Consider the following 60,948-nt stretch of genomic DNA (forward strand, 5'->3'; position numbering starts at 1 on the left):
CCTTCTTCCTCTCTTCCTCTCTTTCATTTTAGTTTCTTTCTCTTTTTTTCACTATTCTTTTTGTCTTCCACACATTCACTTGTTATCATACAGCGCTGAGTCCCAAAGCCACGATCCTTGGCCTGGCTTAAAGTTAGACCTGAACACATGGTGGAGTTTTATGACTCTATGTTCCAAAGTGGCGGGTGGGACAGAAACTGGTCAGCCTCTTCAGGTCTGACATCAGCCTCCACCTCATCCCTCCCACCACCAGGGGGCCACACTGATTTGTAATGTGATGTTTAGCTGCATTGTGGCTTTGCTAATCTTTGTTTCCCTTTGTTTTCTTGTTTTAATTAGTTGGTTTTGAAGTTATCTTTCAGAATTCAATTTAATTTTATCATGTCGTCACCTTTCTATGTCTTTTTTTGTGACAAAATCTGTTTTTGATTATTTTAGGAAGGTGATTATATGATATTATCACGGGGGTCCTCCATTTATCTGTCAACATATATTCCCTTTGTCTTTTCCGTAAGTAGCAAGTTGCGTGTCGGTGGTAATAGAAACAAGTTATTTACGGGATAACTGAGCTGTGAAGTTCAGTCATTTTGTTAACAACATATCAGACTTGAAATGAGTGTTAGTGGTTATTCCTTGTTGTGTGAAGAGTTTCTCCTGTCCGGCGCTCTGAATTCGTTCCTTCAAGAGAGACTGACAAGTTTGACTCATGATTCCAGAGATACTGGAATTGGTATCTATTCTACTACAGAATCCTTAACTTTATCGATAATTACATTTATAATAAATTGTTAATCATAATTATTAATAGTTCTAAAAGTCAATCATTGATGAAAATTTGATTCACCACACACAAAGTTCAGCAGACAACCCAATAACCACAGAACAATTCACAGAGAAATGGTCTTCCATCCATCTGCCTGATCGCGTGTCTGTCTACTCAAACTTAAAATGCTTTATGTATGCTATAGAGGAATTAAATGCCATCATAACTCATATCATCCCAGGTTCTTCAAAGACTAGTTGTCGGTGGTGATGCTGTGGGCAGAAAGGATCTCCAGTAGCGGTCAGTATACCAGTTAACTGAAGAAGCCTCTGACTGAAGACTGTGTCCGTCTCATAACTGTCATCTCTTCCTACCAGCTCTCCATCCAGGCAGCAGAGACGATATTCTACTGGTCCTGGATGACCCAGTCAGACGTTAGCAGCTCTGCTAATCCACCTTCTTTGCTTTTGCCGTTCCTCTTTAAATCTGGCTGTATGTTTAGAAAGATGAGCAGAGAGATGCTGGAGATGAGGATATGATTCTTGCCTGTTATGATCGATGAAAAAAAATGGTTTGAACTTTCTCCCCTTTCTCTGCATCCATTCATTCTCTGCTCCAGCTCCTCTAGCAGTTTGAGGTCAGAGTTCACGGATTAATTGAGTTTTCGGGATGCAATTTAGCTGCTCTTAAATGTCATCGCCATGAGAACCTGTGTATAAAAAATGAAATAAATAAGAATAGCGCCTTGCTGCCACGTTTATGGCGTGTGGTGTTTGGTGTTTAGGGCCTTAATAAGCCCCCAGTTCCTGCTCCCTAAAACAGAAGCAAAAACATCCCAAATATAAAAATAAATAGTTTGAGCCAAAATTATTCATCATCTACTGATGAGTAAGTTTACATGGAAAACAACTTTGTCCCCTGGTAGAGTTAATCTGTAGAAGAAAACAAATTAAACATTGATTCAAATAATTCATTAGTTAAATACTGTGGCGTGACAACATTGTCTCAGTTTAATAAATTACTATTTAATAAATTACTATTAAATTAAGTTACTATTACGGAATAACAGAATAAACTTACTATATAACTACACACAAATCTATTTAAGCATATGGTTGAATAATTCTTTTAGGACATAATTAAATATTTGTATGTTAAATTCGTTCATAGAAAGAAATGAAATCAGTTTCCTGTGTAAAATGTATTTAAAGAATAACTTCAGCAAATAACTGTGAAATCCCAGCATCTCATTGGTTGATCTGTGGACCAATCAGATTGCTGCGGCACATCAATATAAAATAAAACCAGAGGTAATCATTTATGCAATTTTAATATAACTTCATTACTCATTTAATATATTCCAATTCATATTATTATTACTTTGAGTTGTTACTGACATGTAAGTGAAAATTTATAAACTTTTTTATTACTGCATTTATTGTTTATTAAATTGTAATAATATGTGGCTTCTATACAGGGCCGGATTTAGGAGGATGGGGGCCCCTGGGCTGGAGTCAGGATGGGGGCCCCTGGGCTAGAGTCAATATATATATATATATATATATATATATATATATATATATATATATATATATATATATATATATATATATATATATATATATATATATATATTTGTATGTGTTTGTTTTGTTTTAGAGGATGAACAGAAAATGACAGTAAGTTTTGACAACTTACAACTTTAATAAGCCAGTTGTCACAAACTACAAACAACTCTGAACTCTTTTCTAGAAAGACTAAACCACATGTTGGGGTTGAAACTAGAATATGATGCTTGCATCACAAAATAAAAATCACTGAATAGTTATTGTTGCCTGGACTTCAACACATAAAACAGATTGAGTGCAAGAAATGCAATGCTCAAATATACTTTTACAAAGCAAAGCGAGTAAAACAATATTTATACAAATATCCCCAGCATTTACAAGTTCATATAAGTACAAGTGGAATATATCAAAACTCAAACTTTTTCTTTGGTTTTAAAGTTCTTGGTAAATAGTGGAGGAAATAAATGTCAAAAAAGTGCTTCTCTGCCAGTCAGACAGAACATGGATATAAACAATATCTTCTAGAAAAAAGAGATCAGGCATACTGTAGTTTTCAGAAAATATCCTGACCCAGGTAAGTCCAAAGTACTGCCCTCTGAAGGATTTTTTAAAGTTTTGGCATTTGCGTTCAGTTGCGTGCTTCCAGTCACTGAAACCAGTTTCAAAGTTTGACTGAGTATTAGCATTGCTGAAAATGCGGCATGCAAAACAAAATGCAGCTCCGGTGGATGGAGAGTAGAGCAGCCACGGTCTTTCGACGTACTCACCGACCATTTAACATCTTAGGTTTAAAGTGAGATTTGGAGAAGTGACGCTTTTGATGCTTGTACACCCGTTCTGATGCTTGAAAGCCAACATTCATATTTTGACAGCTCTCCGGTCCTCGCTCTGCCCAGTAAGCTCGCACGACTCAAATTTAATGCGCCGGATCGGTACTGTACGGACCCACAGTCGTCTTTCCATCTGCGGAAGAAGATCCCGCTTCCACCAACTCTGACTCCACAGACGCCAGTCCAGCCACCGACTCAGTCACGGTTAAAGGTTCTGGCGGGATCTTAGTGCCGGTGTTAGCATAGCTAAGGGTTTGAGGAGCGGGGGATAATAATGTTTCTGCTCCATCTCCGCTAACAGGTTTAAAAAAGCCTGTCAGTTTAGGCATTTCGATGCTCTTTTCTTTTCTCTTCTTTTTCTGCGCTCCGCTGTCATATTTCCTGTTGTCCGCCATTGTAAAATAATATTCTTACGCTCCTCCTCCCAATGCGTCAAAAGTGGACCAATAACAAGCAAGCATTCAAGATGGACGTTTGCCAGAACAAATTGGAACATTTTTCATCGGTGCTGTCAGAATCATGGTAGTCATTGATTAAATTCTGACACTATCCATTCACAAAAATATAAAACATCCTTCGGGGCCCCCGAAATGCCGGGGCCCCGGGCTGCAGCCCCGGTAAGCCCCTGCTAAAATCCGGCCCAGCTTCTATAACATACTTCACTCTTACTTATATTTTATTTTTGATTCCACAGTCATATTTTGTTTTTCTTAGTGTCAGGACTCAGAAATGGAGTTTACTGCATGATAAACAAACAATTATGTAAATATTTGTGTCTGAAAAATGACATTTAAATAATGAAAATACTTAATAGCTGACAGAGGGCTCCTTGAATGTGAGGTATAATAAACAGCTTTTATTAATTGAATATTTGTGTCATGAGGGAACACTGTCATTGAAATGTCATTATCTGATAAATATAAAGATTCTATTAGAGTTTAAAAATACTCAAAGGAAATTCTTATGTTAAATGTATTAACAAATGGACATTAAAAATGATTTTCTAACATTATTCCAGAGTAAGAAAGAACCGCAGTACCTTTAATTTTCCATTTCTTTGATATTTTTCTTCTCTTGTCGGAGCTCGTGTTTGACCCGTTCCATTCTGCTCTATGTGACAACACTGCCCTCTGCTGGTCTTGTTTTGTTCCTTTTACTCATCCACTTTCACAGGCGACATTCTGCAAAGTTCTCTCAGCGGTTCTGATTTGCTTGATGACTTTATATTTCAACATTAAAACTAAGAGTCAAGTACGACGAGAGAAACTAAGACATTTCATTTAAACTTCTGCAACTTGTGCATCTCAGAAAATATGTCCAATATTTCTGGGGCTTCGTCATTCTGTTCATATTTTACAGTTATTGAGAAAAATGAAATAGCTTGAAACTGTTGTTCTTACAGCTGTGCTTCCTTCTTCTGTCCATCTTGTTGTGGATGTAAAGAAATGTTCATAGCTGACCCATTCAGCATTCTGTCAGATTGGAAACACAAACTCCATCCATCCATCCATCCATCCATCCGTCCGTCCGTCATGACAAAACTAAACACATTTTGTCAATCTATTTAAAAATATATATACAATCAGTACAAATACAAAACAAGCAAACTTCAACACAATGGTAATAAAAAGTATAAGAAGTAATTAAAACCAAATTAATTCTTCATCTAGATGGCAAAACACAAGCGGTCACATGATGGGATTAGGAGATGGTAGTTATTATTCAAAATGTTCTGATGTATTATGATGAACCAATACCTTTATTTTATAAAACAAACAAAAAATATATTCATACTGAATCTGGGCTATAAAGAGTTCTCAGGAAATTTGAGTCTGAAAACGTTTTTGGTTTATAAAAGTGGAGGAACCCCGCAGCTAATAGTCCAGGAGTGTTGATGAGTTGCTCTGCTGAACGACAGAGACGTACCTGCAGTGACCACTAGGTGGAGTTGGTGCAGCTTCTCTCCGTACAGTTATTGCAGACCGCTGCTCTTCATCTATCTTTTGTCTGTTGTTGTAAATGTAGTAAATTGGAGTGCTACACCAACACAACACCACATCCATTCTTCTGATTTAATCTAAGGATCCTTTAGCAGCTTCAATCAGGGCGGTTAACAAATAAAGGAGAAATGAAAAATCCAGCGACCACCTGAGTCCACAATCACGTCTGCTCAGTGATGCGGCTGCCATGGTGAGCGGAAAATGCTACTGCAGCATCATGTAGCATTTTATCTTTATGTAAGGCTCACTCTGCTTTCTGCCTCAAGCTGACGACATGCAGCAAATGTTTGCTTTAAAACTTAAATCAGATGTTTAACCTGTAAAAATGTGAAAAAGGAGGCGTTCATCTGTATTAAATAGCATTTTAACAGGAGGAATAAGCTAGCACACAAGCTTAATTGTGTGATAGCTTGCAGGTGAACCTGCTCCGCAGTCTCAACAGTTTCTTTTTAACACTTTCTCTCAAAACCAAACAAAAATCATCAAGCAAATATACATCAAGTATATAAATCAATGTTCCAGTCATTGTTAATCAAACACTCTAACAGTTGGGTTGTAGCCTGAATTTAAAGGAACTTTTGCAGTTTTCTGGAAGTTTGTTCCAGATTTGTGGTGCCTAGAAGCTGAAAGCTGCTTCCCAATGTTTGGTTCTGGTTCTGGTCTGCATCAGAACCAGAACCAGAAGATGTGAGAGTTCTGGAAGGTTGATCCAACAACAGCAGATCTTTAATGTATTTTAGTGCTAAGCCGTTCAATGATTTATAAACTAACAGAAGTATGTTAAAGTCTGTTCTCTGAGCTACAGGGAGTCAATATGAATTTCCAGTACAAATTAATTTACAAAATTCCATTAATAAAAAATAGAAAAAGCACTTCTAATTTTTCTTCCACTTCAAAGTTTTGCTTTTCTTTATGTTGGTCTATTACAATTCCAGTAAAATACCTTAACATTTGTGATTCTAATGTGAGAAAAATGTGGAAAACCTCAAAGGATATCGACACTTTCCTGCCAGACTCTAAAGCTCCATTTTTGTACGTGCTTCTCTCACAGGCCCCATGAGAAAACTCTTCTGTAATAGGTCTGATTTATCTAAAGGTACTTTTCTCTGATGAAACAAGATTACAGATGAGCATTGTGATTGGTCTTCCAGCTAACAGAGCGACTGGGTTTACAATGTAATAGCCTTGTCAAGAGATGCTTTTTCTCCTGAGAGGTGAGACGGTGAAGCAGCCATTTGATTTTCAGACTTTCACTTTATCCATCAAACAACATCGAGACAGAAAACATTAAAGTTTAGCGGAATAACATAAAGTGGGCGTGAATACTTTTGCAAAGCACTTTAAAGTTTGGACTCATGTCCAGAATGCCCTGTAATGATAACAATTGTTCTGTACTGGTTATCCATTACTTATCTATGACTAAATATGAAAAACCATTTTAGCAAAACTTTTGGATTCAGTTTTGTAAGGTTGAAAAGACAGTGCTCCGTCAGCAGTCCAGTTTCTAACATCAGTGGCCAAAGAAATACATTTAATGTGTTTTCATCTTGCTATTCTAATCCACCTTCCATTTCAGAACACAGTGTGTGTTCATGTGACTGCAGCCTCTTCATCAGTGCCTCCGATAGAAAAACAGACGGTCGTCGTCTCTCTGGCCCCCTGCTGAGCAAACCTGTGAAACCAGACGCCGACGCTTAGCGTATTACCAGGCCGTTTCCTGAGGATGTTGCGCGTAAAAAGAACGAGCTTAATGACTTCTGAGATTTACTTTAAACGTGATGAAAAACACAAGTTGAGAAAATACAGTTTTCCATTCCAGAACTGTTTATCTGAGGAGACTCAGCTCTGAGTATGTTCAGCACTGTGTGTGTGTGTGTGTGTGTGGCTTGTGAGGGTGTCCTTGTGAGAAATAACAACAACAACAAAAAAAAGCCATCAACGATGAAGCTTGGATACCCTGATTCACCATGGTAACTGGTCAAGAAAAAGCAGAAGCTTTATTGTGAGAAAAATCTGAGAACAGCAGGTTTAAAAAGCAGCACATTGGAAATATAGAAAGACTTCTAACATTAATAAGTTGACGCTCTCACATCCACAATCTGAAAAAATCTCTTACACAGATTTCACTGGTCAGATTTATGTGAATTCATATAATATGGCGATTGATCACTGATCAGAAAAATCAGTTTTGTAAGCAGAGTTCTGTGGAATAGAAGATCCATCTGGATCTGGTTCTGATCTGCTTAGCCTTAAACAAACTTCTCTATTTTTTTTCTTTCCATAAAGAATAGAAATAGACCTCTGGGTGAAACCTTTGTCCCAGATACAGACATATTTATGTAGATGCACATAAATGGTTCAAAAATGACCTACTGGCAAACATTAAATAAGAATCTTCCTCAAAGAATATTAGAACATTTTCTGTTATAAAAAAAATTAACTTGCTATGTGTGACATCAACATAAAGAATATTCAGCATGTAAGCAAATAAACAATCAAACAAAAACAGTGAACATTTTTCTCTACCAGCATCGATTCTCTCCACTTGTTCTCTTCTGAAGTGGACCAGTTCAAGTCTGGGTAAGAAGAGTCTCTTTTCTCACTGTTCTGTCCTCAACAGGAAGTTTGAGTTTTGAAATTCCTAAAAGAAATTGACCAGCAGTGCACTACACCTGTCCTTTACCCACCCAACGGGTCAGCAGCAACTAAGAACACGATCAGTTCATATAGAAATTTTCATTTTCTTGCAATCAATTATAGTTGGTGTTATAGATCATTCTCTCTTTTTTTTTGACAACATAACTTCAAAAGGAATAAACAGGAAAAAAAATGCAGAGAAGCCAGAATATTTGCTTTCCATGTATATAAATGATTTTATTATTATTGATTTTATTATTAAAGTAAAAACGGAGTTTAATTTTCTGTAATGACAATAAACCTATGTGCCAAGGAAACTCAGTACTTTATCAGGAGAAACTTTCATATATCAGTTTCTCTCACACTGAGGAACCACAGTCCTGTTTCTTATCAGTCGTATTTGCTGTGAGGTTTGCTTCCTTTTCTCTTTGCCCTGCAGCTTCTGATATGCGGATATCACTGGAGAATTTGTCAAAGCTGAACCGCAGCAGGTAAAACCTTTTTTCACCTCTGCAGACGGCTGCAGTCCTCTGGGAAATACTTACCACATGAATGACATGAATTTAAAAGGTTCAGCTTAGGATGTTGAGTGCAAGAAGACATTTAGAAAGTGGCATAAAAATTCCTAAAAAGTAAAAAGTACTTGTACTTTGTCACTATTGAGTTATAGTCACATACCGGTAAATACTGTATATATCTTATTGAAGTCCTATGTAACATGACATAGTCTATACTACTTCCTACACTTTCTAATCCCATAACTGGATTACTTTAAATTTAAGGACTGTGGGATTTTTAAATTTGTACTTTATTCTCTGACCTCCAAGCTGAACCAGAACAAAATGCCTCTGTTCAACAAACTTCTACAGAGAATAAATCTATAGCAATGAAATATTAATATTAATATAGAAGCTATATTAATATTCTGTGAACAACATGATGAAAAAGTCTAAAACCTGGTGATTCTGACAGAACACACAGAGGAACAGAATCTTCTCCTTCCTGTTATTCATGATGGCCTTGCTGTCTTGCTTTGGATTTGATCCCATGTAAAAAAAATCACAAAACCAAAGCACAGACAGACAGACAGATGGATGGACAGACAGACAGCAGTTTAAGTGGGGAGCCAGTAATGAATTGCAGTGGATGTGGAATCATTCCCCAGAGCTAAAGAACTACTAGGATTATGTGTTCTTACTTGACAAGTAAGCTGCTGCAGCAGCAGCTGCTCTTTGTTGGGCTTTAAACCGAGGGGACGTTAAAAAATATGTATATTAAAATGTGATACATTTGCAAAGATTGTACAGAGAACAAAATTGCTGTGTTTTCCTGCCACCTGGAATCGGCCTTAATGGAAGGACTTCAACAGCGATGACAGATAATTGAAGCACTGTGCTGGATAATTTGTCATCTTTTAAAGACTCATAAGACAGCGATTCCCCAGATGGGAAGCTGTAGAATGTGAAATGGGCTTATATTGTAATGCCTGCTTAAGTAGAGGATAATGTCACATGACTTACGGATGAAACACCAGACATGGTTACTTATGCCTCAGTTAATAAATTAGATTGAAGATGATTTTGTACTCAGCAGACGGCAATGGGCTTCTGCTACCTAAGAAATGAATCTTTAGGACAAAGGATCCAGCAAGAGGTAGAGAGGTCTCTCAAATAAAACATACTTTCAGGTAAATGACACAAAGTGATAATGTGTGATGGGTTTGACCTCACCAGCATGCTGTTGGACTGCATGACAACCTTGGAAGTTTCAAGAACAAGTCTGGGAACAGTTTAGGGGAGGAGACGTTTTGTGACGCAACGGCAGGAAGTGGAGGAATCCATCAAAGCTGGGAACCAGCTGCCAGAGATCTCTACATCCTACTGATTTCAAACACTGGTGCCTTTTATGATGTTTCAGGTTTAACATTTGAGGTGTAATTATAATTTGTTTACATATTCTTATTATCTTGTTTGTTTTTTGCAAATTTGGTTATTGTAAATCCCATTTTCTGGACCCGTGAAAGATAATATTAATATATCAAGTTTATCCATTAAGAACCAAGTTTTTCCTGAGTAAACCAATGAGCACATCCATTGCTACTCTATAGTCAACATCACCAAACAACATCTGACTTATCAAACAAACTGTGACTCATCACTCTCAGGGATGCTGTACTCAAACCTCTTAATCCCCTAATATGCTAAATCAAGGTTTGGCTGTAGAGGCAAATGTCACAGGCTGCCATTTTCCTTCCCACTCAACGCCAAGAGCTGCTTCACTGCAACAAGTGAGTGAGATTAAATGAGGATGCAGTGAAATGCCTGTGTGTGGTTTTCCTCGGATGTTCATAGGAATAGAGAGACCACACACACACACACACGCACACACACACACACACACACGCAGACAACCAACTGACCGCTGCTCTTTTTTTTCTGTCGTAGATGTTATAAATAAATCAGTCATCTAAGAAAAACATTCTGGTTCACAATGAAAACATTCAGATGCTGAAGAATACAGTTGTTAAACACTGAATGTGTTTTTTATTTTTGTGAAAGGCACACCACAGTAAAACATGGTGGTGTTAACTGGAATACATACAAATGATAATTAAGGGAGAAAAATATGGCTAACTGCAACTATATTGTGTTTATAAAACTAGATAAACTATACTGGATCTAAAGATATATCATTTGTTTTTAAGTTTATGAATCTACTTATTAGCTTTTCAAAGTGATGTGAAATTTTTGCTACTCTGCAAAACAGCAGTCTGTTGTTGTTCAACAATAATTGAATAGATTTTTTGAAATGGTATCTTCTGTTGAGTGTTCATTACCCAATTCATGCTTAAATAACCACAATACAATCCTCTGACCTTGTTGAATTCAGCACCTAAATATTATATACCTAAAACTAGCAAACAAACTACAAACCAATTCAAACTAACTGAACTACACAAAACGTCACAACAAAATAAAACTAAGCTGTAGCAAAACCCCCATAACACATCATCTGCAGCACTTAAAAAAAATAAATAATCACATTTCAAAAATGATCTATATAATTCATGACATGTTTTATGATTAAGTTACCAAACATAGAATTTCAAACATTGCTGTTATCCTGTATTCTGAAGCAGTTAAGCCTCCTGCAGCTCGTCTTCTGTTCCTGACAGTTTTGTATACGAATACTGAGAAACTAATGAATGTTTTTGTAACCCGCAATTAGTGGAGGACTTTTATTTTTGCGGGCCCACTTCCTGGGCCCCCAAACTCTGCTAGCTTCTTTAAAGCCCCGCCTCCAGCACGCAGTTTGAACTTCTTCACCTCTTTCCACTGGGATTGTGGCTTGCTGCTGGCAAGATTCATCCAAATCTTTGAACCTACTGCTTTGATTGCCTGAAATATTGGCGCTGCTTACCTGGACCGTCTCCGGGATTCTGTCACAGCTGACTGTGGCTAACTGTGCCCCACTGAAGATGGCGAGCTTGAAAATGGACAATAGACTTTATAATTGTAGAATTAATTCATTCTGAGTCAATTATCTTGTCTCTCATTGTGCTTCTGTTATGGTCTGTTTTTATTTAAATCACTTAATATTATACACCAAAACTAAAAGCACTGCCTCCTGTTTTCATTCACACCTCAGGCTCCTTTAAAATGACTCTCTGCTGACACTGCTTCTGTAGCCGCAGTTAAATTTTCTAGCCCAGAGGTGGGCAACTCCAGGCCTGGAGGGCCGGTCTCCTGCAACTGTTAGATGTTTCTCTACTTCAACAGACCTGAGTCAAATAATCAGGTCATTAGCAGGACTCTGGAGAACTTGACTGCTCTTAGGAGGTGATTCAGCTGTTGGATTCAGGTGTGTTGGACCAGGGAGACTCTAAGAGTTGCAGAACACCGACCCTCCAGGACCAGGAGTGCCCACCCCTGGTAGCCCATAACTCCTACATTTTCATGGTTATAATATAACTGCAGTAAGATCTTTGCATAGGATAGGGTGACCAAACGTCCGTATTTCACGCGTCCCGGGCGTCCCGGTGTTATTTTTGGAAAAGTGAGGAAATGTCCTGTTTTTTGCAGGACCTGGTCAAACGTGTCGTGTTGTCAACTATTTAAAGTTGACAATTTTTCTGTTCCTGTTAAAGCAGACAGGCTCTCATCAATGATATAACTTGTTCTCCATATTTTGTATTTCTGCAACATAAACCACTTCCTTCTCTGTGTACTGCTGCACTCATCCTCAGACCTCTCTCTCACACTGATGACCTGAACTTTCTGCTTTTTGGTCTTTCTCACAAAAACCTTCAGATGGTTGAAAACAGAGCAGCCCATATTATAATAGAACCTCCTCTTTGCATCAGATGGAAAACTTATTGGTTACAAAAATCATGCTCTGCAATTCTGTAGTATTTTGCCTGTTTTCTACTGAGCCTTTTATTGTACCGTGTCTGACTGGAACTTTATGGCTAAAATAACAGAGTTGGATACTGAGTCACTGACAGTATTATTTGAAAACAGTGGTTACAGAAGCAGCTCTCACTCACTTTGTGCACAAATCTCTAGTTTTGTACCCAAATCAAATAACAAACCAAGAGGCCAGAGCTATTGTGCATGTTTTGAGTTTAATTGAATGAAATTAGTTTTGTAATGATTAACTATGCTCTGCATTTTTCACATTTTTGGCTACAATTTCCCCAGATATAATGTAGAGAAGATGTCCCTCTGATCATTTTTTCAAATCATTTTTAAATTGTATTAATTCTAACTTGTCTAATTTTACAAATTTTTTTACTTTTAGAATTTTTTTATTTCCTATTATTATTATTATTATTATTATTATTATTATTATTATTATTATTATTATTATTATTATTATTATTATTATTATTATTATTATTATTACTACAGTTACATAGTTGATAGTTGATCTCTAAACTCCAGAGAAAACTACAGTCAGAAACGGGTTCAGTGACGTCCGATCAGAGTGTTGCGAAGCTTAGACTGGGTCAAAATATATAATCCTTTATGTTAAAACTAGCCACGTTCTCCCTCAACAGCACAAGCCAAAGATTTCAATTTAAAAAAAATTAAAATCTCAAATTTTTGTTTCAAAAGTTAAAGGCTTAAAGTTTTCTTGCAGCTTTAACCATGTGGTTGTGCCAGTATTGAGAGAGAAAACAAACTGCTGCCTGGTTCAGCTAAACCAGCCAGAACCTTCCTGCTCTCTTCCAAGCCCAGTCAGAGTTTGACCTATTTGGCAGAGAAAGAATGGGCCACATGTTTGGCTGCCATTAGATAAATGGAAACAGGTGCGTTTCTGAAAAAGAGCCAGGTGATTGTGTGTTCCTTATAGAGGCCCAAAAAGCAGGCGACCTCAAAGCCAATCCATGCCTCCATTTACTCTGTGCAGAGGGATGATTCAAGCTGCTGGTAATGTGTGGCTTTTTTTTTTTAGATTGCTGACTCTTTCTGCAGAGAATGAGAATGCATCGAAACAACATGCATTAAAGGTTTCTAAGTGCTTAGATAAAAACATATAATCTGACCTCTGCAAAAGGTAAAAGCTTTTCTAATCATGTTGAGTAAGCACACAAAGGAAGGACATCAGGGTTCCATTTTTGTAATTGTTCTTTCTGTTACTAGCCCCTCGTTGTTGCTGCTGCTCTGCCTACAACCGGATTCTCTTTCTGCAGCTCTCTGGGAAAATCTGCCTCTGACTGAATCCAACACAATTTTCCATCAGAATTATTCACTCTGTTGAGTCGGTCAGTCAGATCACAGGCCCTCCGTGCACTAATGCTTGATAACCATACTAATTAGATGGAAACCAATCCTCATACTAAATTCATTGTTAAGCTTCAAGAGGTGGTATTATAAATATCAACCCAGCACAACTGGAACTAACATTTAGTTTTATACCTCTCTAATCCAGAACAAACTTAAGATCCAGAGAAACCCCTCCCATAGCAACCATTCAGCTGTGCAAAATGACTGGTTGGACCCAGCTTCGCTTTCGAGACACAGCTCAACCTGAGAGCTGAGTTATTCCTCCTTCAGCTCCTTCAGACTAGCCAGCAGCAATTAGCAAACACCTGGTGAAATTACGCATCAGCAGAGCTCATTATAGGAGCTTCTTCTCAGAGCAACGCTGGAAAAAACATTGTTAAAGGGTTGATAGAGGAACCATGTTATGATGACTTTCTGGAGGCGGAGTTTCAGAAAGAACAAGGAGTTTTTAAAAATGTTAATCTTGTCTTTTTTTTTTTTTGGCTCTAGAGGCTTTTTTAAAAGTATTCAGAGAGGAAAGTAGGTAATGAGAGAGAGAGGGAAGACATGCAGCAAAGATCACCAGGCCAGGATTCGAACCCTTGACGGATCAGATCAGTAAAGGTAAATCTGTCTCTGTTCATGTTGAAAGCCAAAAGCAATTTCAGCTGGCTTTAAGTTTCCACATGTTCTTTTATATTACTGTCTTATTACTGTCTTTTAGAAACGGCTCACATTACCACACATTTAGTACAGACCTCACCGATAGAAATGCTGAGATGTCACAGCTTTTACCGTTCACTCAGATAAAAAGGGCATATGTGTATTAGAAGGTCGGGGATTGTGACTTAAACAGTAAGTGACACTAAACACTGTCAGAAAACCCAGATAACCTTTGGCTAACCAGCCAACTTTCTCTGGATGGGAATATCTGATGACATTTACTGGATTGTGCTGCTAATTGCCTGTGAAATCCTCCTACTGGGAGTGGAAGAGACTGAAACACAGCTGTGAATTACAGAAGAGCAATAAAAGTTTCCTAATTTGCACACATTACCACATATTGGTAGGGGCAGCAAGCAAATATGTGAAAGAAGGCAATATTGTCCACTTTGGAAAGTTGAACGTTTTGGCCTGAATACAATATGCTTTCTGGAAAAAAAATAAAAATAAAAATCCCCCTGATTACACAAAAAGCACAGCCCAGCCAACAGGAACTGTGTTCCAGTGTCTTAGATTCTGTTTTTAAATTCTGCCTGCAGAACAAAATGATCACAGTGAAATTAATACATTCATACCTCTGGAGAGCTGCTGCTTTGTATGTGCAAAAGGTGAAGGTATTTGTTTTAGATGATGGAGTCATCCTCACTACAACACTGTGCTGACATGGTGCAGGTATGAGTGATGGAGAATCAGCCTGGAGAATACAGATAAGACCCAAAATAGCAAATATGGCAAATGATGTTTGTATTATCCACTCTGAAGCTGTTTCTAACATGGACAGTTCAATTATGCTTTTTTCCAGGTAGATAATGCTTTTAATAGCTTAATTAAGTACCCATGTTTTTATTTATATCACATGTGAGTAACACTATGGAGTAATTCAGATCATATTTTTTAACAATTATTAAAATATTGACTCAAAGTTCAACAGTGTAGAGTTTAAAACTCCTGGCTGAAGGAGATTCTGTCACCACTTTGTCTCTGAATAAATGCTTTACTATTGATACATCTGGATATGAATTTGAGAAAACAGAACTTGGTAAGGCTTTTAATGCAAAAGAATGGCTCAATACACACACACACACACATATATATGTATATATATAAATATTTTTTTCCCAAGGACCCCTTAGCTTCCTGATAAGTTGCCTGATGTAGAAACACTAAGTTCAGTTCCCGCACAATCAAACCTAGCTAATGCCAGGTGATTTGCAACACTTTCCTATTACACTAGAACCATTCACCAACCATTCAACCATGTAGAAAGTGTGCAACTTGTGACCAAATTCAAGTGGACCAAAGTCTGAGGACAGAGACATAAATCTTAGTCAGGTGTTCCCCAGTGAAACCCTGCCAGGGTTAGTTATTCTGAACCTGGAGGGCCACCAGGCTTTACTTGCATCCCCACCAGGCTAAGCATTGTTTATTTACTTATTTAAGTTTTTCTTTTTTATGTTCGCCTTTTTTGAGACCCTGTAGTTGGTGTTGTTAATGTCTTCCAATAATACACAATTATTCAAAGACATTTAAAAATTTTCTGTCACCTTTAAACATTTTTAAACTCAAAAATCAACAGGGCACTGGATGACGGCCCCAGTGCCCCTACCGCCAAGCTTAACAGGTTTTCTGGAGGAAACTCCGCTTAGTGAAGCTATCAACAAAGTGAGATGTATCTGTACTTCTTGTTTTATTTCAATGAAGGCTTGAAGACGATAATGAAGTCATTGCGATAAAGGTTTAGTCAGGCGTTTTATTTTTGGATGCAGCTAGAATTGGAATCAGTAGACAGATGACTGCAGTCACCACATCCAGAGGATTTTATTTAAAAAAGTGAATCCTGGCAGCAGAATGAAATGGTAGCTCTATTTTCCCCATATAAATTTCTTCTTGCATTGCTGCCACAACCTTATAAGTGACGTGGATGCGAGTTATGTAAGGTTCCATTAGTTTATTACTGAGTGGCGATATGTTTGCTCTCATTAACCAGTTTCCAGTTGGTTGTACTTTATGTTAAAACTATCTTGAATGCAGCTCTATCTGCTTTGCCTTCTTCTTCCAATTAGACTGCCTTTTGAACTGTAGCCCAGTCGGTGCATGATGCCTTAATTTAAACAGATGTCAGACACACAGACAGACACATTTGCCGTTGGGTATCCCTGCCACCTGCAGTGCGTCATGACAGCTCCAGAGAGTTCTCAGTCTTCTCCTCTCCCACTGGTAGAGAATGAGACAGACTGGATCCAGGCATGCCAACCCACCAGTCTGGGGGCCCCAAACGGTGCCAAATTACCCAAGAAAGTGAGGAGTTGAGTTGTGTCTTATTCTTGAGTCTGAAAACAGAGCCAGCTCTAAAGCTAACTTGTATGTTGACCAAGTTTAAGACTTCCTGTTTACTCATTCGGAAGAGAAAATTATTTATGTGAAAGAAAAAAAGAATCAATATATTGTTTTTTGTGAAACAGAAACTGTAGCTGCAGATCAATTAAGATGCTTCAACAGATGATGGTTTGTTGAGCAAAAATGACAAAAGACGCTTTAACAGCTATACAGACGTTTTGTTTTCGCTAACACGTTGGACAGAGGAAAAGAATCAATGATAAAAAACAATCACCGTTACTTGAGCGATTCAGTCCCACCAACAGTGAAGTTTATGTAGAGGTCCACAAAACCCTGCTTTTATTTTGATAGTCCACATCCACTTGTCAGCAAGCTAATTTTCAGATTAGTTAAATGTTTAGCTTGGATCTAAACACTTAGTTATAAGCTAAATATTTATCTATCAACCTGAATATTTAGCTAGCAAGTGAAATATTTAGCTTGGTAACTAAATTTGTAGCTACCAAGCTAAATATTTAGCTTGTTGACTAATATTTGTCTCATACGTAAATATATAGTTACTAGAGTAACTGTTTAGTTAGCAAGCAAAATGTGTGGTTTGCTATCAAAATATTTAGCTTGCTAGCTAAAAATTTATCTAACTAAATATTTGGGGCACAGAAATAGCAACATTGGACCGCGTACCTGACCGTTACTTCCTGTCTCACGCAATTAGAGAAAGTAATTATTACTCTTTTACTAGAGTAACTTTTTGGAAGTTATCTGAAAACATTCACTGGTGTTTCATTTTGACATTCGGTAAACATTGTCTACAAACTGTAGAGGACTTTGTGTTAGTGTTTTGTGTTAGTTGGGAAGATTGGGTTGAAAGAGAGCATGCAGAGTCTGGAGGTGGGAGTTCCAGAGTTAAATGAAGCAGTTTCAAGCTCTATTATTTAATGTTCTTTCTTACTCTTGTGTTGTATTTATGCTGTTTTTTGTCAGTGGACAGTTTGAGAGTGACATTTTGAAAATCGGAACGATGGAATAATCTCAGGTGTTTAGTGCTTCAGTTGTTCCTGAATATCTTATTTGAAGAACAATTGCAATGTATATCCATCCTTTTACTTTGCACTTAGGCTACTATTTGCCAATCTAAGGCCTTGATGATTGACTGTTTAATCTTACAAAACAATCATCTGTTTAATTGCCTCTGTTGTTCCTTTGAGAAAGTCCTGCTTATCTCTCAGCGTTCCTTTCCACACAGACGCCTTCTGTCTGGAGTTTGCAGGATCTCCTGTCTTTAATATGTGGGTGGGAAATTAATAAAAGCTTAGTATTGCCATCAGGTCTATTAATAAATGAAAAAGCTTCACAACAGGAGAAGAATGAGAGACCTCGAAGGGCTGCAGTTACCTACAATTACATGACTCAGTACAATCCATGCACAGTCCAGTCTGTTTTTGATACAGATTTTCTCTGCTTTTTAGAAATGTGGTACAGAGGATATCTGACAGCAACAACAACAACAAAAATAAGTGATGATGACTGCCTTGTGGGCAACTATCTGGTAAAAAAAGCAACAAAAAAAAGAGCTGTGAATTTAAATGTTTCAGGGCACCAAGACTAAAAAACAAGAAAGCAACTCGTCTAAAATAAGAAGAAGTGCAATGTTAATATACAAATTATTGGTTGAGAGGTCAAATTTGGATAGTATTTTAAACGTTTTACATTAACATTTATTCTGTAGTCACTAAATTTAAACCTCAGCAGTGCTCAACAAGTTTATGTACTTCAAAACTGAATTGTTATCATTCACTCCTTGAATATTCAGGACTAAATGAACCAGAGTGGTGGGGTGAGTGGGTTCACAACCAGACTAGTTTATGTTCATGAAGTGATAAAAAGACAGGCTTTTGAGTTTTTCTAATTTGCTGGTAGATCACACTTTGAGTCATTTAGAAGATTATGCAATGCAATAAAAATAGCGTATATTGTTGTTGTTGTTGTTGTTGTTTTAACACTCATGACAATTTGTTAGATGCACTTTATCATTTTTATGCAGATGATAGATCTAGTGATGCTGTGGCCCCTGGTCCTACGCTATTTGGTTGACACAATGGGTCTGGGCCCTCAGCTACGAAGAAACAATTGCTTCGTGGAGGCGTGGCCTCTGTTGAAGTTTTAAATTAGTCATTAGCCCATGACACATGTAATGCACCAGTCCAACGCTAAAAAGCTTACTGGAAATTACCTGCATGTAAACAACCATCCTCACCTCTGCGAAGAGAGAAGTCCCGATCCGACCAAGGCAGCTGCTGAGGTTAATTCAATATTCAGAAATGTGGTCAACTCTGACTTTGCTGCTATCGCTAAAACTACAGGCAAACTACCATTCTAAAACAGAGCAGAAAATTGACGCCTTCTCCTACTCAGAGTTCCCCAGTTCCTCCATGACCTCAAAGACTCACAGTTTGGGTCATTTTTCAACGCTACCAAGCCCATTCCTCAGAACAGCATAACCTCAGCTCGCCTCTGCAGCAGCAGTAAAATCATAGACACTCCATACAGAAACACCCAAACCAGCATTTTTAACATTGAGGTTTTCTGTGCACCACTATTGTACATCTCTGCTCTCTATTTTGTCATTTTGCTCAAGAAATATTGCAGCTTCTTCCCCACTCAGATCACAAATGTCCCCTAATGGGCATCAATCTACAGATTAGGCAACCTAAGAACACTTACATTCACTATACTAACCCAAAAAGTTAGTATAGCGGTCTGAGGATGTGCACAGAGAAAAAATGAGCTCCCAACTGACTAGTATGCAGAATTCACAATACCAGGAAGGAGATAGTGTTCTTGACAGATAAAGTTTGTTGCAGATGACTGAAATTTGCATAGCTTAATAGCTTGATAAAAGCTTCGCAGATGCATATTATCACAAGGAGCACAAATAATGGATTAGAAAATAAGACCAATGAAATTTAAAGTGCCCGATTGTGCCTCAAATCCTATTATCTTATAAAGAAAGCCTTGGCATGGAAATCAGAGAGCAGTACCACTGACCATATGCTGCGGCACAAACACTCCGCCGTTACAGATTCATCTACGCCAGCCTCTCTGTTTTCAAGCAGTATGAAGGGAAATGAAGCCTCGGCTAATGTGTCTTGACACTTCCCTCCTCTCTTCCCCCGTCTCTCTTCACTGCTGTGAAAAGGCCTCTGAGCTGCCAGCTCAACAGACGCCGCTGGAGATCTCCCAAAGAAACACATCACTACTTCAAAGTCTGGCCGAAACACCTCAAAGAGTAACGCATCATGGCCCGAGTCAGAAAGATTTTTATCACAGATGAGAAGAAGTCAGTAACTGTGTTTCCATTACAAATGTGCGCCTATCTTTGTTTGCTAATGTAAAAAAAAACAAACAACTACCACAATTTCACAATTGCGGTGTTTCAGTTAAATATAAAATTATGTTGCCTTGCAGCAAGAAGGTCGTGGGTTCGATTCCAGGAGATATTTGGTTCTCTCTGGGTTCCTCCCACAGTCCAAAAGATGACTTTCAGATTAATTGGTCTCTCTAAATTCTTCTTAGGTATGTGTGTGTGTGTGTGTGTGTGTGTGTAGGTGTGTGTTTGTCCTGTCTGTCTCTGTGTTGCCCTGCGACCCCGCCTCTTGCCCAAAATGTTTGCTGGAGAAAGGCACCAGCAACCCCACTAGGAACAAGGGTGATAGAAAATGGATGGATGGATCACTTCAATTTGCCCAATTCTATGGTTAATGTGAACATAATAGGATCAAACAGGATTATCAGGTCATCACTGCAACCCATGAGGCAGTGATTAGAAGAATCCATTTTTTGAGGCTGGTATGTAACAATGGTTACGTTTGCATACAAATTGAAAGTTCCTTAATAGAAACACACCAACTTTGAAAAACGTCACATTAATTGATACATTTTTTGCACAGAGGTTTTTTTTTTCAACCATATCGAAATTGGTTTATTTTCCAAAATTTCAATGGAAACACTTTTTCACATCATGTCACAATGTCACAATACATGATCAACATCTGAATGTTACTACTGGTGGAAACAACAAAGAAATTTACAGGAAGTGGTAAGAGGAAGATGTTTTTTTTTTTTGGTTTTCTCCACCAGAGCTCTTCCAACATCATAGTTCACTCCAACATGTTGAATCCATCACTCTTCTGTAAAATTGCCAACTACATTGCCGTTCCCAAGTAGGCAGGGCTTGTTGCTCCAACAGCAGAATAGGATGCAGATGTCTCCTCTGATTGGCTGATAGATGATGAGCGCAGGCATCATGATGAATTATGAATATATCTCACATAACTGATAACATTCATCACTGCCATAAATTTTAATGACTTACCACATGATCAAGCATATTCATGTGTGGTTTTAACTTTCCTTCTTATTTAACGGAAACACTGCAATTGCGAAATTGTGTTTTTACGATATCAGCAGAACATAGACAAAGATTCAGCTGTTTATAATGGAAGCACAGCTGGTGTCATGTGGGTGTAAATTACATGTATGTTATAGTTGGTATGAAAGAATAGTGTAAGATATGTCATTTATCTGACCCTGGCTGGGGTCACTGAGCGGTTCCATGGGGTTCTCGTGCCAGGAGGTTGATGTTTATTAAAAGAGTTTTTTCTGCCCTTGTGCAGTACGAATCAAGTCACACAACTTGATATGACTTGACTCGGTTAGCTCCTCTGAGGTTGCACAGCAGATCACATGAACTCACCACCTGCGAATATTCCACTACCTTCTGTTGTCCTGGCAACGGGATTGGCGTCAGCTGAGCGATGAAAAGCCATCACGTTTAATTTGACGCTGGGATCAGAATGGGAGCGCATAACATGCTGTTTTGTTGCACCGCACACAAAAATAAATAAATTAATTCATAAATAGTAAATGAATAAATCATCAATAATAGAAAAATTCCGACAGGCAGTACCGAGAAGAGCTACGTTTGACAGATGATGTGCTGCTGCTGCTCATGAGCTCCATATTTGATTTAGTCCTTCATTTGGGATTTTATCCCTCAAGCTTTGCTCTGTGGCTCTAGCAGTTATTAGATGTGTTGACAAAAGGCTGCCTGGTCTTTTTTCCTTTCAAGAGTAGCAAGGCTATTATGCCGTATCAGAAATGTGTTTGCAGTGCAGCACAAACACTGTTGCAGTTGAAAATGTATTTAGTAATTACCTTATAACCACAAAAATGTGTTTGTGGCGGTTTAATTAACAGTCTCTATTAATCTGTAACTGCTGCTCCACACAACAGGGTTTTAAAATACATAAATGAATAAATACATACATTTTGATATTATCAGGTAACTTAAAATTAGATTTTCAGGCACTTTATGATTTGCAGTTTGCATTTAGGAGCTGAAAGTGAAGATGCAGTCAAGATGTTAAAATCTGCTTTTCCTCCTTTGTTAGTATTATAAAACCCAGATAGTTTCGTTTTCTCAGAGGCTGTGGGACAAATATTAATTTGTTCCTTTGTAAAACCCAAATTTCGCCACATAGAAACTGAGATCAAAATGGCAAAATAAATATAAAAAAAAAACATAAAAAGTTTGAGTTTTATTACTAAGTTACAGCCAGGATAATATGACACAACCTCATATAAAACTTGGTGACGATGTTCATTTCCACCAATACTGCGTGTTCTCTGCCTTTCCAGCTGCAGGCCTCACTTATTTACATGAAGTGACATCCATCTCTCTTCATGCTGTGATTAAACAGTTGGAAGGAGGTGAAGTGATATATCCTCATCAGCACCAAACACTGAGGCTTGGTCAGGGATCTTGGTTCTGTTTTAGAGCGTCGTTTTTCATCATGCAAGTCTGTGATCAGAATTGACTCTTGCTGATTCAGAAAAAAAAAAAAAAAAAAAAAACAGTGATTGGAGTGCTAAAAGACTTTGATCCAAACAACTCCTATTGAGTTTCTGTGCCATTGTGACTTTGTTTTTGTCGTTTTTAGTTTTGGTCACAGCCAGACCAGGTTGTGTTTGGATAATCAACTTGTACGGAGCGGATATGGGGAGTCGCTTCTTCCTGGCTGCATCTAGAGTTTTCTTTGGTTGTACTAATTGGATTGACAAACAGAACAATGGGAAAGTCAAAGAAAATCAAGACGAGAACGTCTTTTTCTAGAACATCAGCATTTGTAATTGTTTGTACCTCTTCTCCACATGGGGAAACTGTATGTCACATGATCCTAAACATTTTATTTTTTAACGGGGTTCCAGAGTGAAAAGTTTACAGCGCGTAATCTGTGAGTTGTGTGGACTCTGTGAACGCTGTCCCAGAGATATCCCAGTCCACCATTCTGATTGCCTATACATTTCTTGTGACAAAGTTCTTCATTTCCAAATGGGTATTAATAAGTTTGATGAACTAGTGAGGCCCTGTTTCTTCTCCAACTCAAACCTGTTGGTGCCACACAAAGTGACAGTCTGACAGATAAGTATCCTTTTGGTTACTAATGCTGAAGATAATGCTGAATCTCAACATTCTCAAGTCAGTGTTGCATAGAAAGCAGTTTGATGTGAACTCTGTTTCCCACCCAGCAGTTTCCTGTGCAACCCTGAGTGTATGCCAGAGTGGTGAAAGTTTACCTCTGCGCAGACATGTTTGGAGGACGGAGCCAAACGGAGCGCAGGGCGGAAGAAGCTCAACTTCGTCACCCTCCAACTTGTGCCACGTTGTTCACAATTCCTGCTTTCTTGTTCTGTTCACTGCTAACACATGCTTGGAGGAAATATGTCCAGGATTTCCAAATGCACCAACTGTCAAGCACGGCACTGACGGCATTACGCTAAGGGTCAGTTTTGAATAACTAGAGTAGTACATTTGAACGGAAACCACTGATCGCAGCTGATTTGGAAACCAACTTGTCATTCTGCCAACAGAGAGAGGTCAAATATTTAGAGAGAGCTGTTCGAGGATCTAATTGATTACAAAATGGTGGCGGTCCAGGAGTGCCTTGTTAAAGGACCATTTCACCAAATAGTATCTTTTTGACCCTGTTTTCAGACTGGGTATAATTCTTATTTTCAAAATCACCATAGTTCTGAAAAAAGCCTAAAATAAACGTAACAAACAGTGATACTGGTTAACAGCCAAAACAATGTCAGTGGGTTTTTCAACTGTTTTAGGGTCATGTTGATGAGATGAGTCCAAAAATCACACTGGTTTTACTCAATCAGGTCAACTTTCTGAACTATGGAGCAACATGAGCATCAAAATGCATGACCTGTTCTCACATCTGGATCGGTTTCCTGAGACTCTGGATCAATGAGTGATGAGCAGGAGGACAGAGAAGGGACGGAGAATTTTACACAATGAAGACCTAATGTTCAATCTACATGTTTTTACCATTATCAGTGTTTATTGTTCAATTTACAGAAATCCAAGTTTGTAACATTTCATTAATACACTCTATTAGAAAACATTTTTTTTCTCCTAAAACATTTTTTGGATGATAAATATTAACAGAAATGAACTGATAAGGTCACAAAAATGTCATCAACTTAGATCACATTTCTCTAAATCAATTTAGAATAAAAACCTGACCAAAAATGATGTCATTTTTGGATCCACCCACCCACTCATCCACTCATCCACTAACACCCTTGTCCCCAGTGGGGTCAGGAGGTCCTGGTGTCTATCTCCAGATAACGTTCCGGGTGAGAGGGGGGGTCACCCTGGACAGGTCAACCTGCTGCAGGGCAACACAGAGACATACAGGACACACAACCATGCACACACACACACACACACACACACACACACGCCCACACCCACACACACACACACCCACACACACACACACACACCTAGGGAGAATTTAGAGAAACCAATTAACCTGACAGTCATGTTTTTGGACATGACTGCCAGGAAGCCAGAGAACCCAGAGAGAACCCACAATGCACAAGGAGAACATGCAAACTCCATGCAGAAAGATCCCGGGAATCAAACCCAGGACCTTCTTCCTGCAAGGTGCTACCAGTGCTACCAACTGCGCCACTGTGCGGCCCTTCAGTAGTGCTAAATAGTCCTAATTCAATTGAAGAAAAACAAAAAACTTCCAAAAAATGTATTTTTTTGTAACCCGGTGTTATGTTACTGCTAACTGTTTCAACCCAGCACCACAAGTTTGGAGTGAAAACAATAATAATTTTCTGTGTGACCGTCTGCTCAGCATGAAGAAATCATTTTCCAAAATAAAAGAGACGAGTCCAGAGATGGAAATGCACATCAATATCATCCCTTGGTGTTTCTAAGATGACTTCCACCCAGAAGCAATAATGAACTGACGCTCATTCTGTTTTCTTTTCTTTTCTCTCTCTCTCAAGTGAGAGAGAGAAAAGGAAAAAAAAATCCAACAGAGAGCAGGACTCATTAAAATTCAAAGAAGCTTAGTAGAGTGACAGCCGGGTCAATTACACATCGATAGCAGAGGTTAGGAGCAGGAGACTCAGAGACGCGCCGCACACTGTGTCACTTTACATATTCCTAATAAGCCTTTGATTCTGCTGCTGTTGGAAGAGGAATGGCTGAACGGGACAGTAATTACAAGAACTTCCTGGAGCCGCGGCGCCTTAATGGAAATTCTGAAGCACTTGAGGCAACATGTTTTTATTTCAGAACTAGTAAAAGAGAAATTGTTTCCCTTGGCGAGGCCTTAGAAGCAACTGGTGGCAGCTGATAAGAAACTGGAAGCCTTAGACGATCAATAGCCCTGAGTTTCTGGATGAGCAAACCGCAGCTGCCGTTCAGTCGATTTGTCTTCACAAACTCCTGAGATCAGCTACAGAAATATATCTGAGTTACTGCACAGAGTGGACAGAATATCTTGGCGTGGTTCTGAGGAGCAGCTCCAAAAACAGAAAGTGTGTTATAGTGCAGGGCATTCTGGGTAAACGCAACCAAAACAAAGGGGCGAGTCTAGTTCTAGTGGGAGAAATGGCTTGTGGTTTTTAACCAAAGACAAAACAGAAACTGAACAAATCTGACGCAACTTCATTTTTGTTTACATTTTGTAAAGAAGGAAGTTGTTCTCATTGTCTTCTTCAAAGGTTTTCACGTTGCTTCCTTCAGTGGTTCTTGGTGCAGCGCCACCACAGGCGAGGAGGGGAAGAGGTTTTCAAAGGGTTTGGTTTGTTTGACAGAGTGCAGAGGAGATGAGAACCACAGCAGCTGAAAACAGAACAATCAAACTGATTCTACCAGACCATCAGGCGTGAAAACAGCCGTAGATAAACAGCAGGATGGATCCAAGCTTTAATGTTGTTTACACCACACTCTGATGAAAATGAAACTCAACAGACCAGGCAACCTTTTTCCAATCTGTTTTTCTGTGATGTTTGGTGAGTTTATGTGAACATCAGTTTGCTGTTCTGAGCTCTTCTGTGTTGTTCTGCATTCACAGATCAGAAACTCCCCATGCTGGCGTGGAAACCCCAGAAAACCAAAAGCTTCTGAAATACTCAGGCCATTCACCACGCCGTTATCAAATCCTCTTTCTCCCACATTGTGATGCTTGGTTTCAACTTCTGCACGTCTTCCTCTCCACACCAACAGACGTAAATGTATTGAGTTGCTGTTATGTGATTTGCTGTTTGTGTTAAAAGGAAAATAAATGGAACTGCTTTTGTTCACCAAAGTGTCCTGATATTTTATGTAAACAGAAGCGGCTTTATCAGCAAGGTAAAATACAACAAATTATCGTCACATCACATGGTGGGCCTTGTGTACATAAATCATCAATATGAGTTTTATATGAATTTGAAGACAAATTTGGATGATTCCTTTTTGGTTGTAATGTGACAAAATAGGAAAAAGGTTGTAACATCGCTGATCACACAGATAGAAATACATTATTACACATGATGAACATGGGTTACACGGAACCTCCTGTTTCCTGTAGTAAATACTTTGAACAATTTTATATCTAATTTGTGGAAATATTTTGATGCTTCTTGTTGCCAACTACCATTTAAATCACAGAGTTTCTAAAGGTTCATAAGAAGTGCAAAGTGTTGGTCACCTGATTGTACAGCCAGAGACTCTGAGACTGAGTGTGGCCTCCTTCTCTGCAGCATCACACACACCTTTTAATTAGTCCACAGGAGGGTTATTGATCTCAGTCTGTGTTTTCTCCTGCCCACAGCTTCCAAGTAGAAACAACAAATATGCTCACAGCTTTGTCTGACTTTGACTGTTCCACTGGCTGCAAACATGAGAACAAAGAGTTCAAATGTTGCTGCCCCAGTGGAATCTTTCTCCCTATCATTTCCAATAATCAATTATTTTTGTATTTTTTCTTTCAATTCAGTTCATTTGTGTTAAAGAAAAAGCTTTAGCTGTCCCAAAGGGAAACCAAATCTTGCCATCAGTAGAGTACCTTCAAAGGCTCGTTGTGGATGGTGATGCTGTGGGCAGAAAAGGACATCCAGTAGCAGTCAACCTTCCAGGGGTTTTGAAGAGGCCTCTGACTGAAGACTGTCCAATGATGGTTTAAACGTCTTCCTTCTCTCTCTTCTCTGCATCCATGAAGCCTCTTTTTCAACTCCTCTGGAATTTGGACTCAAAGTTCAGGTGTCATTAGAGCTCATGAGATGTTAATCAGCTGCTCCCAGTTGTAAGCTACACCTTGTTGCCATAGTTACACAGCATAGCAACTCTCTGAAAGTTAAGAAACTGCTTCCAGCTGCATAGTGTCCAGAAGCAGAGGGTGTAATTGTGCAAATATCAACGACTCGACCAAAGAATTTGTGAACCAAAGTCCAGAAAACGAATAATTCAGAATTAGTGTAACAGAGATGCTCCAGGCTGCTGCCACCAGGCAGCGTAGTTCAAGGTGAAGCTTTTTACCCTCTTCTGATGATAGATGTTAGTCTGAACGTTGAAGACGTAGCTAAGGTTTGTCTTTTCTTTGTTGTTTCACAGACATTAAGGGCAGACCAGAGTTCAGCTGCCTCTACAAACCCCAGGAGCCACATGGGCAGCAAGTCCTGCTAAATAAGACTTGTTTACAGCTGCAAATGTTACAAGAGCTTTAAAAAAGAAAAGAAGTTGTCAAAGTTCAGAAAGTTTGGCATTTCTTAAGAACCCCATTGTATTGCTGTTTTGAGGTTTTAAAATAAAGGAAAAAACATGAAACTTTTGCGGAAAAGACGTCAGATATGCTTCCCTCTGTGTGGGATGTTTTCACTTGTGGAAAATGAAAATGGGCAAAAAAATGTTAATGATTTCCAGCTTAATGACGCACAAAATATAACTAGAGTAATATCACTGGTCTTTTTTAGAGCTAGTGAAACAAACTATTTGTTACAGGAAAAATCAGCATTTCTTAATAAATTTATATTTGAAACATCAGATGATTATTTTTTTTATTTTTTTTTAAATAATTGTTAGACAGAGCCACTGCTGACGGTCCAAAGAGCCACTTGCAGGTTGCAGACCTCTGGGACTGGACACACTCCAACTGACCGTTGAGTTTTCTTAAAAGTTTAAAATAAAAATAAATAAACTATTGAGAAATAATAAAATCGTTTACTTTTAAACAAATATTACATAGGCTATTTATGCTAGAAAGGCTTACATATAAAATCTAAAAATCCGTGGATTTTTAGGTTTCATCCATGTTTGGATGGATGGATGGATGGATGGATGGATGGATGGATGGATGGATGGATGGAAGGAAGGATGGAAGGAAGGATGGATGGATGGATGGATGGATGGATGGATGGATGGATGGATGGATGGATGGATGGATGGATGGATGGATGGTGTAGTGGGGAACTATGTTTGGAGAGCAATATCTCCTCATCTTTGTCCCAAACTTCACCAGAAGCTGCTGACTGCACGCGCTGAAGGGCGGACCATAAAGGAGGAGCGCAGCGCGCGCACAAACACACCGCTGCCTCGAGGACACATCTTTCTGTTCCTCCTGGATTTTAGAGGGAGAGGAGGGGAAAAAAAATCTCTTTTAATTTCTGCTTCTTTTCTATGGTTTTCTTTGATTCCCTCATTTGTGGCGTTAGATCCCGACAGTTAGCAAAGAGCCAGTTTGCCTCGGTGAGGCGGACATGGAGTCCTACACGGTCCCCGGAGCCGCGGCGCAGCTCTCTCTGTCCGACCTGTACTCCGTCATCCCCTTTAACGTCACCTTCCCGGCAGAGCTGGCCGAGCTGAACGCCACGGAGCCCGGCAGCCCGGTGAGGGGCGCCGGGGGTATGGTCATCGCCGTGTCCATCACGGCGCTCTACTCGGTCATTTGCGTCGTGGGACTGCTGGGCAACGTCCTCGTCATGTACGGAGTGGTCAGGTAAGTTTGAGCGGTGTTGTGTGTGTATAGAATAAAACAAGTTTAATTTGGATTTTATAAACTAAAAAGTGACTGGAAGTGGGATAAAAACTACTTACTTAAAAATGGGGGACTTTTCATCTTAAGTCAGAAAAGATCCAGGTTTTCCAATTTATTAATTAGAGACAAAATTCCATTGGAAACCTCTGGTGTCTCATTAACACGGCTTTCCTGTGGCTGGAGTCCTCAGACAGATCTCTTCAGTCTCTCCTCATATTTTCTGCAGGAATAAGGTCTTTAATGATGATGAAAGAACGTTCATTTTGAGTCTGACTAACCTTTTCTGTGTAAAAGTAGCCATATGTATTAAATCAGCTTATTAAAATACCCAATCATGGCTCATTTTCATGAAGCTGGGAGAGTTCATCATAGTTTTATTTCAAATATTCCAGTATAGAGTAACTGCATCCTCAGGAATCTCTGGAGAAGACTTTGACCCACAGCATAAAATTCAGTTCAATTCAGTTTACTTACGTAGCTCCAAATGTCATCTCAAGGCACCTAATGAAAATAATGATTGTAATTAAATCAGACGTACATTCCAACTGATTGGATTATTCAAAATTGATTAAAGTGTTTCCATCTAAAGAAACCCAGCAGATCCAGTCATTCATTTGCTGTAACAAACGAAGCAGCGAGAGGAAATTCCCAAGATTTGGTTCTCTGATTTATGCTGAATGTAACCAAACTGAAAAACTCTTCATCTAATCTGACCAAAGCAGACAGCGCTGGTCAAACTCCCAGTAGAGTTTCACAACTTCCTCATGATTACATTTTTTTTCTAAGGTGGAACCGAAATGGCAGATTTTTTGCTCGCTCCCAGTTGCCATTTAGACAGTGTCTACTGGTTGTTATGGAGACGCAGTGACCCCCCAACAATCATCTGTTTGCTGCATTTCCTGAACAGCGTGCTGCGACCTTCCTCTGCTCGCTGCGTCTGTAGGCAGGATGAACACGAGTCCCACTGATCAGTTGCTCACAGAAGGTGTGTGTCCCATTACAGTCACAACCCAGGGAAACAGAAAGTGCTGGACTATTAACCAATTCTGATTTATTTATCTAATGTCAAGATGAAAGTAAAAAAAAAAAAGAAAGAAAAGAAAATCTTACAATTAAATAAAATAAAAACTGCTAAAAGTAAAACCTTTTCAATGTGAGAAAAATGCATTTGTATTAGAAGCTGCTCAGCCTCACCTGCCACTCTGACCTCAGCAGCCTGATTGGTTGGATTGGGTTTGTGCAGGAAGTGAAAAGAAATCTTCATGAATTTAATCGTGTCTTGTTACGTCATGATGTGTATTTGGGTGCATGTATTGGGTTCTATTGTTCCTGTATGAGCTTTCTTCATCATGACCAAGTGATTTCCTGCCTATACGTTCTCACATTCTTACCACCACCCAGGGAGGGCCATGTGCACATAGAGATGTATCGCTGTATCATAATGATAAAAATAAAAAAAACATCTAGCTGAAAAACAATTTCTTCTGTTTAGAAAGCAATCATAGCACCACAAACACAAATACTGTTCTTTCATTCGAAAACATTTTATTCAGGATGCCAAATACTGAAAAACATGGGATTTATATTAATAAACTGAACAAAGTAACTAAATTTAATCATATCTTTGAATGTACCAATATTTATTTATGCTCTCATTAAACAGCTGAAATAGTAAACATAAAGTTTCCAATAATACTGACAGAGTTTTGTTTACTTAAGTTCATTAATTGTAATTTATTGAAACATTGATAATAAACTGCAATACACTCTCTAATGAAAAGATCATGAAACGTAATTGTCTGAAGATGCTGTTCAGAAACAGGCTCTATTAACTCCTTTTGGCCAGTCTGCTCTGATTGGCTGATCCTGGCAGCACATCAGAAGTGCAGTCAGATTTATTTTCTAACACCGCGGTCTCAGCAGACAGGCAAACAGGAGGAGAAGCAGCAGGACCTGGCAGCGGAAACAAACTGTCAGATCAGCTGCTGGTGGCATTTCACTGGAAGAGAAACAAAAGCCAAGATCTGAAGAGGAAATGTGGAAGGGACAAAAAAAATAAAAAATAAATAAATGGGAGAGCGTTTCTGAAAATTCAAATGTATAAAATGATTTTTCATTTTTCTGAGGTCTGAGTGGAAATTGTGCGTGAAACAAAACACAACATGATAGTAATAAATGACGTAGGTTCGAGGCACCAGGTCAAAACATGCTAATACATTTTTTGAACCCTTCAGCAAAACATAAAATGCTACTAGGAAAAATTAAACCTAGAAAAAAACAAAACCTTTTTAATATTTTAATCTCTAATAACTGGCCTGTCTACAGAATATGTATCTGAAACTGTTGTGGAATACTGACTCAATCCTCAATACTGTTAAAATCCAAAACTGTGTCCAGTTTGACTCCTTTACTGACATTTTATGTCAGTTTATGAAGACTGGTGCAATGCATGCTGCCAGGTTATAATTATCGTCAATCAATCTGCTGCACAGCGCAAAAGTACTGTCATGAAAATGTATGTTAAGGATGCCTGAAAAAATACGAGTCGTGACAAGGAATATTTAATAATTATCTGATACAGAAGAGAAGGTTGAATGTTATAAAGTAAAGGCAGAAATAGTTCAAATGAAACCTTGAGTCTGAATTTTCTTCAGTATAAACAAAGAAAGGAAAAACATCATTTAAATCAGATTGAAGTGGTTTTCTGTCCAACAGGATCCCAGTCGTCCAGCTCTTCTGTCCTTCCTGTCCTCTCTTAGAGAGATCTCATAATTACTTTACAGAGAAAAACAAATCCAATGACTTTCATATGAAAATCACATGAGAGGACTTCAATTAATCCATTAGTCTTTAGTTATACTTTGCACAATAAAATCATCACAAAGGGCCTTACAGTAAATAAAAACAGAGTGAAAAAAAACAAATAGAAGACGTAATGAGCAAAACTAAAATATAAAAAAAAAAAAATGCAGAAATGTGAAGTTAACTGATTGGTTGCTGGTTTGAGATATTGGATTATTATTTTGTTCATAATGACAGTTTAAAGAGGAAAACTAGAAGAGGACAAATGTTCAAGGGTTCTGTCTTTGAATATTTTCTTTATTATTTTATATATTATATATTTATATATTATATAATTAATATAATAATTATAGAATATTTATATATAATATATTAATTATTATATAATATATATATTATATATTATATATATATCTATATTATTTTCTAAAATTTTCTTTCTCTGTCTTCCTGCACAGCAACTTTTTCTTCCCCAAGAAATTTTTCATGGACTAGCTTTGCAAAAGAGGTAGATTTTTTTTTCTGCATTGCAAAGTTGGAAGTTATGAAGTTTATCCTGTAAAACAGAGTAAAGTAAAATGAGGTTGTCAAAGTAAAGTGGGGAACTAAAAATACAACGGCTGCTGTTGGCTTCTGAGCTCTCAGCTTAGATTCAGGAAGGTATTATTTTTCCACATCAGTTTTACTTTTATTTGTAATATTTTTTTTAATGTTCCCACTTCAACAATCAAAAAACAAAACCCAGATCCAATATGGCTGCTATTCTTATACAATATGGTGAGAATTGCAGGTATGAACTACTTGAGTTTTTATCTCAGTCTCACGCTTAGTGCTGTAATTGTGTCATAAGAGTTTGAATGAAGCTGGTTAGCTCCACCATAATTACTAAATGCCACTTTGATCATGCAGTCAGGTGTAACTTTACTCCCAGATTGGTGTGTCAGTAACTCTGTCCTTCTAATATGTATTAATGTTAAAAACACCAATTATCAATCAGCTGGGAATATATTTACTGCTTAAAAGCTTCTAACTGAACCTTGGCGCAAAATTTCTAAACTATCCAATTAAGTATTTGACCTTCATTATAAATAAATGTCTTATTTGCCTAACATATCAGCGAGGTTATGTAACCGCTGCAGATAAGAGCTCTGATATTTATGCAACAAGCAGTCTGTTAAATCACCTCTGAGAATGTACGACTCAAATAAAATTCAACCCGAAGCTGCTGAGTTAAGAAATATGAACATTTTTACAGGTAAACACAACGGCTGCTGGCGTCTGGAGTGGTTGGAAAAACACACAGAATGGAAAAGATCCAGAATAGTCAACCATTAGATGTGAGGGAAATTTTAATCTGAGCTGATTCAAATCAGAAGCTTTTTTCTAAAAAAAAAAAGAAACATCCATTTGTAAGTCGTTTCCCCCCCCGGCTGCATGTAAATAAGTGAAGCCTCATGAATTTTGGATTCTGGCCTTCGCTCAGATGCCTGTTTCAAAACACTAAAATGCGTACAAGCACTATTTATAGCAGATCTGCATGGATCCTCACGTCAGTGTGCATTGGGCATTGGGCGGTGGCGCTGTTGAGAGCCCTTGGTCTGATTGCTTGTGGAAAGGCTCACACTGACATCTCTGGGGACGGCCTGCTCTAAATGCAGGTTAAGTCTGCAGCACAAAACTCCTTGTAGATGTTCGGTCCTCCACATACCTACTACCACACTTGTTAGAAGAAAATGAAGTCGATTGGTCATGAAGTTCAGAATTAAGTGGCCTCTGAATTGAAGTCAATTCAGTGGGCATCCACAGTAAGGAAATGAGATTACCTAAGAACAGCAGAGGTAACTTTTATGAGGACAAGACAAAAAGTCCATTTCAAGGAAGTCCTGAAAAGACTCTGGAAATTTAGAGGTGTTGAATCAGAACAAGGAGGAATGAATCTGCTGCGAAGCCTGCGAGCATAGATCAACCTGTTGGGAAAAAAAGGAAAGAACAGATGGGTGTGACAATTGGCAAATTGATTGACGGTCTCCAGAGACCAGAGGAAGGTCAACAGGACGACTCAAACAGCAGCTCCGTTTTCATTACAAATATGCACAAACATTTGTCTACATTCTGCAAATGTTGAAGAAATGCAATTTCACAATTGTGGTGTTTCCGTTAAATAACAAATGCAGTTAAAATTACAGGTGGATAAGTTTGTTCACACAGTGAAGTCATCAAATCATCACCCTCTGGCTACTTCCTGGTGTCTTCTTTGCGCCAGCAGCAGTGATCATGTGACTCATGTGATGTGAAACAAGTCCTTCCATTGCAGTTTTGTGAAATAAAACAAAATTTGATTGGGCAGAAAAACCATCTCATCCTAGCAGCAAAACATTTTATTGACAATTGAGAGTTTTTTCAATGTTATTTTTTAAAGTTTCTATTAAGCAAATATATTTTCAAAATATCAAATTACACAAGATGCTTGTTCTTAAATCCCAACTTTGTAATAAAAAGCTCTCGACACATTTAGTCCTTTTCCCAGGTGGAACAAACTTAACTTCAGGTGCTAAATGAATACTTTTATACACGTAAGCTTCTGAATAGACAGTGCTGAGTTTGTATTGTTTCTAGTAAGTTGATATTATCACATAATTCAGAAAGTGTCATTCCATATGTTGCCGAAATTTCAGTGTGAAAACTTAAGAAAACCCTTAAAGCCAGAAAATCGTTGTGACCTTCTCTAAACTTGATTTGAATATTCCTCCTGACCCTTCGACCAGATGGCAGTGGGTTTCTCTCGACATGTTTTTTAAAGCTCAAAGTCCACCTAAAAAAGCTCTCAATTTCTGATTACTTGTACATTTTTTGACAAACAACAGAGGTGAGCACAGAGAATAATTATATTTATAATTATAAGACATCAAAAGACGCCATACAACAGGGGTAGGGAACTCCAGACCTCGAGAGCAGGTCTCCTGCAACTTTTAGATGTATCTCAGCTTCAACACACCTGAGTCAAATAATGAGGTCATTAGCAGGACTCTGGAGAACCTGACTGCATTGAGGAGGTCATTCAGCTGTTGGATTCAGGTGTGTTGAAGCTGAGATACATCTAAATTACAAAGTTGCAACTCTACCCTGCCTATGTGTTTGATCCTCCCAAACTGTCCGTCAGTGTTTATCCTACACTCCATAACCAACTATTCTAAATGTTGCTGCTTGATTTTTAACTCTTCTACTTGTCTTGCATGCATTTTGGTTCCAACCAGATACACCAAGATGAAGACAGCCACCAACATCTACATCTTCAACCTGGCCCTGGCCGATGCCCTGGCCACCAGCACGCTGCCTTTCCAGAGTGCAAAGTACCTGATGAACACCTGGCCCTTTGGGCAGGCTCTGTGCAAGCTCATCATTGCCATTGACTACTACAACATGTTCACCAGTATCTTCACCCTCACTATGATGAGTGTGGACCGCTACATCGCTGTGTGCCATCCCGTCAAGGCGTTGGGCTTTCGGACACCAGTCAAGGCTAAGATGATCAACGTCTTGATATGGGTCCTGTCGTCTGTGATTGGGGTGCCGATTATGGTTATGGCTGTGACCAGAGTGACGGAGGCTGGTAGGGAAACTGTCTCTTTCAGATTGACATGTATGACATTTTAGATTTCTTGAAGCATTAGTTATTATTCCATTTAATGGTAGTTTATTTTCTGGTATTATTGACACTGGAGGTACTTAAACTGATGTGAATAGTGGTACTCATAAATAAATTTAGGGCTGCATTCACACCAGCCCTGTTTAGTCCGCTTTAATCAAACTTCAGTTTGTTTGTCTAGAATGTCCAGTTCTAGGCAGACAAACGTTTGGGGAGGTGTGACTGCACAATCAAACTCTGATGCAAACTAAAACAGCAAACTCTGGTCCACCTTAAAGCTTAGGTCTCATATCTTCTTCTTCAGACGTTTTCAGTAGTTCTTGGTACAGCGCCACCACAGGTGAGCAGAGGAACAGTCTTTTAAGGGTTTAGTTTGTTGCACACAGTGCATTATGAAACAAACTGCTGCAGCTGTCAATGCAACAAATGTTGCAATTTTGGTTCCTGACCATTAATAGACTCATGTTTTTTGAAACATGAACACGGCTACAAAAGAGTCTGCCTGTGATTGTAAGTTTTTGGGCAAAAATGATTCTCACTTTTGGATAAGTGAGAGTCAAAGCAGTCGACTAATTGGTCATTTTCTTTTTCTAAAACTCACCATATATTGTAATTGTATAAAGTTGTACTATGTCTGGACTGAAATATGATTCTGACTGCAGTGGATCAAATTGGACTGAGCTTGATAACATAAAATTGGAAACACAGCTGTCATATGAAAGGATTTGAGACAACTATTGTTCTTAGTTGGCTTTTTGAAAATAACCTGCAGCAGTATTACTCAGTGGTGTCCCGATCCGATACTGATATCAGTCTGGGATCAGCCAAAAAATGATCAACAATCAAATCATATCAACCTGCATTTAAAATATGCAATATAAGTATATTTTTTTAGGAATGCTCTTCCCCAGCATTCCTATATGGCAGTGTTTGTATGGCAGACCCATTGGTTAATAATAAATGGCTCAGTCGTTCTCATGCCTATTGCTGTTGACAACTTTTCTCAGTTTGAGGAATTTCACTAGACCAAGCCTTTTCTAACATTCCACACTACAAAATAAGTAATATCAGTATGTATGACTCATACATGCTGATACGGTATCAGGTCAATATTGGTATCAGCCGATACTCAAAGCTTCGTATTGGAAGTGAAAAAGTTGTATTGAAACAACCCCAGTGTTAGTTTTGAGACTGTTTTGTACTTTTGGAGCCTAATGGAGATGATAATGCTTGAAATCCTTTAGCTGAGCTTTAAGTTTTTCCCCCCTATTCTCTTTCAGGTAACATTACATGCATGTTGAAATTTCCTGACCCAGACTGGTACTGGGACACCGTGACCAAGATCTGTGTTTTCATCTTCGCCTTTGTGGTCCCTGTGATGGTCATCACTGTTTGCTACGGCCTGATGATCCTGCGTCTGAGGAGCGTCCGTCTGCTCTCGGGCTCCAAGGAGAAAGACCGCAACATGCGGCGAATCACCCGCATGGTCCTGGTGGTGGTGGCGGCCTTCATCATCTGCTGGACCCCCATCCAGATCTTTATCATCGTGAGGACGATGGTGGAGATCAACACCAGGAATCCTTTTGTCATAGCCAGCTGGCACTTGTGCATCGCCTTGGGCTACACCAACAGCAGTCTCAATCCTGTCCTCTACGCCTTTTTGGATGAAAATTTCAAGCGTTGCTTCAGGGATTTCTGCCTGCCCTGTCGAACCCGCAAGGAGCAGAACAGCGTGACCAGCGCCCGCAACACCACCCGGGAGCCGGTGTCTGTCTGTGCTCCGATCCAGGCGGGAAGGAAACCTGCATGACTAGCCGAGGAGGGGGTCCTGCTTAGCTCCAACATGAGCAGAATCCATCAAGATCCACAGTCACAGGACACCCTGATCTCCACCACAGAGTTTTGATGCCCAGTGAGGGTAAAGTACTGGGGTAGAATAAGCAGGAATCTCTGAGCTCACTGTCAAAAACACTGTCTGACTTTGACAGATTGTCCAAAGCCCATCATCCTACGGCAACATCATGAAACAGAATGTTCTTAGTTTTTAGCTCAGAGTAAGACGGTAGAAGAGTTCAAGACAACAGCAGCAGCAGAAGGATTTCAGTGATTGTGTTGGCAGGTGAAACATCCACATGAAAAAAACTGCAGTGCTTTTTTTTTTTTTTTTTTTTTTTTTACATTAACAAAGTGAGAAATATATGACACACCAAACCAACGATGGCTTGGTGGAAGAGTCGTGTTATTGAACAGATTTGATCAAAAGGAGGCCACAACGACCTGAGCTGCACTAGAACGTGTTTAGAGGATTTTAAATTGTTTCTTGCTGAATATTTTTAGAAGTACAATCAATTTCACATTAGATGGAAGGATACATATCACAGAACTTCTGTGTCTGTAGACCCACTGTGAGATCAAAATTTGTTGGTACTCAGCTGTCCACTGGTGACCACCACTGGCTACCTCAATCACGACAACGTCTCAATGCCTGCAGACTAATACTTCAGAGGCTTCCAGTGATATTCTGTTCAATTTTACTCCACAACGATAATTAGAAAAAGAAACTCTGAGGTCTGTCTCGCTCTGTTGGACACTCGTGAAAAGTGGCGCGGCGCTCTCTGAAGCGATGACTCACTCTGGGAAGTTCAGCTTCCTCAATCAGAAAGCAGACGGAGGTGAAGAATGACTTCAGCTGAGTGGACATGCTTCACACAACTGTTTGTAAAAGAAGTCAAATCCAGCTAAACGTGGGTTTTCCTGCAAGTTCAGAGTTTAAATTATGACAACAGAGAGAGGTGGTTGGGAGACATTAAACACATCTGAACTAGTATGTAGCCTCTCAAACGTATTAACACTACTTTCACTTTTTGCCATTTTCACTTTGTGTTGAATTAAAACTAGTGGTGGGACTCAATAAAATTTTCTTTTACAGAGTTAATTGCAGGGTCTGTTATTAACTTAAGAAAAGGTTGAACGATGAGGTAAATGTTTGCATTAAAGCAATTTAATCTTAAGTTACTTTAAGAGAAACGCTGAGTTGCTTTGTGATTGGTTCCACATTCTTCCCTCTGAATATTTAGATTCTGCTGCTGTCTGTTTATTTCACGCAGAAAACTACAAGAATCCACGTGAAGAGACTTCATGTGTAAGAACAGTCTACTGAAACTGTGTTGGACTTTCTCACTGGCTCTGAGATGGAGACAATAAATAGTACATGCTCTGTAAACAACATGCCATGTAAATGCACACCATGTGATTTGTTTCCTCGTGTGTTACCGTATCGTGTGCTGCAGAGTGTGTAGCTGTTCATTCTATGACTGTTGCTGCCTTTGTTGGGTGTGTGAACATTTCTCAGAGCACATAACCTTTACAAATTCAAATTTCTTCAGGAAAGAGTGTAATGTTTTCCACATTATGAATACAGATATTCAGTCTCCAGGAGATATTTTTTTAGGCTAACTGTACCAAACATGATGCATGTTCTTTATCTTTTGGATGCTAGTCTAGTGAAGGGATCACTAGACTGAATCAGTTGCATTCATTTCAAATTCAGTCATTGAATCTTGTTACTCACTACATTCGTGAGTCTCGTTTTCTCTGTGACCTTTCTCTTCTCCTCCTGTAGCTTAGCTCCAAATTCTTAATCATCCGTCCTCTCCTGACCATCCCAGCCTAAACTGTCCTAATATATAAATCTCAACCTTGTCAGTTCCAGTAGCTGCATTTCTATTAACCATATAATTGCACAATTTGCCATTTTGAAAATGTATTTGCTTAATGTAAACATACCAATTTGAAAAATTTTACTAACTTGACTTGTAGCTGCCCTTCCTGAACTTTGTGTCAGGAAGGATGAGTTCGTCCTATTTTGACTCATCAACATGGAAAAATTTGCAGCTCAGATTTTTCTTCTAGTTTTAGACAAAATCAGACTGTCAGAGATTTCTCTCATCTTGTTTAAGTAAAGCCTCAGCGCTGTATTTTTTTTTTTTACTTATATCTTGTTAATTATCATTTTTGTTTTATTCCTTGATACTTTGTTGCTGTAAATAGTTTAGTTTAATGACATTGGTGGTGTTGGTGTTATGTTGCAGTTGTAATGGCTTGTTTTCATCTTGTACAGCTCTCTGGTTTTGTCCTGGAGAAAAAGATGAATAATCCCAATGGATTTCTGCCCTGGAAAAATAAAGTCAAATAAAAAAAAAATAAGAATAAATTATTTTTCATGTCTTTCGTGTCCGGACTACTTGAAGTAGATGTAGAAGACAATGTCCCTCTGTTTTCTAGAAGGTGCTATTTGAAGTATACCAATATGACATTCTTTTGTCATTCAGCTGTTTCTTTTTTTTTTTTTTATCCTCATTCCGATCTGAGGGACTTAGTAAATAAACTGAATTAATGCAGCTCTTTTTTATCATTACAAACATTACAAAGCCAGTAGCATCCACATCAGATAAACTGCAGGGTTTTGTTAGCTACATGGAGTCCAGAGCAGGATGTACCACAGGAGAATCAAACAGTGATAGAAACTTAATGACTCTGCCATCAAGTTGGTCATTTAAAGCAACACATTTACGAGCGAATCCAGAAATCCGTTCTGTCTTACATTGTTTCTTGGAAATTGATCTTCTGTCTTTAGATTTTCCTGTGTGTTTTCCTCTTCCCCATTTTCAGAGTTAGCTAGTGAATTGATATTCTGCTGTGTGATTCTTTCTCCGCCGCCTCAAGAAACACCCAAAGGATTCTTTCGCTAATTGTGAGTGGACTGCTTTTAGTTTCTGTTTTAAAATAGTTTCAAAAATCAATCATACTAGCACAACTACCTGCCATGTTTCTGTTGCTGGCTCAAGTCATTTAGGATACCCAGGAAAGATAAAGACTTGGTGCCTCCTGTCCAATTCCAAAATACCGTAATAAGTGTGTAATAATAATAATAATAATAATAATAATAATAATAATAATAATAATAGGTACTATAGGTTTTCCTAAAGCCTCTTCAAGGCCTTTCCAAATATGTTCCAAAGCTGCATTCAAATGAAAATGTGAATGGTTTTCTATTTGTAAGTTTTTAGATGAGATTATGAATCTATGACACAAAGAGGTTGTACTAAACGTGTATAGCTATACCACAGTTATAGCATCTCCAGTAGCATTGTTAGGCAACCTAGCTAGCATAAGACCTGCACTATGTAATACGTCCAAAAAGCACAAAAAAAAAAAAAAAAAAAAAAACTCAGAGAGGGACATGTTACCATCAAACATATAAGAGGAAACTGAACTGATAGTGACGTTAGTAGTTGATTCAAATGAACAATTAAATAAGTGAAACAGCTTTGAGATGCTAAAATGCTAACTTTAGCTTGTGAAGACAGAAACTTTGCTATTACTTAAGAATTCTTTAAAAGATTAGCATATTTATCAGAAGGACATTTCTAGAAGAGAATTAGTTTAAACCTTTACTTTGAATCACCTGATAGTGGCATGTGGTAGTTTACAGCACATTTGCTTGACAGCAGTGTGAGGTAGTTAATAGCATAGGTATGCGTGTGTGTGTATGTGTGTGTGTGTGTGTGTGTGAATGCTTGTTTCTGTCATAGATTTTGTGCTGGCACAATTATAAGACGACTACATGCTAATGTTTTCTGGATGGATGATATGAACATGTTATTCTTAACTTGCCCGTCATTCAGTGGACTGAGGCTCTGCAGTAGAGTCATCAGCAGGAGTTGTTTGGTTTCTATGCATCTCTGCACTCTTGATGATTCTCTCCCGTTCCCTGTTGTTTGTCAATAGCTAATGGAAAAAAACAAAACCCTCCAGTGGCAGATGGTGTGATTGGCCTTGTGCACATTCCAACCTAAAATGTGCCATTAAGGTCGATTTCCTCATTCTCATCTCATGTCTGCAGTTTGTTTGCTAGTAGATTAGCGTCTATTCTCTCAAAATGCTTCCATGTTTCTTTTAAGGTGTATCATTGCAGCACTGACACTGAAGAGCAAATAAAACTGTCTTTGGACTCGAGTAGCCAGAGCTATTTGAGTGTTTTATCTGTTGCTGTAAACTCAGTCCCTGCCTACAAGGATCAGTATTCAAAAGCATCACATTAAGATCGAATGGGAATTTGTTCTTTAGCAGTTTTTTGTGTGTATGATTTCACATGTTAATCCAACTTATCTCCCAGACTTTAGGTTTTACCTGGTAGACTGATGCTGTGATTTCTTTTTCTGGATCTTGATTTTAGACTCTTAAAGAAGAATCTACCGTCATGTAGATTCAGGTCTCCATTCACTTCTTGCATACAGTTTATTTTTTGGGGACGCAACTATTTGTGTACTATTTTTCTGCAACTCCAAATTATTTGTAGAAAACTCACTAATTCCTGAATTTCTTAGTTGAGCACATCAAAAATGTTCTAAAGAAAATGCAGCATTGGAGGCTGGAATATCTAGGCATAAACCTGGAAAAACTCAAAATACTACCAAGTATTTTTGGTCTCATGTCTTGTGCAAATGTCTTAGTACACTTGAAATGAGACAAAACTAACTTACAAGTCACTTTTCAGCAAGTAGGAAAAGTTAATAATGGGGATTGTTGAATTTTAAGTCAATAACTCCCATGTTATAACATGTTGTAAAATGTAAAAGGTCTGTGTGTTTCAGAATAACTTAACTAATCTAAATGAGAGATTTATTAATAATTTCCCAACACAATTATTTATAGTTGTTCAAAGCAAGCCAGACCCTATTTACAAAAAATAAATTGACTAAAGGTTTAGTAAAGAACAGCTCTGTGTCGGTTTCCTGGTTGCAGCAGTAAATGGTTTCAAATTGGAGCTGATGGGATTTAAAAATCCATCCTGCATGACTGTGAATGAGTTGAAAGCCAAAGAGTGCTTCAGAAAAGTTCATTGTTGCGTTTCCATAAGCATTCAGATAAACAAGCCCAAATTGACTGAAGGTTTCCCTGAGTGCTATCTACACCCATCAGAAAATGAAACTGCCAGCTGTGCATCTCCTCTCCAGATTCAGAGCAGAATCAAGGAGTCGCCATGGACACCAGCAGCATCTCAGGCCCGACGCTCTTCAGAGTACGAGCCAGAGAGAGTCACAATTCAATTATGGAGATATCCCCTGTTAGCAGGCACTTAATAATTAGCCCGATTGCTTTTTCCACAGCAAAGAGATCTGTAATGTTTGATTGAAAACGGCCTTGATGTGTGTTATAAACGCAGGGATGTGGGCTGCAGCTGCCCACTCACTTCACACAGTATTTATGAAGATTCCTGAAAAGATCTGTGAGAGATGAAAGTCTGAACTTTAAATGGTCTGGAAACAAACATCTTTTCATCCAACAAATCAAGTTTTGGTGACGGTTTCCAGCTGTGACTGGGTGAGATGCAGGGACTCAACCAGAACCGGTCCGCAGTCTGTCCTGGAGTAAAAGAAAAACACACAGGCCAAACAACAATGTACACACACACACACACACACACGCACCCACACACACACACACATACACACACACAGCTAAGAAAAAAATTAGAAAGACCAATTAACCCATCAGTTGTCATGCTTATGAACTGTAAGAGGAAACCAGAGTACATGGACTGAACTTTTCCATTCATTTTGACCAGTTTACATTAGAGGCATCTGGCTGCTGCCAGCAAAAATCCCCAAAGAATTTAAATGTTTCAGGAAGAAAATCAGATGATAATCTATTCAGCATTAAGCCAAAAGCTTAATGACTGCTAAAGGTGTAACAAATCAACTGAAAGAAAAAAAAACCCAGCTGGTTAATTTGTTTCTATCAGGATGATGTCAGCTTTTATCACTAATTAATAATCTGAAATGATGGACGTGTCAAACACAAAACCTCTGGTGGATAAAACTAGACACACACTGACGTCTAACTTTTAAAACCTTCACAGAGACAAACAGTAGAATCTGAATTACCTTCCTCTTTGTTTAACTGTTTGCTGAACTCCTGGGTAAATGGATGCTAACACGTTTTTATTAGTTTCTTTTTTGGCTTCTTCTGCACAAGCCAGCAAAAGGATTTCCTGTATCCTGGTCTGGAATCAAGGATTTATCGTTAACTGTGGCGTCATTCATGTCTGCTAATCACAACGCTCTTCTCAACACAAAGCTAAATGTTTCCTAAGCTTTAGAGACTGACTGGCCTCTGAACTAAAGTTTGGTTCCAGCTTATGAGTTATTGATATATTTTGTATTACTATTCCAAAGCATCCTGTGTTGCAACATTTCCACCGTTCAGATTCATTCTTCTTGTTTCTGTCACACTTAGAAGTTTGAACGTCAGACGAAGACGACCTGAGTGAATGCAAAAAGCAGCTTTCAAGTTGGATTTTGTGCAAAATCAACCTGTTGTTGATATTTAACATCATGTTATCATGCTATTCCCTCATCATAAACATGTTGCTTCGATTCTGTTTGTACTTGGGTTCTACTTTCTGCTACACACCATGACGCCTTGGGTTCAAAACATCTTTTAATTGTTACTAACAAAAAAACGCAAAAAAAGGACATAAGGAAACATCTGTTGGGCTATTTAAAAAAAAAATAAAAACACATTGTCATATTTTCCAGAGTTGTAATTTATGTAATAACGCCCAATTAAATAACATTTTCTCATCTAACACACTAAGACTTGAAATACATCCCCTTACCTCTTCTTATAATAAGACTCCCTGTCAAATCATTGTAAGTGAATATCCTTTCAAAAAAATTAATCATCCAAAATATATGTTCAATTTTATGCGTATTACTCTCACTAGCTTCAGAGAATATGGGATGTATTCTCTCTGAACCAAGTGAACCGAGGCAGAGCAAGCCCTGAGAGTCACCCCAATGATCAGAACATTGTGGCTAATGAATGGAGCACACACACACACACACACACACACCCGACATAGTACACACACTCTCACATTAAACCCCTGGAAAAGGAACGGGGCTGTCAAGAGGTGAGAGGCATTCTGCTGAGGGAGGAATCAAAGAAATGCACTAAAGAGAAGGAAACACTTTCTGAGTGGATAACATGTAGATCTCGTTATTTCTGGCTCCATTAAGTTTCTCATTAAGACTCTGTGCTTCATCACAGAGGTAACAGAATGAAGCTGGCTTTGTGAGAAACAAACAAATTCAGCTTTATGTTTTTGTGGTTCTTAAGTTGGTTTATTCTGGGGTTTTTTTGTTTTTGTTTTGTTTTTATTAATAATAATAATAATAATAATAATAATAATAATAATAATAATAATAATAATAATAATAATAATAATAATAATAATAATAATAATAATAATAATAATAATAATAATAATAATAATAATAATAAATATGAGGTCTCTGAACTGGAATTATGTCCATTAAATCTTATTGTTGGTTTGACTGTTAAAAACATCATCCAGCTCATGTCCATTCGGTGTTTGAATCAGTAATTCAGATCACAGGTTCAGTTCATTACAGATTTTATCACCACCTGAGTACAAACAAAATTGAAAACAGAAATAATAACTTAAAAACTCTGCTTAAAGTATACTAATATTTGTCTTTATATATAGATATATATAAAGACAAATATTAGTACAGATTCTTATGTAACCACAAAGCCATTAGTCCTCGTGTGAAACCTGTGTGTGTGTGTGTGTGTGTGTGTGTGTTCAGCCTCAAGCTGCTGTGTGTGGACAAATGAATGTGACAATAAGTCATGAGAGGTGCAATCATTCAGCTCTTTGCTGCAGCTGATTTGTAAAAAGCGCCGCAGGGCAACTGATGTTGCCTGAGCTGCGGTGCCACTGAGCAACTTGCATGCAATTATCTTGGTCCTGAATGTCACGATAATCTTTCATTAGATATGATTTATTTGAACCATTCTTTCTGCAGATAATGCAGACGAATGTAAACGGTCGGCTGAAATGTTTCACTCATGATAACGAGCAGCGAAGGAAAAAGACCAGATCCTAAAGATCTTTTTAAACCAGTTTTAACACAAAATAAACTTGAAATAAGACAAAAGTAGCTTATAAGTAGCTTTCCAGCAAGACATAGAAGCTTGTTTCGAGTAATAATAATAATAATAATAATAATAATAATAATAATAATAATAATAATAATAAAAGTAGTTACAATGGCAGATTTTTATGGGATATAAATTTTGATAAACGTGAAAAAAAATCTGCCAGTAGAATTAGTACTTTATTATTATTATTATTATTATTATTATTATTATTATTATTATTATTATTATTATTATTATTATTATTATTATCATTATGGAATTATTGACTTAAAACAAACTCTTCTGTCCTGGTTTAAAACATACTTCTAGGTTAGTGCAGCACAGTTTTCTCTCAATCAGCAACATGTAAAAATGTTTGTTTCTCCTTTAATAAGCCTGTAGAGCTGCTGTCACACACGCTGCATATATAGACATGCTGTTAGAACATGAACAAATGCATTTCCTTTGGCTTTCTATTAAATCCTGTCACTTCTGTGCAGCACATCTGTTGTTCATGACGATCACATTTTGCATATTTGATGCTCAATGGGAAGAAGTAAAGTGTAAAGTTTTCTGCTTCACCTTGACAGAGACGGTTCCATCTGCAGTGATGTTAGGTTTTCACCCCTCCCCCTGGTGAAGTTCTGACTACGGGTGCCCCTAGTGGCCAAATGAATCAGAAAATGGAGATAGAACTGTTTCATTCTCAAGCAACAGAATGACGAGGCGACGTTGGAACGTTATTTACCTCATTATAAGCTTTAAGAAAAACAAAAAACTGCTTTATGTGTTATAGAAAAGCCAGAATATAGTAAAATATTAAAACAAATGGTGATTATATTAGTACAGATTTTATTTTACCACAAATGACATGCAGTGCAACTGTGAAAAGACAGCGGGTTTGTGTGTGTGCGTGTGTGCGTGTGTGTGTGTGTGTGTGTGTGTGGGTGTGTGTGTGTGTGTGGGTGTGTGTGTGTGGGTGTGTGCGCGTGAACTTTATTCAATAAAATCCTGGAAACTAGCTAACAGAGAAGGAGCCGACGTTATACATCAGTGTTTTGTGCTGCTGCACCTCTTTAAACAGATGAACTCATTTCTGCCGTTTATAAAAGATCTCATTACCAGATATGAAGCTTACAAGGAGCTAAAGATTGAATCAGTTCCTTTTCATCTCAGCGTTTCTTTTAAAAGTTTGTCATTTGAGAGCAGAACATGATGGACCTTCAGTGGCCGCCGTCCTGCTCCTTTTGTGTCCATTCAAAGGAGAAAACACCTGATTAGAGATCTCTGCTGATCCAACATTCTGCTCAGCCTATCATAGTCTCTGATTATCGAATGTGTGGCAGAAATGTATCAAGTTCATTTCCTTTCCGAAAGAGTAAAGGATTTGTTGGCTTATTTGTCAAAGTCAGTTTCCAATGAGTCAGGGTTTATCCTAATAAAAAGAAGACCACAAAAAAAATGAAGTTCAAATGCAGAGAAAGTAAAGAGCTGGAGGGGCTAGGACATGTAACTTTATAAAAATTCCCTTCTCACCCACCGCGGGTGGTGATTCTTCTTCCTCTTAGCTCGGGTCCTCTACCAGAGGCCTGGGAGCTTGAGGGTTCTGCGCAGTATCTTGGCTGTGCCTAGGACTGCACATTTCTGGACTGAGATGTCTGATGTTGTTCCTGGGATCTGTTGTAGCCACTGTTCCAGTTTGGGGGTGACTGCCCCGAGGGTCCCGATGACCACAGGCACCACTGTGGTCTTCACCTTCCAGGCCCTCTCCAGTTCCTCCCTTAGGCCCTGGTATTTCTCTAGTTTCTCATGCTCCTTTTTCCTGATGTTGCAGTCACTTGGTATTGCCACATCCACCACAACGGCTTTCCTCTGTTGTTTATCCATCACGACTATGTCTGGTTGGTTCGCCCTCACCATTTTGTCTGTCTGGATCTGGAAGTCCCACAGGATCTTAGCTCGGTCCTTCTCCACTACCTTCGGGGGTGTTTCCCACTTCGATCTTGGGGGTTCCAGTCCATATTCTGCACAGATGTTTCTGTACACTATGCCTGCCACTTGGTTGTGTCGTTCCATGTATTCTTTCCCTGCCAGTACCTTGCACCCTGCTGTTATGTGTTGGACTGTCTCAGGGGCCTCCTTGCACAACCTACACCTTGGGTCTTGTCTGGTGTGGTAGATCTGGGCCTCAATTGCTCTGGTGTTTAGGGCCTGTTCCTGGGCGGCCATGATGAGGGCCTCTGTGCTGTCCTTCAGTCCAGCTTTTTCCAGCCATTGGTAGGATTTTTTGATGTCAGCCACTTCGGTTATTTGCCGGTGGTACATCCCATGCAGGGGCTTGTCCTCCCATGATGGTTCCTCCGGCACCTCAGCTTCTGTTCCCCATTGTTTGAGACATTCACTGAGCACATTGTCTGTTGAGGCTTTGTCCCTGATGTATCTATGGATCTTGGATGTCTCGTCTTGGATAGTGGTTCTCACACTCACTAGTCCTCTGCCTCCTTCTTTGCGGTTCGTGTAGAGTCTCAGGGTGCTGGATTTGGGGTGGAACCCTCCATGCATTGTTAGTAGTTTCCGGTCTTAACATCTGTGGCCTGTATCTCCTCCTTTGGCCAGCTAATTATTCCTGCAGGGTATCTGATTACTGGTAGGGCATAGCTGTTTATTGCACGGATCTTGTTCTTGCCATTGAGCTGGCTTCTCAGGACTTGTCTTATTCGTTGAAGGTATTTGGTTGTGGCTCTTTTCTTGTGATCTCATCAAGGTTGCCATTTGCTATATATTCCCAGGTATTTGTAACCTTCCTAATGCTATGCTATATATATATATATATATATATATATATATATATATATATATATATATATATATATATATATATATATATATATATATATATATATATATATATATATATATTTAAAAAAAAGAAATGTTTTTTACATGTTTGTTAAAATTGTCACTAAATCCTGACAGTATAACATGAAACTGATAATCTATAAAAAATGAATCTCCTCCTGCTCTCTGAGTTACTACTGCCAGCTGAAGAAGTTCAGAGTCGAGGAGGGTCTTAGTGCTGTCAATCATCCTCGTGTACAAATGGCAGAGAAACAACTTAACATTCCTGGAGAACTGTCATTTGGTTGCTTTGTGTACTAACTACTTATGCTAGCCCTCACAACAGGCTCTGCTGATGAGAAAACGTTGTAGCGCCTCACAGGGCAAGGGGGAGGGTGTGAGCAGTGAGTACACAAGAATGATTGACAGCACTAAGACCCTCCTGGCTCTGATTGGTTGTTTTTGACCAGGAGTGGTGCATTTCTTCAGCTGACAGTGTTAGCTCGGGGAGGGGGAGGAGGAAGAGCTTCATTTTTTCACATATTTTCTGTCATGACAAAGTTATAGTTTTATCACATATGTTTTACAAAAAAGGGGGGAAAAAAGCATTTTTATTTTTTTACAAACGTTGTCTAATCCAAGGGCTGCACAGTGGCGTAGTTGTTAGAGCTGTTGCCTTGCAGCAAGAAGGTCCTGGGTTCGATTCCCAGGGTCTTTCTGCATGGAGTTTGCATGTTCTCCATGTGCATGGTGGGTTCTCTCCGGGTTCTCCGGCTTCCTCCCACAGTCCAAAAACATGACTGTCAGGTTAATTGGTTTCTAAATTCTCCCTAGGTGTGAGTGTGTGTGTGAATGGTTGTGTGTCCTGTCTGTTTTCTGTGCTGCCCTGCGACAGACTGGCGACCTGTCCAGGTTGACCCCACCTCTCGCCCGGAACGCAGCTGGAGATAGAAACCAGCAACCCTCCTGACACCATTAGGGAAGAAGGGTGAACAGAAAATGGATGGATGGATGGATGTCCAATCCAACAAAATCTCTTAAGAAAACCATTTTTTTGTTTCAAGTAGAAAGGAGAGTTTCTCATTAAGCCGTGTAACAAAGCATTGTAATTTGAATTGCAGACCTTTATATTCCACTGCTGTACAGCATAAATCTGACCTGAAGCAGTACAGAAAACGTCACAATTGGCAAACAGTATGTCTTGCATCTTGTTTGCTTTCAGAAGCAACACCTGGTCAAACAAAGAGAGGCTCGATGATGGACACACCTGATTGGAAATGAAAGCAGCCCAGGAGAGTCTCAGGAGAACGCTAAAGCCCTGCTGCAGGGAACTCTGCCGAAATGGACAGGAAGGACATTTCTCTGTATGCTATTCTCTGTTGTCTTCCAACACAAAGAACTTCATTATCCTGCAGACCACATGTCATCAATGAACAGCCTCCGTGAGCATGGAGAGTGAAAACAGCAGCTGCCTTTTTTCTATTTCACAAAATGTAATTATGGTCGTCTTTACAGAGAAGCCAAGTGGACGGGGTATTTGGAGACCTACGACATATACATAATTTTCCCAACACACGTATCTATCTTTCTCAAAATGTGAAGGGTGTTTACTGTTGCTTCGTTAAGGATAACAGGACATAATCAAGTTCAAGGAATTTGGAGCTCAAAGAGAAACACATAACCCATCAGACGGCGTGATGACAGGACGGTGCTGCACTTACATGTGATCAGCTCTCAGGAAGCAAAACTGAAATCAGGAGATTTTATTAGTAAAAATATTTCTACCTTAGTTAGGAAGTTTGTGGGTTTTTTAAATCCAAAAAAACTTTCAATAAAAGAGGCATTACTGTCTAAAAGTTTAGTTTATTTCACTAAGTGAAACACATTATAATTAATGAACCACTCCAGTACATGCTAGGACTCATGGCCTGAAGAAGCCAACAGAACCACATCATCCACAAAAAACGAACATGAGTTTGGATAATGTGTGAAAACCTACAATGGTGTATAAAGGTTAGTGTAGATAGAAAAAGAAGAATCCATTTCTGTCAAAAAACTAAAACATTTTGAAATTATTCTTAGATTTTTTTTGTTCAAAAATGTTCAAGATTTTCCCAGAAATTTTCAGAGATTATTCTCAAAGTTAGTTTTTTTCCTGAAATTTCCTATATTTTTTTCTATCTGCAATAACCCTAATACACCATTGTAGAAAACACCCTTATTGGGCATATTTTAAAATTGTAATTGTCTAGCACTTGCAAAGCATTTCCATGTCTGTCTCACCAAGAGGAGGGATTAAAAAACCCCAAAAGGAAATTTAAAAAAAAAGCAACTAGATGTTAGCATCTGTGGTAGTTTCCACTGTGTGTGTTAAAGCATATTAATGTAAATTTGGTTTTAAAATAATAAAGTAGGCAGTGTTTTTAGAGAGAGGCCCAAATATTTGGATTCTAGTTATTCAAGAGCAGCTTTGGTCCCTAAAGGTTCCCTCACCTACTTCTTCTCAATAGCCCCTCCTCTAGGGAACCAGTCGTGAGGCTTTTTCTGGATTTTTGGCTGCAGTTTTATTAATTGGCCAGTAGATGACACCATAGGACCATTTCTCTCGGGGGGGATTTAAACCTCATCTTTCAGATTTTATTGTTATTTATGTATTTTATAGACCTTTTGGTTACTTGTCTGCATCCATAACATAATTATTATCTCCTGATCATTTCATATGTGGGAGCACAGTGCATCTAAACCTATGTGTTGGGAATCACGTTCTAATGTTGTCTAAATGTTCTCACAGAAACACTGTGGAAATAGTTACAATCGCATTTGCCTTTTGAGTTTTGTTCATTTTTTCGACCTTATTTCAACTCAGTCACACTGAAGCCTTCCAGCAGAGTTAAAGCTGTAGATGTCCTGGACTCCACCACATGCAAAGGCTCACAGTTCAGCACCACAACACAGATTATACATTAAAGTCTATTTCAAGCTCACACCTGCTCTCCTCTATAAATCCAACTATCTCCCCAAGCAGACACACAAGCCTAATCGAATCCACGACTGCTCAGATTTCACAGAATCTGCTTCTGGCCAGCAGAATTCTGACTCTTTGTATCAGGTTTGGCATCTCTGACACTTAAAGTTTTTGAGTTATTTCACTTGCACAATATACTAATCCTAACCTTTGACCCCTAATCCTAACCCTCGCTGGTACTAGACCTATTGGCCTTTCAGAGGATACATAATCAATAAAAAAAGAACTATGAACATAAACTATATAAATATTCCATAAATGAATAAATTCCTTTATCATTTTATAAGACCCAGTATGGGCTGTGGGGTCGGAGTGTGAGGAGGCCTGGAACAGTGACGGCTTCTCAAACGTTGTCGCCTTTTGACTAAAAGACCATGAGATCATCCAAACAATTTTTAATTAACCATCCAAATATATTTTTATATTTTTATTTAACATTTAATTGATTCACTTTTTTTAAGCTAGTGATCACTGATTCATGTGCTCATTAAATCATTTGCTGAACTGAAAAGTGCAATCTATTTAAAGTACTAATATTAAACAAATTTTTAAAAATATAATTATGCAAACATTTTTCCCCCCTCCTGCCATCTAACTTCTTGGTTCTTTTTATTTATTTATTTATTTTGGGAGCAGCAATTACCTTATTGGTGTATCGTCACCAATAAACTCTTGAAGTTTGAAGTGTATTTTACCCTTTGAGTTGCCCTGCAGCACAACCAAGGAGCAAAGTTCAGCAGAACAGTGGTATCGGTTTGGAGTGTTGGCATGAGTACCAGTACTGGATGCTGGTAACGGACTGATGCCGGTAATGGGACAAAAAAATCCCATGAAAATCACATGTAATCACATGTGAATCACGTGATTTTACCACGAAACGTTCCAAAATCAATATACATGTGCTTTCACATGTGATTCACATCTTTCACACATCATTCACATGTAAAAATTTGTGTGAACCACATGTGATTTTCATGGGATTTTTTTGTAAGGGTAGTGGTAGTTTTTTTGTAGTGGTCACTACTGATAATGGCAGCTTCTCCTCTCATACAACTTGCACTTTGAAATCGGGCTGAATTAGTTTTAGACGTTTGGAGAATACACTTCAAGGGTTTTGTTTTTATACATTCTGGACCAAGACAAACCCCTGGAAATGTCTGATGAATTTTGTTGAGCTCCTGTAACCAGAAGAGAGTAATATAGGCAGCCTTATGCCAAAATTTAATCGGGAGTGATTTATGACCCTAATCATTTTAATTTCCGGTGTATTACCGCCCCTCCCCCACTTCCGGTGTATTACCGCCCCTCCCCCCCCAATCACCCCATCTGTTATGACATCAGAGTTTTAAGATTAATACAATTAAAGAATGAAAAAACATTATGAGTTTTAAATAATCTAGATTAATATACAATATAATATATTTAAATAGATTTGGGATGTTGTATTTACCTCGGGTTTCAATTGAATATCTTCCTAAGACGTGAAGCGGGAGATGCGGTCCTGCCATCTGTGTGTCAAGAGTATGTGTCGCACATACACCCTGTGTGAGGTGAGGACAGAAATCCCTCAGGATAGTTCTCCTGACCTCTGATCACCAGGCATATTCACTATTGGCTCTTGGGAATTTGCTTGGGATAGGGCCCCTACGATTTATTTTCCTCTATGTCTCAGAAAAACACATTTTTCAAAAAGTTGGCATTTTCTGTAGGTCCCAGAATTTGGGCGGGAGAGGGCTCCTACGATTTATTTTCCTCTATGTCTCAGAAAAAACACATTTTTCAAAAAGTTGGCATTTTCTGCAGGTCTCAGAATTTGCGCGGCAGAGGGCATAAGAGTAGAAAGGGGCTGACATCGCCCCACCATGGGCGTGTATGTGTGTGCGTGCGTGCGTGGGGCAGGGCTGACCCCCAGTCCCAGCCATCGCTGTGTGTGTGTGTATCTGTGTGTGTGTGTGTGTGCGTGTGTGTGCATGGGTGTCCCAGCCATCTGTGTGTCAGAGCGTGATTCGGTAGGTACAATTTAAAGGCTTATTCTCCTGACCTCTGATCACCATATTTATTGACTATCGGCTCTCGGGATTTGCGCGGCAATTTATGTTCCCTCTATGTCTCAGAAAAACAAATTTTTCAAAAAGTTGGCATTTTCTGCAGGTCTCAGAATTTGTGTGTCAGAGTATGTGCGACCATGTGTCACACATACTCCATGTGTCGCACATACTCCTGTTGTGAGGGAATAAAAGTATGAAAAAGCAATAAGTGATAATTACTAAGCAGAATATTACATAATATACAATATATTTAAATAGATTTGGGATGTTGTAGTTACCTCTAGTTTTAAACAGAAGAAAACTATAAACTATGCGTATGGCAGGGCTGACCTCTATGCTCTGAAAGTAAGGGTTTGACCCCCCCACTCCCTGCCATCCGTCTGTGTGCGTGTTTGTGTGTGCGTTCACTAAGCAGAATATTGCATAATATGCAGTGTAGTATATTTAAATACATTTGGGATGTTGTAGTTACCTCTAGTTTTTAAACAGAAGAAAACTATGTGTGCGTATGGCAGGGCTGACCTCTATGCTCTGAAAGTAGGTTTGACCCCACTCCCTGCCATCCGTCTGTATGTGTGTGTGTGTGTGTGGGTGTGTGTGTGTGTGTGTGTGTGCGTGTATGTGTGTGTGTGTGTTTGTGTGTCTGTGACAGTGCTGACCCCTGACCGTTCGTGTGCTTGTGCAGATCTTTAGGTGTCTTTAAAAGGAGGCATGACAAAAAGACGAATCATAACTTTCGCAGAACATCCGAAGCTCTGGGTACAAACTTGCAGACTTGTTTAATTTTCTTCTTCTTTTTAAAAAAATCATCATTCTGAATCATGTCCGATTTCGCAGGCAAGCAGGTAATTTCCGAAAGACCGGCTCTAAGTTCCCAGGTTCTATCCACTCTTTTTGATCGTAAGTAAAGACAATTCTTAAATTCTCTTTCCCTAATAATATATATATATATATATATATATATATATATGCATATGCGTAATACTGATTTCTTGTTTCAGGCGCATACTCTGAAGATGCAGACAGCGTCTTAGAATCAGAGTTTGTAAGCGGTAAGTCTGTTTTCACCATACCTTTTCTTTCTAATCAGAGTTCTAAAATAATTTAAAATATTATTTACTTACAGATCTTGCAAATAATCAGGAGACACACCAGGATCATGCAGAATCAGAGTTTACAAACGGTAATTTAGTACTTCTGTAACCAGAATTCTAAAAGTGTGAAAAATAAATATTAATAACCAATTTACTATCTATCTTCTTACAGATGTCCAGGAGTATCCCAGAAAAAACCGCCTTTCACTAAATAAAAAAAGAAGTGACTCTGAAGCTACAAGAATATCCCCTCAACCGGCGAATGCAGCTGTGACACTTTCCGTTCATACAGGAGTCCAGAGTAAGTTTTTCTTTTAAATAACAGTCTATTTGAATCAATAAGGATGTTGATTTTCTAATTAACATATATATATATATATATATATATATATCTTTTTATTCCTTAGCCTTAGCCCTGAACGAAGACGATATCATTGACATTTCATCTGACTCAGAAAACGAGTCTGATCTGCATTCAGCGCAGAGGTCTGATTCTGCTCGTACCATTCATAGAGAAGTGCAGAGTAAGTTTTTTTTCTTTTTAAATAATAGCGTATTTGAACCAATAAGGAAGCTGATTATTTTTAATTAACATATATATATCTTTTTATCCCATAGCCGCAGTCCTGAACGAGAACGAAATCATTCTCATTTCATCTGACTCAGAAAATGAACCTGACCCACATTCAGAGCAGAGGTTCGATTCCGGACCACTGACCCCGCCTCAGTCGCCACAGCAAGAAGAAGTTGCACGAAGGCCAGAACCCGAACAGGGACCAGAACCCGAACAGGGACCAGAACCATCACCTCAGAGGGCTGCTGATTCTCCCCGCCTATGTAAGTTTTAAGTATTTGGTTGTTTTTTTTTTTTTTTTTTTGTTTGTTTTTTTTTTGGATAATGAGGATATATACCATTAAAGCTTCTCTTGTCTGATTCCGCTGAATATTAAAGCAATTTTTTTTCAAACTCTTATTTTTAAATGAAAAGAAAGACGCATGTCATGATTCACCAAATAAACTCTAATAAAGTTAGTCTTTATAAATCCTCAGAATAGGAAATATAGGGTGTGAATAGTTTTTGCAGGAGGCAGCAATTCTTTGAAACTCTAGCTCAGAACAGAGACATGGCCCCCTCCCTTTCTGCTGTTTGTCTGTGGGTCTGTGTCTCTGTATGGCTGCGTGTGTGTGTGTGTGTGAAACTCTAGCTCAGACCAGAGACACAGCAAAAGGGAGGGGGGTCATTTCTCTGTGTGTGTGTGTGGGTCTGTGTCTCTGTGTGTGTGATTTCTCCATACCATACTGTAACTCAAAATCTGTTTTTTTTTAAATGCTTTTTCAGTAAAGTATTGTTTAGAATTAAAGCAGCCTTACCTAACTTATCGTAATCACGTAATTATATTTCACAGCTTTGAGCGCCAGAGAAATACGAAAGAGGATTTCAGCAGAAAATCTGCAAGCAAGAATTGTTTTGCTGGACGGATTGATTAAAGGTATATTATTTGAATTTATCTTGTAAAATCACATCTCATAACTGTTAGAAGTTTATTCCCAATTATTTATTCCCAATTATTTATTTATTACAGAATCGTTCCTACTGTTGGAGCAACGTCCTGCACACAGAAGAGGGTTGGGTCGCAACAGAGACAAAGTTAAAATCCTGCTACGAGCCATCAGAACAGTGCTGCATAATGTTTCCTCTGATGCAAAGGTGATTGTGAAATGATTCATGTATGATTTCATGTATGATTTGTCTCTTATAACTCAGTAAAAATGAATGATCAAGAAGGTAGAATTGAATTATCTCAATCTGATTATTCTCAGCAAATTGCAAACAATATTCAAACTCTACAAACACTCGCATCAGCATTGAGTACTGGGGAAAATAACCCTTCACAGAGTCCTGCTCACAGCCCTGCTAGATTCCCTGATTTAAATCCGTCTGCAGTGTCAAATTATTTCCGACGGATCGACGATGCACTCCGCGGTCTAATTGATTACATTTCACCAATAAACTCACCCATTGGCTCACCCGCTGCCTCATCAGTGTTGAATGAAAGTTTTCAAAATACAGAATCTCAATCAGATTATTCTCAACAAATTGCTAACAATATTCAAACTCTACAAACACTTGCATTAGCATTGAGTACTGGGGAAAATAACCCTTCACAGAGTCCTGCTCACAGCCCTGCTAGATTCCCTGATTTAAATCCGTCTGAAGTGTCAAATTATTTCCAACGCCTTGAAGATGCACTCCGTGGTCTAATTGATTACGTTTCACCATTAAACTCACCTATTGGCTCACCCGCTGCCTCATCAGTGTTGAATGAAAGTTTTCAAAATACACAATCAGGGTTACCATCTGAAGCAGTTTCTGAGACAGATGATGAAGATGATGATGAGGATGAAGCACAGCAACACGGAGGTAGTCTAAATACAGATCAGAGGGTTGAACGTCAGCGCTTCAATAACATTGAATTAAGGAGATCATTATCAATCCCACCTCCAACTCATGGCATACCCGATATTGCAGAATTCTACACAGCAGTCATGAATATTTTAACTGATTTGGCTGACGCTGCAAGTTCTATAGCTGCACGTAATGATGTCCTGCAGTTAGAATTAGTGGGGGATAATATTTCTCATCATATAACTGTTTCTGTTACTGACAATGATGCAATCCTGCCTGCGTTTGAGGAATTTTTAGATGAGCTGGTTCAATCTAACGCAGAGCTGCCTTCAGAAAGTAACTTAGAGCTGGTTCTGCAGATAGTTACGAGTCCCACTGGCGGGGGAGGTACCAAACGCAAGGCTGAAAGAACATTGGAATGTGAATTAATAAAAAAGAAGAGGCGTCACCTGTATATTGTACAAAATACCGGTAACCAACTGTGTTTTGCAATCAGTCTCGCACATCTCGCTCATCCTGAATTTACAGATAAACAAGCTTTCGAACAGGGGAGAAACTGGCAGCATCAAGCGGGTCTATCTGATCAGACACCGGTTACATTCAGCGATGTTGCTAAGTTTGAAAACATTCTACAAAGAAAAATTGTAGTGTTTCATCGAACCTCAAACAATAGGGCTTTCTCTAAATTTGAAACAGATTTCCAAAATCGATCAAATCCTTGCTTTCTACTCCTCCATAATAATCACTTCTATGGCATTAAGAATCTTGCTGGTTTCACTGGATCAAGATACATCTGCAAATTTTGTTACAGCAGTCATAATAATTCTAACACCCACCACTGTCAAGGCTTTTGCGGTGTCTGCTGCAGTTACACTTGCACACACCTTCAGTACAAACCGTTAAAATGCAGCGACTGTAACAGAATCTGCCGAAACTCAACGTGTTTCGATAGACACAAAGAACCTCGTGCTGAAATGCTTGTGAGTAATTGTGAAATGATCAAATATTGTTCTACCTGTAAAAGGTTATATTACGTTCCCATAACCAAGGAGAAAACTTTACACGTATGTGTATCTAAATGTGCAATATGCGGTGAAAAAAATCTACCTCCTGGTATGGATGTAACGCTTAATGAACACCAATGCTACATTCAAACCAGCGCTACTGATCCCGAACTTCATGACAAACTTGTGTTTTACGATTTCGAATCCTTTTTTGATCAGAGCGGCGCACATAAGCCCTTTCTAGTCTGTTCAAAAACAGTGAAAGGTGTTGAATGGCATGCTTATGGTCTGGATTGTGCACAGCAATTTCTTCTGCATTTTAGAAGACCTTTGTACAAAGGGTTTGTGTTTATCGCTCACAACTCACGCGGGTACGATAGTTATCTAATCCTTAATGCGATGGTGCAGTTAGGAATAAAACCTCATCTAATCATGCAGGGAGGAAAAGTTCTTTGTTTCACGGATTTGGACTACAATCTGAAATTTATCGATAGCCTGTCATTTCTGACCATGAAACTGAGTGCCATTCCGAAAGCGTTAGGATTCACAGATTCTTCAAAAGGCTATTTCCCGCACCTTTTTTCGGCTGAAGAGCATCTCAAGTATGTGGGCGTGTTTCCTCCTTTAGATTCTTATGGGATCAAACATATGAATCCTGATGAGCGACAGAAAATTACTGATTGGTACAGAGAAGCATCCAAAGGCATTTTTGACTTTGAGAAAGAATCCCTGCATTATTGCAAAAATGATGTGGACATTCTTTTTAAAGGTTGTGTTAAATTCAGAGAGGAGTTCTTTAAGGAGACGAATGTCGATCCGTTTAAGAGCATCACAATTGCATCCGCATGCATGCAGGTGTTTCTGGCCAATTTTCTTTCAGAGAAATCCTTGGCGCCCTCCTCTCTGTGGACTACAAACGTGGCTTCAAAACTTTCTCTAATGCATCCATTCAGTGGCTAGAGTGGCAGATGGAAAGTAAGAACTTACACATTGAACACGCGTTGAACTCTGGCGAACGCAAAATCGGACCTTATTCTGTAGATGGATTTGCAGTAATTTCAGGTTCAGCCACTGTATTCTCTTTCAACGGATGTCTGTATCACGGCTGTCCTAAATGTTTTCAGCCCACTGAAACATGTCCTTTGAGAAAAGTACCGTTTGAAGAAATTTATGCAGCTACGGTTGAAAGATCTAAGATTCTCCAAACCGTTTATGGCGTTCGTGTTGAGACTGTGTGGGAACATGAGTGGAATGAAATGAAAAAGTCTGATCCGGAGGTAATCAGATTCCTGAAAAAATTCGCAGCGCCGCAACCGTTGTCTCCTCGAGAAGCTCTGTTCGGTGGTCGAACTTGTGCTCTCAAGCTGAGACACACAGCAGGGCCGGGTGAGTCTGTGCATTATGTAGATTTCACATCTCTCTACCCCTACGTAAATGCCACATTTGCATATCCGCTAGGCCACCCCACCATCATTTACAAAGATTTTGATGACCCCAACAACTACTTTGGTCTCATCAGAGCCACAGTATATCCCCCACGGGGTCTGTTTTTTCCAGTTCTCCCCTACAAAACATCTCGGGGTAAGCTAGTTTTCACTCTTTGCCGCACATGTGCTGAAATTAACAATCAAACAGGGTCCTGCACCCATGAGGATGAAGAGAGGGCTCTGACAGCTGTTTGGGTGACTTTGGAGTTTCAAAAAGCATTGCAATGTGGGTATCGTCTTGGAAAAATCACTGAGGTTTGGCATTTTGAGAGAAGCAGTAGCTCAATCTTTAAAGGCTACATTCACACTTTTCTGAAGGGGAAACAGGAAGCCAGCGGTTATCCGCCTGAAGCGGTGGATCAGGAGAGTAGATTGAAATATGTGAGAGATTACGAAGTTAACCAAGGCATCCGGCTGGATGCAGACAAAATTGAGGTGAACCCGGCTAAAAGACAAGTAGCTAAACTGTGTCTCAATAGCTTCTGGGGAAAGTTTGCGCAAAGAAATGATCTCTCTCAGACCACCTTTGTGAGTGATCCTGATGAGTTCTTTAAGTTCTTGTTTTCAGGCAAATACGTGGTGAAGTACTTTCATTTTTTGAATGCTGAAACCTGTCTAATTCAGTGGAACTACCATAAAAGTTGCATTGTCCCTCCCAACTGGCTAACAACGTTTTCATCGCAGCATTTACCACAGCTTATGCTCGATTAAAACTTTTCAGCTGTCTGGAGCAAGTGCAGGAAAAAATTCTCTACATAGATACAGACAGTCTGATTTATATAGTAAAAGATGGTGATACTCCTCTGCCACTGGGGAATTATCTCGGGGATTTGACCGACGAGCTAGGAGGTGACACAATTCAAGAATTTGTGGCAGCGGGGCCTAAAAGTTATGCTTACCAAACAAAAAAACAAAAGAAAGTAGTGATCCGTGTGAAAGGCATCACTCAAACGCATGAGTGCAGCGAGAGAGTCAATTTTGACAGCATCAAAGATTTGGTGAGCGGGTACTTAGAAGGGTCCCAACATGGAGTTATCAAGGTACCTCAACGCACCATCAAACGTGATAAAAAGGGGTTCGTTTTAAGAAACTCAACATTTCTTAAAAAGTTCAAGGTCGTATATGACAAACGCAGGCTTCTTTCTGATGGTTCAACTCTACCTTTTGGTTTTTAGAGTTTAAGAGAAAAAAAAATAAAAAATGTCTTTTTCCGGTGCTGTTCAAGAGGTAAACTTTGACCCTAGATTCAAAACACCTTTCTCATGTATGATTGTTGGTGCGAGTGGATGTGGAAAATCATACTTTGTAGGGAAAATGTTGCAAAATCTTGAGCATGTCATGAATGTTGTACCGGACAATATTATCTGGATTTTTACTTCTTTTCAACCATTGTATGCTGAATTACAAAAACTGAATAAAAATATTAAATTTGTGGAAGGACTACCTGATTCTTTTGATGATGATGAAGACGTATTTCCTCGGAATCAAAGTCACTTGGTCATTTTGGACGATGTCATTTTCCAGGCTTCAAACCACCCTGAAGTAGCCAAATTGTTTACTCA

The 60,948-nt window shown here is 38.8% G+C and overlaps 2 protein-coding genes and 1 long non-coding RNA gene across 3 annotated transcripts; all 3 read left to right on the top strand.

Annotated features, from left to right (window-relative positions):
* The first annotated feature begins 358 nt into the window (after positions 1-358).
* On the top strand, positions 359-1,447 carry LOC122843531. The gene is made up of 3 exons (XR_006372721.1): positions 359-510; positions 1,005-1,063; positions 1,141-1,447. It is a non-coding gene; the product is annotated as an uncharacterized LOC122843531 (long non-coding RNA).
* Positions 1,448-28,579: 27,132 nt separating this feature from the next.
* On the top strand, positions 28,580-39,641 carry oprd1a (opioid receptor, delta 1a). The gene is made up of 3 exons (XM_044138499.1): positions 28,580-28,982; positions 35,078-35,433; positions 36,750-39,641. The coding sequence occupies exons 1-3, from the start codon at positions 28,744-28,746 to the stop codon at positions 37,277-37,279; spliced, it is 1,125 nt and encodes a 374-aa protein (XP_043994434.1). The 5' UTR covers positions 28,580-28,743; the 3' UTR covers positions 37,280-39,641.
* Positions 39,642-53,892: 14,251 nt separating this feature from the next.
* LOC122844095 lies at positions 53,893-58,743 on the top strand. Its single transcript, XM_044139288.1, has 10 exons — positions 53,893-53,963; positions 54,080-54,153; positions 54,232-54,294; positions 54,396-54,446; positions 54,521-54,577; positions 54,661-54,789; positions 54,896-55,012; positions 55,107-55,325; positions 55,895-55,978; positions 56,072-58,743. Exons 1-10 carry the CDS (start codon positions 53,893-53,895, stop codon positions 56,209-56,211), a joined length of 1,005 nt encoding a protein of 334 aa, XP_043995223.1. The 3' UTR covers positions 56,212-58,743.
* The last annotated feature ends 2,205 nt before the right edge of the window (positions 58,744-60,948 follow it).

The sequence above is a fragment of the Gambusia affinis genome, linkage group LG14, assembly GCF_019740435.1.
Source record: "Gambusia affinis linkage group LG14, SWU_Gaff_1.0, whole genome shotgun sequence".
In the NCBI taxonomy this organism is placed as follows: Eukaryota; Metazoa; Chordata; class Actinopteri; order Cyprinodontiformes; family Poeciliidae; genus Gambusia; species Gambusia affinis.

What these genes read in the sequence shown, in the direction of transcription:
- LOC122844095 (XM_044139288.1), top strand. Translation starts at nt 53,893, where the DNA reads ATGTGTGCGTATGGCAGGGCTGACCTCTATGCTCTGAAAGTAGGTTTG. An exon ending in TCTATCCACTCTTTTTGATC is followed by an intron (nt 54,295 to 54,395) that starts GTAAGTAAAGAC and finishes TTCTTGTTTCAG; the next exon opens with GCGCATACTCTGAAGATGCA. An exon ending in AGAATCAGAGTTTACAAACG is followed by an intron (nt 54,578 to 54,660) that starts GTAATTTAGTAC and finishes ATCTTCTTACAG; the next exon opens with ATGTCCAGGAGTATCCCAGA.
- oprd1a (XM_044138499.1), top strand. Translation starts at nt 28,744, where the DNA reads ATGGAGTCCTACACGGTCCCCGGAGCCGCGGCGCAGCTCTCTCTGTCC. An exon ending in GTCATGTACGGAGTGGTCAG is followed by an intron (nt 28,983 to 35,077) that starts GTAAGTTTGAGC and finishes GGTTCCAACCAG; the next exon opens with ATACACCAAGATGAAGACAG. An exon ending in GACCAGAGTGACGGAGGCTG is followed by an intron (nt 35,434 to 36,749) that starts GTAGGGAAACTG and finishes ATTCTCTTTCAG; the next exon opens with GTAACATTACATGCATGTTG.